This window comes from Ranitomeya imitator, chromosome 3 (genome assembly GCF_032444005.1).
Source record: "Ranitomeya imitator isolate aRanImi1 chromosome 3, aRanImi1.pri, whole genome shotgun sequence".
Classification (NCBI taxonomy): Eukaryota; Metazoa; Chordata; class Amphibia; order Anura; family Dendrobatidae; genus Ranitomeya; species Ranitomeya imitator.
In genome coordinates this window covers 221,824,577-221,896,665 of record NC_091284.1, presented here as the reverse complement: position 1 = coordinate 221,896,665, position 72,089 = coordinate 221,824,577, and the positions used below count along the sequence as shown (strand labels likewise).

The 72,089-nt window shown below is 43.9% G+C and overlaps 1 protein-coding gene across 1 annotated transcript; it reads right to left on the bottom strand.

The window, feature by feature from the left end:
* Positions 1-53,949: 53,949 nt before the first annotated feature.
* Positions 53,950-61,961, bottom strand: GUCA1A (guanylate cyclase activator 1A). Its single transcript, XM_069760094.1, has 4 exons — positions 61,552-61,961; positions 56,452-56,601; positions 56,247-56,337; positions 53,950-55,644 (listed from the first exon to the last, which is right to left on the bottom strand). The coding sequence occupies exons 1-4, from the start codon at positions 61,747-61,749 to the stop codon at positions 55,466-55,468; spliced, it is 618 nt and encodes a 205-aa protein (XP_069616195.1). The 5' UTR covers positions 61,750-61,961; the 3' UTR covers positions 53,950-55,465.
* Between the last annotated feature and the right edge of the window lie 10,128 nt (positions 61,962-72,089).

Here is a 72,089-nt window from a genome sequence, read left to right as displayed (position 1 = left end):
AAAGCGAGGTTGGTCGCAAAAGGATATTCTCAAAAATATGGCGAAGACTATGATGCTACTTTTTCCCCGGTCGCTAAGCAGACAACATTTAGAGCATTGTTGGCGGTAGCTGCAGTACAAAGGATGTTTGTCAGACATTTGGATATCAAAACTGCATTTTTAAATGGTGACATTGAGGAGGACTTATACATGACTCAACCTGAAGGTTATGTAAAGGAAGGTGAACAGAATCTTGTTTGCAAACTACAAAAATCTCTTTATGGTCTTAAGCAATCGGCGAGAGCATGGAACTCTAAAATGAACAAAGTCTTGTTAGAAGAAGGATTTAAAAGAGGTCATGCGGATCCATGCCTGTACACGAGATATACAGATGGAAAATGGATGTATATTCTCTTATATGTGGATGATGTAATTGTAGTTCATCAAGAAGAAGCTGAAATTGGGAAAATTACTAAAATTTTGAAGAAGCATTTTGAAACGAAAGACCTAGGAAATGTGACATATTATCTAGGAATCCACATCCAGAGAGAGGAAGATGGAAGTTTTCTTTTAAATCAAAGTGCAAAGATTAATTCAATTTTGGATCAGTTCGGAATGACGGAAGCCAAAGGTGTATCAACGCCAATGGAATCATCCTACCTGAAACTGGAAGAAGATGACCTGTTGCCTAACAATGAGAAATATCGACAGGCAGTGGGGGCACTTCTATATATATCAACTACGACTCGACCGGATATTACAACAGCAGTTGGAATATTGTGCAGATATGTGGAGAAACCGCGCCAAAAGGACTGGAATGCCGTTAAAAGAGTTCTCCAATATTTAAAAGGGACACAAGGTGTAAATTTAAAAATATCTGCAGCAGGAAATCTAAAATTCACAGGCTATGTTGACTCAGATTGGGCTGGTGATTCGCAAGATCGTAAATCCACAAGCGGATATGTATTTAAACTTGGAGAAAGTTCAATCTCCTGGTCTAGTAGAAAACAAGTGTCTGTTGCTTTGTCATCTACAGAAGCTGAGTATGTATCCGCAGCCTATGCAAGTCAGGAGATCATTTGGCTAAGACAACTGATGGATGATCTTGGTAAACCGTTAACTCAGCCAACGGTGATATATGAGGACAACCAAGGATGCATTAAACTTGCATGCAGTGAAAAGATCAGTGCTAGAACTAAACACATCGACGTCAGATGTCATCATCTACGTGATTTAATAGATCGTGGCGTAATTCAATTTGTTTATTGTGAAACTGATAAAATGTTAGCTGATATTTTGACCAAGCCATTGCCACGACCTAGGTTCCAAGAATTGAGAACCACTATGGGACTGACAGAATAAGTAGTTGTTGAGTGGGGGTGTTGGCCTAATGCATATTGATCTGTATGTATTGCAACAACTATTGTTTGTTTAATATGATGTGATCTGCATGCATATTGTTCACATGTCAGCAAAGTTAAAAAAAAAAAAAAAAGAGTCCTCATTTACAGACAGGATGTTCCTCCCCCCTTTCCCTGTGAGCACATTTCTTGTGTGTAGCTGAAGCAGACGGACTCACAGCAGATCTCTCTCTCTCAGAAACCAGATTGATCCTGTTCTCATGTTTTAAGCTGGATATTCTTAATTCTTAATAAATGAACATTCTCTGTTGCTCGTTGTGGACATCACGCTGATTAACCTGCTGCTAACAGTTGTTGTGTTTTGCGCCTTTTATTCTTTTTTGCGTGATATTCATCTTTCCATTTGCGCCTTTTTTAAATTTATGTTATATGTGTTCACCTGTTATTTTTTTATAGTTCACCACTGGTAAGACAGTTTGGAGTCTTACAGATGTTTGTAACTGATTTATCATTGGTGACTTCTTGAAAAGATGCAACATTTGTTGGAACTGTAAACCATTCTTCCACTCTCCTCCTGAGTGATTTAATGTACAGTACTTCTAAAATTCTGTTGCAAATATTGCAACATTTTATGCTGACCATGCGATGTTTTGCTCTAAAAAGTTGCAATACAGGTTAAACTTGTCCACTGCTTGGACAACCCCTAAAAATGAATCCTTAAATCAATAATGAAAAATTGTAAACATAAATAAATCGAATTTTATTAAAAATAACAAATAATAAACACAAATACTGAGATCACAAATATCAAATATATCACAGTGGCATAGTATAAAGTGGGTACGGAAAGTATTCACACCCCTTTAAATTTTTCACTCTTTGTTTCATTGCATCCATTTGGTAAATTCAAAAAAGTTCATTTTTTTCTCATTAATGTACACCCTGCACCCCATCTTGACTGAAAAAAACTGAAATGTAGTAATTTTTTCAAATTTATTAAAAAAGAAAAACTAAAATATGCCGCAGGTAACGCATTCCGTTACCGCCGCTATTAACCCTGTGTGTCCCCAACCTTTTACTATTGATGCTGCCTATGCGGCATCAATAGTAAAAGGAAGTAATGTTAAAAATAGTAAAAAAAAAACAAACCTGCTATACTCACCCTCCGTTGTCCGCTGAGCCACTCGCGCCCGCCGCCATCTTCCTTTCCCATCGATGCTTTGGGAATTTACCCACAAGACCTAGCGGTCTCGCGAGACCGCTAAGTCATATGGGTAATTTCGCAAAGCATCCGGGGAACGCAAGATGGTGGCAGCCGCGCGCCCATCTGCACAGCGCAGTTGGATCCCAGGAAGCGGAGAGATGGGACGCTGAGGAGCAGCGACAAGAATGGTGAGTATGTTCAACTACAAGGGGCACTCGAATCGTTAGGTGAGTATGTTTATTTTTTATTTTTTTAACCTGTGACATACGTGGCTCGGTAATATAGTACGTCACTGGGCAATATACTACGTGGCTCTGTGCTGTATACTACAAGGCTGGGCAATATACTAAGTCACTGGGCAATATACTACGTGGCTGGACAATATACTAAGTCGCTGTGCAATATACTACGTGGCTCTGTAGAATATACTATGTGGCTGTATATACCTACAAAAGGGCACCACACATTGATGATATGAAAAAGATCGCTTTATTAAATATCATAAAAACACCAACCATGGTTGGGAATAGCCCACAATAGGCAGCAAGTGAGAAACAACACATACAGAATAAAAATGGGGGACACCTGGCAACAATATCACAGGAAAATATCCTAAAAATGGCTGATATGATACAATGAAGCGCACCTGTTAAATGCTTTGTAAACAGAAAAAATATAATACAGTGGTCTTTGCAAGGTAGTCACAATACAGTGTTACACACCTCTGACATGTATAGTCATAATGAGGGAAGGGGCCAAATACGCCACATCAATGAAAACAACAAAGACTATAATAACCTAAGAAATAAAGTACTACATCAGCTCATAGTTTACCCTGTGGGATAGATAGCCAGGCGTCCACCACACGTGTGAACCAATCAGCGACGGGCACAGTCCGGAAGAAAATTGCCGCTCCTTACTCCCCACAGTCAGTGTCCCCGGCGATCCGCTCCATACGCCCCACTCCCCGCAGTCAGTGTCCCCGGCGCTCTGCTCCATACTCCCCGCAGTGTCCTCGGCGCTCCATTCCATACTCCCCGCAGTCAGTGTCCCCGGCGCTCCGGTCCATACTCCTCGCAGTGTCCCCTGCGCTCCGCTCCATGCTCCCCACAATCACTGTCCTCGGCGCCCGCTCTATACTCCCCTCCGGTCACCACTAACACAGGGTTAATGCCGGCGGTAACGGACCGCGTTATGCCACGGGTAACGCACTCCGTTACCGCCGCTATTAACCCTGTGTGTCCCCAACCTTTTACTTTTGATGCTGCCTATGCGGCATCAATAGTAAAAAAAGTAATGTTAAAAATAGTAAACAAACAAAAAACCTGCTATACTCACCCTCCGTTGTCGGCTCGCGCCTGCCGCCATCTTCCTTTCCCAGCGATGCATTGCGAAATAACCCAGAAGACCTAGCTGTCTGGGTAATCTCATCTGGGTAATTTTGCAAAGCATCCTGGGAACGGAAGATGGCGGCAGCCGCGCGCCCATCGGCACAGCGCCGTTGGATCCCAGGAGGCGGAGAGACGGGATGCTTAGGAGCAGCGACCAGAATGGTGAGTATGTTACACTACAAGGGGCCCTCGGATCGTTAGGTGAGTATGTTTATTTTTTATTTTTTAACCTGTGACATACGTGGCTGGCCAATATACTACGTCGCTGGCCAATATACTACGTCACTGGGCAATATACTATGTGGCTCTGTGCTGTATACTACGTCGCTGTGCAATATACTACTTGGCTCTGTGCTGTATACCACGTGGCTCTGTGCTGCATACCACGTCGCTGTGCAATATACTATGTGGCTCTGTGCTGTATACTACGTGACTGGGCAATATACTACGTGACTGGGCAATATAATACGGCACTGGGCAATATACTACGTCACTGGGCAATATACTACGTCGCTGGGCAATATACTACGTGGCTGGGCAATATACTACGTGGCTGGGCTATATACTACGTCACTGGGCAATATACTACGTCGCTGGGCAATATACTACGTGGGCTGTGCAATATACTACGTGACTGGGCAATATACTACCTGGCTGGACAATATACTACGTGACTGGGCAATATACTACGTCGCTGGGCAATATACTACGTCGCTGGGCAATATACTACGTGGGCTGTGCAATATACTACGTCGCTGTGCAATATACTACGTGACTGGGCAATATACTACCTGGCTGGACAACATACTACGTGGCTGGGCTATATACTATGTGGCTGGGCAATATACTACATCGCTGGGCAATATACTACGTCACTGGGTAATATACTACGTCGCTGTGCAATATACTACGTGGCTCTGTGCTGTATACTACGTTCCTGTGCAATATACTATGTGGCTCTGCTATATACTACGTCACTGGGCAATATACTATGTCACTGGGCAATATACTACGTGGCTGGACAATATACTATGTGGCTGGGCAATATACTATGTGGCTGGGCAATATACTTCATGGCTGGGCAATATACTACGTGGCTGGGCAATATACTATGCGACTGGGCAATATACTACGTCACTGGGCAATATACTATGTCGCTGGGCAATATACTACGTGGGCTGTGCAATATACTACGTGGCTGGGCAATATAGTACGTGGCTCGGCAATATATTACGTGGGCTGGGCAATATACTACGTCGCTGGGCAATATATTACGTGGACATGCATATTCTAGAATACCCGATGCGTTAGAATCGGGCCACCATCTAGTTGAGTAGAAGCACCCTTTTGAGCTAGTGCAGCCATGAATCTTCTTGGGAATGATGCAACAAGTTTTTCACACCTGGATTTGGGGATCCTCTGCCATTCTTCCTTGCTGATCCTCTCCAGTTCCATCAGGTTGGATGGTGAATGTTGGTGGACAGCAATTTTCAGGACTCTTCAGAGATGCTCAATTGGGTTTAGGTCAGGGCTCTGGCTGAGCTAGTCAAGAATGGTCAGAAGAGTTGTTCTGAAGCCACTCCTTTGTTATTTTCGCTGTGTGCTTAGAGTCATTGTCTTGTTGGAAGGTGAAACTTCGGCCAAATCTGAGGTCCAGAGCACTCTGGAAGAGGTTTCATCCTGGATATCTCTGTACTTGGCCGCATTAATGTTTCCTTCAATGGCAGCCAGTCGTCCTGTCCCTGCATCTGAAAAACACCCCCACAACATGATGCTGCAACCACTTTCACTGTTGGGATTGTATTGGGCAGGTGATGAGCAGTGCCTGGTTTTCTCCACACATACCGCTTAGAATTATCACCGAAAAGGTCTATCTTTGTCTCATCAGACCAGAGAATTTTATTTCTCATAGTTTGGGAGTCCTTCATGTGTTTTTTTTAGCAAACTCTATGCAGGCTTTCATATGTCTTGCACTGAGGAGAGGCTTCCGTCGGGCATCTCTGCTATAAAGGCCCGACTGGTGGAGGGCTGCAGTGATAGTTTACTTTGTGAAACTTTCTTTCATCTCCCTACTGCATCTCTGGAACTCAGCCACAGTGATTTTGGGGTTCTTCCTTACCTCTCTCACCAAGGCTCTTCTCCCACGATTGCTCGGTTTGGCTGGATGGCCAGGTCTAGGAAGACTTCTGATGGTCCCAAACATCTTCTATTTAAGGATTATGGAGGCCACTGTGCTCTTAGGAAACTCGGGTACTGCAGAAATTCTGTTGTAACCTTGGCCAAATCTGTGCCTTGCCACAATTCTGTTTCTGAGGTCCTTGGCCAGTTCCTTTGACCTCATGATTCTCATTTGGTCTGACATGCACTGTGAGCTGTGAGGTCTTATATAGACAGGTGTGTGCCTTTCCAAATCAAGTCCTATCAGTTTAATTAAACACAGCTGGCCTCCAATGAAGGAGTAGAACCATCTCCAGGAGGATCACAAGGAAATGGACAGCGTGTGACTTAAATATGAGTGTCTGAGCAAAGGGTCTGAATAATTATGACCATGTGATATTTCCATTTTTCTTTTATAATAAATATGCTAAAATATCTACATTTCTGTTTTTTTCAGTCAAGAGTGTACATTAATGAGAAAAAATTAACTTTTTAGAATTTACCAAATGGCTGCAATGAAACAAAGAGTGAAAAATTTAAAGAGGTCTGAATACTTTCCTTCCCCCTGTAAATAGTAAACTACCGGTATGTATTACAACAGTCAGGTATTACAGGTACACCGTTTAGAAAGCAAGTATACAAAAATATACAGTGAGAGATCGAAAACATAATTATCATAATACATTAACATGACCAGTGTAGATGAAGAACCTAAGCTCCTCAAGTTCCCAGCAAGATATGTCACTACATAAAAAAACACATACCATGGTAAATGACCAGAGAAAAAACAAAATGCTCAAAATAAAGAGCATCTTTGATTCTGTGTTCCATTTTTGATGAATTTGGCACAGTGAAAAAACAGTTAATGCAAAACAAAACAAGAAAAGTGACCCAGAAAATGCTCAAATGATACATTTGGATGAAAATATGAAAGAAAGTAAAAAAACTAAGGTTCCTTGCAATTTATTCTTTAATGCAGTCATGTCAGCCATAAGAACATGTAGTCCATGGATGCACAGCCTGCAGCCTGGGGTCACATGTGGCCCACCATGCCATTTTGTGTCCTTCAATGTACTGTATAAAGTAGATTCCATGTCAGAGAAAAAAAGAGCAGCTCATTACTCATGAGAAACGAATAGAGCAATGTGTAACCATAATTGAGTCCAACATACATCAAGAGACTAGGCTTTCCTGACCCGTTTATGACTCCATACAAGGAATATACTGTATAGCCATGTCCTAAAGTGTTGGTACCCTTGAAATTGTTCCAGAAAATGAAATATTCCTCCCAGAAAATAATTGCTATTGCACATGTTTTGTTATACACATGTTTATTTCCTTTGTGTGTCATGGAACAACACAAAATAATGAAAAAATAAGTTGGACATAATTTAACACAAAACTCCAAAAAAGGGTCGGACAAAATTGTTGGCACCCTCAACTTAATATTTGGCTGCACACCCTTTGCAACAACAAGCTTCTTCTCAACTGGACAAAATTCCTCTCAACTGGAATTTCTTTTACAAACTGTTCCAGGTCTCTCATATTTAAAGTGTGCCTTCTCCCAACAGCAATTTTAACACCTCTCCACAGGTATTCAATGGGATTTTGATACGAACTCATTGCTGAACTCCACAGGGATTTGTTTTCATCCATTTCTGGATCATTTTTTAAGTATGTTTGGGGTCATTGTTCTGCTGGAAGACCAATAACCTAGAACGCTTTCTGACACTGGTAATCTTCAGATGTTATTATGCCTTGCACACATTCAAGGCACCCACAGTGCCAGAGGCAGCAAAACAACATCAAAACATCTTTGAACCTCCACCATATTTGACTGTAGGTACTGTGTTCTTTTCTTTGTAGGTCTCATTCTGTTTTCGGTAAAGAGTAGAATGATGTGTTTTACCAAAAAGCTGTATCTTGGTTTAATCTGTCCATAAGACACTTTTCAAACAGGATTTTAGCTTACTCACATATATTTTGGCAAACTGCAATATAGCTTTTTATGTCTGTGTGTCAGCAGTGAGGTCCTCCTGGATCTTCTGCCATAGCGTTTCACTTCATTCAAATGTCGACGGATAGTTGGTACTGACACTGCTGCACCCTGAGTCTGCAGGACAGCTTGAATTTCTTTGGAGCTTGATTGTGGCTGCTTATCCACCATCTGGACTATCCTGCATTGCAACCTTTCATCAATTTTTCTCTGCCGTCCATGTCCAGGGAGATTAGCTACAGTAACATAGGGTGTAAACTTCTTGAGTATGTTGCGCACAGTGGACAAAGAAACATAAAGGTCACTGGAGATGGACTTGAACCTTGAAATTGTCAATATTTTTCAACAATTTTGGTTCTCAAGTCCTCAGACAGTTCTCTTCTCCTTTTTCTGTTCTCCACTCTTAGGGCTCGTTTCCATTTGCGAGAAACACGTCCGTGTCTCGCATGTGCAAACCAAACTCTGGCGCCGGCACTTGGGAACAGAGCGTGCGGCCGCATAGCAACACATAGAGCTGCACGCTCCGCTCCCAAGTGCTGGCGCCAGAGCTTGGTTTTCACATGCGAGACACAGACGTGTTTCTCGCAAATGGAAACAAGCCCTTAGTGTGGGACACACAGACAAACAATGCAAAGATTGAGTCAATGTCTCCCCTTTTTATCTGGCTTCAGGTGTGGTTTTCATATTGCCCACTCCTTTTAATTGCCACACGTGAGTTTGAACAAGTATCACATGCTTGAAACAAAGCTGTTTACTCACAATTTTGGAAAGGTGACAACAATTTTGTCTGGTTCAATTTTTGGAGTTTTGTGTGAAATACCCGTATATACTCGAGTATAAGCTGAGATTTTCAGCCCAAATTTTTGTGCTGAAAGTGCCCCTCTTGGCTTATACTCGAGTCATGATCAGCGGTGGGGTCGGCGGGTGAGGGGGAGAGAGGTCTGTCGCATACTCACCTGCTTCCGGGGCTCCTGGCGCTCCCCCTGCCCGTCCCTACGGTCTTCGGTACTGCAGCTCTTCCCCTGTTCAGCGGTCACGTGGGACCGCTCATTAAAGTTATGAATATGGACTCCACTCCCATAGGGGTGGAGCCGCATATTCATTCCTCTAATGAGCGGTAACAGTGACCGCTGACAGAGGAAGAGGCTGCGGCACCCGGAGACCAGCTGTCCGGGATAAGGAGCCAGGGACGCCGGGAGCAGGTAAGTATGTCATATTTACCTGTCCACGTTCCACCCGCCGGGCGCTGCTCCGTCTTCCACGTCCTCTTGCTCTGACTGTTCAGGTCAGAGGGCGCGATGACGTACTAGTGTGCGCGCCGCCCTCTGCCTGAACAGTCAGTGCGGAGAGACAGGACGCTGAGGAGCTGCAAGCAAGAGAGGTGAGTATGTCATTTTTTTTTTTATTGCAGCAGCAGCAGCATTCTGTATTGCACAGATTTATATGGAGCATCTATGGGGCCATAATGAATGGTGCAGAGCATTCTAAATGGCACAGCTTTATGTGGAGCATCTATGGGGCCATACTGAACGGTGCAGAGCATTCTACATGGCACAGCTTTATGTGGAGCATCTATGGGGCCATACTGAACGGTGCAGAGCATTATATATGGGGCAGCTTTATGAGGAGCTTCTATGGGGCCATACTGAATGGTGCAGAACATTCTATATGGCACAGCTTTATGTGGAGCATCTATGGGGCCATAATGAACGATGCAGAGCATTTTATATGGGGCAGCTTTATGTGGAGCATCTATGGGGCCATACTGAACAGTGCAGAGCATTCTATATGGCACAGCTTTATGTTGAGCATCTATAGGGCCATAATGAACGGTGCAGAGCATTATATATGGCACAGCTTTATGTGGAGCATCTATGGGGCCATAATGAACGGTATGGAGCATCTATTTTTATTTTTGAAATTCAACGGTAGCTGCTGCATTTTCCACCCTAGGCTTATACTCGAGTCAATAAGTTTTTTGTGGCAAAATTAGGGGGTCGGCTTATACTCGGGTTGGCTTATACTCGAGTATATACGGTATGTCCAATTTGCCTTTTTTTTCCTCTTTTTTGTTGTTGTTACAATGCACACAAAGGAAATAAACATATATATATATGTATATATGCATATATATATATATTATTGCAATTACACATGTTTTGCTATACATATATATATATATATATATATATATATGTATAGCAAAACATGTGTAATTGCAATAATTTTATCAGAGAAATACTTCATTTTCTGGAACAATTTTAAGGGTGTCAACACTTTTGGCCATTATTGTATATGTGTATTAAGCATGCAGCTCTCACAATTCTATAGTAAGAGAAGTCTTCAATGGAGAGGGTTATACGTCTGCTGGGTCTCTAGAGTACAGATTGGGGAAAAAGAGAACCCCATTTTCCACATATGTAGGAGTATTGGTAGTGAAACTTAAATCTCTAATGATAAGGTACCGTATATACTCGAGTATAAGCCGACCCGAGTATAAGCCGACCCCCCTAATTTTGCCACAAAAAACTGGGAAAACTTATTGACTCGAGTATAAGCCTAGGGTAGAAAATGCAGCATTTACCGGTGAATTTCAAAAATAAAAATAGATGCTCCATACCGTTCATTATTGCCCCATAGATGCTTCATATACAACTGTGCTATATAGAATGCTCTGCACCGTTGATTATGGCCCCATAGGTGCTCCTTATAATGCTGTGCCCCATTTATGCTCTGCACCTTTATGGCCCCATAGGTGCTCCTTATAATGCTGTGCCCCATATATGCTCTGCACCTTTATGGCCCCATAGGTGCTCCTTATAATGCTGTGCCCCATATATGCTCTGCACCTTTATGGCCCCATAGATGCTCCTTATAATGCTGTGCCCCTTATATGCTCTGCACCTTTATGGCCCCATAGGTGCTCTTTATAATGCTGTGCCCCATATATGCTCTGCACCTTTATGGCCCCATAGATGCTCCTTATAATGCTGTGCCCCATATATGCTCTGCACTTTTATGGCCCCATAGGTGCTCCTTATAATGCTGTGCCCCATTTATGCTCTGCACCTTTATGGCCCCATAGGTGCTCCTTATAATGCTGTGCCCCATTTATGCTCTGCACCTTTATGGCCCCATAGGTGCTCCTTATAATGCTGTGCCCCATATATGCTCTGCACCTTTATGGCCCCATAGGTGCTCCTTATAATGCTGTACCCCATATATGCTCTGCACCTTTATGGCCCCATAGATGCTCCTTATAATGCTGTGCCCCTTATATGCTCTGCACCTTTATGGCCCCATAGGTGCTCCTTATAATGCTGTACCCCATATATGCTCTGCACCTTTATGGCCCCATAGATGCTCCTTATAATGCTGTGCCCCATATATGCTCTGCACCTTTATGGCCCCATAGGTGCTCCTTATAATGCTGTGCCCCATATATGCTCTGCACCTTTATGGCCCCATAGATGCTCCTTATAATGCTGTGCCCCATATATGCTCTGCACCTTTATGGCCCCATAGGTGCTCCTTATAATGCTGTGCCCCATATATGCTCTGCACCTTTATGGCCCCATAGGTGCTCCTTATAATGCTGTGCCCCATATATGCTCTGCACCTTTATGGCCCCATAGGTGCTCCTTATAATGCTGTGCCCCTTATATGCTCTGCACCTTTATGGCCCCATAGGTGCTCCTTAGAATGCTGCTGGTGCTGCCATAAAAAAAAAAAAAATCACATACTCACCTCTCTTCTCAGGACGCCGGCGCTTTCAATAATTACCTGCTCCTCTGCGGCTCCGTCTCCAGCACTGACGCTCAGCAGAGGGCGCGCACTGACTACGTCACAGCGCCCTCTAACCTGAGCGTCACTGCTAGAGGACGCTGCAGACGGAGCCGGAGCGAGGAGCAGGTAATTATAGCGCTGCGCTCCCCTTACCTGCTGCGGCGCGGTCCCTGCAGTCCCTGGCTTCTCCGGCGCTGCAGCTTCTTCCTGTAATTGAGCGGTCACATGGCACCGATCATTTACAGCAATGAATATGCGGCTCCTCCCCTATGGGGGTGGAGCTGCCTATTCATTTCTGTAATGAGCGGTGCCATGTGACCGCTCAGTGCAGGAAGAATCTGCAGCGCCGGAGAAGCCAGGGACTGCAGGGACCACGCTGGGAGCAGGTAAGTATGATTACACAGCCCCCGCTCCCCCTCCCCTGCTGACACCCGGGTATATGACTCGAGTATAAGCCGAGAGGGGGACTTTCAGCCCCAAAAAATGGGCTGAAAATCTCGGCTTATACTCGAGTATATACGGTAATAATCCTTTTAATTTTACAGCAACCTTTGGAAGTCATTCAATATGACAATGTGCTCCTAGGACCAGAAAAGGTTGTGCACCCCTGATCTAAAGCTAGTTTCACATTTGCGTTTAAAAACGCAAACACAGGTGGTGCAAACGCTGCGTTTTTTAGACGCATGCGTTTTTGCATATGGTAAAAAAACCGCGGCATTTTGACGCGTCTACATGCGTTTTTTCCTGCGTTTGCGTTTTTGAAACGCATGATGAGAAGTGTGTGACAGCTGCCAATCATCAAAATCAACTAGAAAACCCACTATAAATAGAAATAGCTAGGGTTAGGGTTAGGGTGAGGATCCCTAGGGTTAGGGTTAGGGTTAGGATCCCTAGGGTTAGGGTTAGGATCCCTAGGGTTAGGGTTAGGGTTAGGATCCCTAGGGTTAGGGTTAGGATCCCTAGGGTTAGGGTTAGGTTTAGGGTTAGGATCCCTAGGGTTAGGGTTATGGTTAGGATCCCTTGGGGTTAGGGTTAGGGTCAGGATCCCTTTTGGGTTAGGGTTAGGGTTGGGGGGTGGCTTATCAGTGTGTATTCTTGTGTTTTTCTATTAAAATGCATGCGTTTTAAAACGCAAGCAAACGCATGTGCTTAAAAACGCATGCGTTTACATAGACAGCAATACGTTTTTTTGCCGCAAAAAACGCCTCTAGAAATTACTACATGTTGCATTTCCGCAACAAAACGCAAGCATAGAAACGACGCATGCGTCGTCAAAACGTGGCAAAACACATGCAAAAAAAGTATGCATTTTTAATTTTAAGTATAGAAAAAAAAATGCATGCGTTTTTTTGCGCTAAAACGCAGCGGCAAAAAACGCAAATGTGAAACCAGCCTAATCTGTTCAACAATGAAAAAATCGCTATCAGTTTTTGAAGCAAAAATTTTGGCAAAACATTTAAAAAGACACCCAGGTGCCTTTTGAGCATTCCCACTGGCTTGTATTGTAAAGTATGAAGTATCTTCAGAGCATCACTCCTGAAGAATGGTTAGCTTACTACTTTTAACGACTTGGCAAGTTTGGAAACCTGAAGAAGTTAAAAGATGCTCAAAAACTTGAACATATGAACAACAAGTCATTATGACAGAAATGCAGATGTTCCTTCTTTTGAACGTTTAGATTGCACACTTTTTCAGGAATTTCTTGGAGCGAACCTGCCTGAATAGTACGTTGTGTTCACATACCCTAAGGTTAAATTCCTATAATGAGTTTTTGATGCCGCATATTTTCACAGTGTTTCACAGCAAAGTGGATGGAATTTATAGAAATCTAATGCCAATGTGTTTTTCTTTTTTTATGCTACGTAAACTTTCCTGCTGTGCGGTTTTTTGAAATCCACAACATGTTAATTTTCCTTGTTGAGTTTTATGTGCAGGTTTTCCCCATAGAACTGTATTAGACATGGGAAATTCACAGTTAAAAAAACGCATATGAGTATCAAAAGTAAAGCAGCTTAATTTAAAACATGGCAGACCAAAAACAGACAAAAACAGCAGCAGTAAAAACGCAATAAAAACTCACTTAAGAACGCAAGGAAAAAAATGCAAATGTAATAGTATGCAGGTACTGAGTGTGTCACCACGGAACAGACAGACCAACAGTTGAGGGGTTTAATAACAGTAATAAGGTTCTCCTCGCAGGGAGGAAGCAATGGAAAATAACTGGCAATAAAATAGTGCAAAAATATGGGAGTCAAACAGTGTAACAGAAGTAAGCAAGATTTCTTGAGAAAAGAACACTTATCAGTCTGATGAGGACTTGCTTGAAGTGTCGTCTTCTCTAACGTAGGCGCCGAGAAACAGCGACACTTGTCATCCCTCTGTTGTCCGTGGGCTGAGTAGTCTATAGGAACCCGCTGCCTGGGGTTTCGGGAGTTAATGTGATATGCACAGGCTCTGAGTCTTTAGCTTTTACAGCACAGCCTCTCCCGGGAAAACGATGGTCAGTCTATTATTAAGTCTCGCACCAGGAATCAAGGGCTCTGCACTGATACCGTGGGTACCAGGGGTCACAGTCTCTGTACTGATACCGTGGGTTCCAGGGGGTCACAGTCTCTGCATGGGCCAATGTCTCTGTATGGGTCTCAAAGCGCCCCTCTCCAGTCACAGCAGAGTCCGCTTTCGTGTACTCACAAGATGCAGTCTTTCTGGGCAATCTCCCTGTATTTGTCCTCTGACTGGGAGCTCTCTCTCTCCCGGAGCGCAGCTGCGCCCTGCTCTGACTGCTGCTCACGCTGCTCTGCTCCTTGCGCGGCGCCTTTCCTGCTCTCTGCCCGGCTTCCTTCCTGTCCCAGTCTCTAAGTCTGCCCCCTGGGGAACCTGTAGCACAGCTCAATGGTTCCAGGCTCGGAGCCGAGAAGGTAACCGCCCCTGGACTCTTCTTGTGCTTCACTTCCTTACACAAGTAACCTAACTTACCTGATGGGGCAGAAATGCTGCAGGAAATCAGCAACAACAAAAAGTGACAAAATCATCATCGTGGGAACATAGCCTAAGGGTATATGCACTCAAGGCCTTTTTTAGGCGGATTCCTGTTATGAACGGTAATTCAGTACCACAATGGACATAGAGGTCCACGCACATACAGTGACCTGGCAATAACCCAAAAAACAAGAACGAGCTCTGAGACGTGGGAACTCTGTTGACCGCAATCCCTAATCCTCTCCAACCACACTAAAGGCAGCCGTGGATTGCGCCTAACGCTCCCTATGCAACTCGGCACGGCCTGAGAAACTAACTAGCCTGAAGATAGAAAATAAGCCTACCTTGCCTCAGAGAAATACCCCAAAGGAAAAGGCAGCCCCCACATATAATGACTGTGAGTTAAGATGAAAAGACAAACGTAGAGATGAAATAGATTTAGCAAAGTGAGGCCCAACTTTCTGAACAGAGTGAGGATAGGAAAGGTAACTTTGCGGTCAACACAAAACCCTACAAACACCACGCAAAGGGGGCAAAAAGACCCTCCGTACCGAACTAACGGCACGGAGGTACACCCTCTGTGTCCCAGAGCTTCCAGCAAGCAGGAAAAAACAAATAGACAAGCTGGACAGAAAAAACAGCAATCAAAATAGCAAAAGTGGAACTTAGCTATGCAGAGCAGCAGGCCACAGGAAAGATCCAGGAGGAAACAGGTCCAGTACTGGAACATTGACTGGAGGCCAGGATCAAAGCACTAGGTGGAGTTAAATAGAGCAGCACCTAACGACTTCACCACATCACCTGAGGAAGGAAACTCAGAAGCCGCAGTACCACTTTCCTCCACCAACGGAAGCTCACAGAGAGAATCAGCCGAAGTACCACTTGTGACCACAGGAGGGAGCTCTGCCACAGAATTCACAACAGTACCCCCCCCTTGAGGAGAGGTCACCGAACCCTCACCAGAGCTCCCAGGACGACCAGGATGAGCCATATGAAAGGCACGAACAAGATCGGAAGCATGGACATCAGAGGCAAAGACCCAGGAATTATCTTCCTGAGCATAACCCTTCCACTTAACCAGATACTGGAGTTTCCGCCTTGAAACACGAGAATCCAAAATCTTCTCCACAATATACTCCAACTCCCCCTCCACCAAAACCGGGGCAGGAGGATCAACAGATGGAACCATAGGTGCCACGTATCTCCGCAACAACGACCTATGGAATACGTTATGTATGGAAAAAGAATCTGGAAGGGTCAGACGAAAAGACACAGGATTAAGAACCTCAGAAATCCCATACGGACCAATAAAACGAGGTTTAAACTTAGGAGAGGAAACCTTCATAGGAATATGACGAGAAGATAACCAAACCAAGTCCCCAACCCGAAGTCGGGGACCCACACAGCGTCTGCGATTAGCGAAACGTTGAGCCTTCTCCTGGGACAAAGTCAAATTGTCCACCACATGAGTCCAAATCTGCTGCAACCTGTCCACCACAGTATCCACACCAGGACAGTCCGAAGACTCAACCTGCCCTGAAGAGAAATGAGGATGGAACCCAGAGTTGCAGAAAAACGGTGAAACCAAGGTAGCCGAGCTGGCCCGATTATTAAGGGCGAACTCAGCCAAAGGCAAAAAGGACACCCAGTCATCCTGATCAGCAGAAACAAAGCATCTCAGATATATTTCCAAGGTCTGATTGATTCGTTCGGTCTGGCCATTAGTCTGAGGATGGAAAGCAGAGGAAAAAGACAAGTCAATGCCCATCCTACCACAAAAGGCTCGCCAAAACCTCGAAACAAACTGGGAACCTCTGTCAGAAACGATATTCTCTGGAATGCCATGTAAACGAACCACATGCTGGAAAAACAATGGCACCAAATCAGAGGAGGAAGGCAATTTAGACAAGGGTACCAAATGGACCATCTTAGAGAAGCGAATACAGACCACCCAAATGACTGACATCTTTTGAGACACGGGAAGATCTGAAATAAAATCCATAGAGATATGTGTCCAAGGCCTCTTCGGGACTGGCAAGGGCAAAAGCAACCCACTGGCACGAGAACAGCAGGGCTTAGCCCGAGCACAAATCCCACAGGACTGCACAAAAGTACGCACATCCCGCGACAGAGATGGCCACCAATAGGATCTAGCCACTAACTCTCTGGTACCAAAGATTCCAGGATGACCAGCCAACACCGAACAATGAACCTCAGAGATAACTTTATTCGTCCACCTATCAGGGACAAACAGTTTCTCCGCTGGGCAACGATCAGGTTTATTAGCCTGAAATTTCTGCAGCACCCGCCGCAAATCAGGGGAGATGGCAGACACAATTACTCCCTCTTTGAGGATACCCGCCGGCTCAGATACACCCGGAGAGTCGGGCACAAAACTCCTAGACAGAGCATCCGCCTTCACATTTTTAGAGCCCGGAAGGTATGAAATCACAAAGTCAAAACGGGCAAAAAACAACGACCAACGAGCTTGTCTAGGATTCAACCGCTTGGCGGACTCGAGATAAGTCAAGTTCTTATGATCAGTCAAGACCACCACGCGATGCTTAGCTCCTTCAAGCCAATGACGCTACTCCTCGAATGCCCACTTCATGGCCAGCAACTCTCGATTGCCCACATCATAATTTCGCTCAGCAGGCGAAAACTTCCTGGAAAAGAAGGCGCATGGTTTCATCATCGAGCAATCAGAACTTCTCTGCGACAAAACAGCCCCTGCTCCAATCTCAGAAGCATCAACCTCGACCTGGAACGGAAGCGAAACATCTGGTTGACACAACACAGGGGCAGAAGAAAAACGACGCTTCAACTCTTGAAAAGCTTCCATAGCAGCAGAAGACCAATTGACCACATCAGCACCTTTCTTGGTCAAATCGGTCAATGGTTTAGCAATACTAGAAAAATTGCAGATGAAGCGACGATAAAAATTAGCAAAGCTCAGGAACTTTTGCAGACTTTTCAGAGATGTCGGCTGAGTCCAATTATGGATGGCTTGGACCTTAACAGGGTCCATCTCGATACTAGAAGGGGAAAAGATGAACCCCAAAAATGAAACCTTCTGAACACCAAAGAGACACTTTGATCCCTTCACAAACAAAGAATTAGCATGCAGGACCTGAAACACCGTTCTGACCTGCTTCACATGAGACTCCCAATCATCCGAGAAGATCAAAATGTCATCTAAGTACACAATCAGGAATTTATCCAGGTACTCTCGGAAGATGTCATGCATAAAGGACTGAAACACTGATGGAGCATTGGCAAGTCCGAATCGCATTACTAGATACTCAAAATGGCCCTCGGGCGTATTAAATGCAGTTTTCCACTCATCGCCTCGCTTAATACGCACAAGATTATACGCACCACGAAGATCTATCTTGGTGAACCAACTAGCCCCCTTAATCCGAGCAAACAAATCAGATAACAATGGCAAGGGGTACTGAAATTTAACCGTGATCTTATTTAGAAGGCGGTAATCTATACAAGGTCTCAGTGAACCATCCTTCTTGGCTACAAAAAAGAACCCTGCTCCTAATGGCGACGATGACGGGCGAATATGCCCCTTCTCCAAAGACTCCTTCACGTAACTGCGCATAGCGGCGTGCTCAGGCACAGATAAATTAAACAGTCGACCTTTTGGGAATTTACTACCAGGAATCAAATCGATAGCACAATCACAATCCCTATGCGGAGGTAGGGTATCGGACTTGGGCTCATCAAATAAATCCTGGTAATCAGACAAGAACTCAGGAACCTCAGAATGGATGGATGACGAAATAGTCAGAAATGGGACATCACCATGTACCCCCTGACAACCCCAGCTGGACACAGACATGGATTTCCAATCTAATACTGGATTATGGACTTGTAGACATGGCAACCCCAACACGACCACATCATGCAGATTATGCAACACCAGAAAGCGAATAACCTCCCGATGTGCAGGAGCCATGCACATGGTCAGCTGGGTCCAGTACTGAGGCTTATTCTTGGCCAAAGGCGTAGCATCAATTCCTCTCAATGGAATAGGACACTGCAAGGGCTCCAAGAAAAACCCACAACGCCTAGCATACTCCAAGTCCATCAAATTCAGAGCAGCGCCTGAGTCCACAAATGCCATGACAGAATATGATGACAAAGAGCAGATCAAGGTAACGGACAGAAGACATTTTGACTGTACAGTACCAATGGTGGCAGACCTAGCGAACCGCTTAGTGCGCTTAGGACAATCAGAGATAGCATGAGTGGAATCACCACAGTAGAAACACAGCCCATTCAGACGTCTGTGTTCTTGCCGTTCAACTCTGGTCAAAGTCCTATCGCACTGCATAGACTCAGGTTTAAGCTCAGGTAATACCGCCAAATGGTGCACAGATTTATGCTCGCGCAAGCGTCGACCGATCTGAATGGCCAAAGACATAGACTCATTCAGACCAGCAGGCATAGGAAATCCCACCATGACATCCTTAAGGGCTTCAGAGAGACCTTTTCTGAAAATAGCTGCGAGCGCACCTTCATTCCACTGAGTGAGTACGGACCACTTTCTAAATTTCTGACAATATACCTCTATTTCATCCTGACCCTGATACAGAGCCAGCAAATTCTTCTCTGCCTGATCCACAGAATTAGGCTCATCGTACAGCAATCCGAGCGCCAGGAAAAACGCATCGATATTACTTAATGCAGGATCTCCTGATGCAAGAGAAAATGCCCAGTCCTGAGGGTCGCCACGCAAAAAAGAAATAATGATCCTAACTTGTTGAACTGGGTCACCAGAGGAACGAGGTTTCAAAGCCAGAAATAGTTTACAATTTTTTTTGAAACTCAGAAATTTAGTTCTATCTCCAAAAAACAAATCAGGAATAGGAATTCTCGGTTCTAACATAGAATTCTGAACCACAAAGTCTTGAATCTTTTGTACTCTTGCCGTGAGCTGATCCACACATGAAGACAGACCTTTAATGTCCATTGCTACACCTGTGTCCTGAACCACCCAAATGTCTAGGGGAAAAAAAAGGCAAAACACAGTGCAAAGAAAAAAAAATGGTCTCAGAACTTCTTTTTTCCCTCTATTGAGAATCATTAGTACTTTAGGCCTCCAGTACTGTTATGAACGGTAATTCAGTACCACAATGGACATAGAGGTCCGCGCACATACAGTGACCTGGCAATAACCCAAAAAACAAGAACGAGCTCTGAGACGTGGGAACTCTGTTGACCGCAATCCCTAATCCTCTCCAACCACACTAAAGGCAGCCGTGGATTGCGCCTAACGCTCCCTATGCAACTCGGCACGGCCTGAGAAACTAGCTAGCCTGAAGATAGAAAATAAGCCTACCTTGCCTCAGAGAAATACCCCAAAGGAAAAGGCAGCCCCCACATATAATGACTGTGAGTTAAGATGAAAAGACAAACGTAGAGATGAAATAGATTTAGCAAAGTGAGGCCCAACTTTCTGAACAGAGCGAGGATAGGAAAAGTAACTTTGCGGTCAACACAAAACCCTACAAACACCACGCAAAGGGGGCAAAAAGACCCTCCGTATCGAACTAACGGCACGGAGGTACACCCTCTGCGTCCCAGAGCTTCCAGCAAGCAGGAAAAAACAAATAGACAAGCTGGACAGAAAAAACAGCAATCAAAATAGCAAAAGTGGAACTTAGCTATGCAGAGCAGCAGGCCACAGGAAAGATCCAGGAGGAAACAGGTCCAATACTGGAACATTGACTGGAGGCCAGGATCAAAGCACTAGGTGGAGTTAAATAGAGCAGCACCTAACGACTTCACCACATCACCTGAGGAAGGAAACTCAGAAGCCGCAGTACCACTTTCCTCCACCAATGGAAGCTCACAGAGAGAATCAGCCGAAGTACCACTTGTGACCACAGGAGGGAGCTGTGCCACAGAATTCACAACAGATTCCTTTGTGATTCCACCTTAAAAATTGCCAAAAAAGCATCCCATAAAATGGATATTATGCACCGCAATATCATGCATATCAAGAGAGCAAACTGTCTGTTATTACATCCCTCACACTGGTAATGCCCCTTTCTTAACAGCTCATTTGCATATAAGAAAAGCGTGAATTTTTCTGGAATAAGACATCAGATCTCAGATATCAAGGTATCATTTTATTCAACTTCCTATGACCTCCATGCTCATATAGATGGCTTAATGGGGTTTAGCATACTGATAGATTCCCTTTAAAATGTTGGTTGATAAATTTGGTACATTGTGTAGTCTAATGCAACATTACCTGTTACTTGGGTTAATTTGTTCTAGTAAGTATACTGTGGGGCAATTTGTCATAGAATTGCAACTAAGGCCATTTCTTTTCCTCTCCTTCTCCCTCCCCCTTGTTTGGTGAAAATGTTAAAACATAGAGCCCCAGATAAATCAAGTAGTTAACACACTTCTTTTACCCCCAAAAAGTGGCATAAATTACATGAGAAACGTTCTCCAGTTTGTAATTCTTGGTGCATAACAGCAGAATGATGTGCCAAATTAATTAATAGGTGCAATTCATCAGTCTTGATCTATAATATGGTACACCCTCATATAGCAATTTTTTGGTGCAAATTAAAGCACCACGACAGCATTTTTTTAAATTGCAGTGCTGGAGTGGTAGCACTAATCTAAGTTCCCTTGCCCCAGTATAAGGCCGGCGTCACACTTAGCGTAGGGAAATACGGTCCGTTTTTTACAGGCATAATACGCAGAAAAGTTCCTGAACAGTGATCCGTATTCAACGCGAGGATGCAATATTTTCTCTAAAAATTATCCGTGTGTCATCCATATGGCATCTGTATGGCATCCGTACGGCGAGAAAATCCAGCTTGCAAAATGGACATAGAATGGATCCATGGGCTCAAATATTCGTAAAAACATATATACAGTCTATATATATGCAGCGCCCCAGAGACCTGGTCGTTGCAGTATGACGCTCTGCCGCTAAGGGGAGTAATGGTACGTCTGATGGCACTAAAGGAGTTCTTCTGACCAGGTATCACCAGCATACTTTACACTTCACACTCCGGCCACTAGGGGGAGCAAAAGATTTTATTTACTAGGCCACTCCTCACACTGGTAAAACTAGGGGTTGGATAGGAAGTTAGTCAGAAGCTGAATGGGTAGGATTCAGGCAACATCCCGTGGCAGGGGGTGTTGCAGGGAGAAGATTCAGGGGGGGCCCTGTCAGGCGTGGGAACCTGGCAGGTACCTAGCGACCAGAATAGAACGTTACGGAACCGCGCCTGCACACCCCACGGCAGTATCCTAAGAAAGAGACACAAAGCGAAGAATATTGTGGAAAGTGAGAAACGAGATCAAGCACAAAGGAGAGCCAGTAGGAGTCGTGCCCGGAGAACGGCAACATCCTACTGAGGCGCGTAGCCGGTGGCCGGAACACCGAGGAAGTAACTGACTCTATGCCTTACTTCAAACTCCGCAGGACAGTTAATTATAGGTTGGCTGTCTACCTTACATCACCTACGCAGACATAGGGGACAACGCGTGGAGAGGGGCATCTCTAGGGTCCCGGAAGAGCTCCGAGCCTTCCTGTCAAACGGGTGCATCCTAGCCATAACATACCTGGGGGACGGAGAACTAGAATGATCTGGAACGAATTAGAAAGAACGAACGAACGAGAATAGAAGTTGTGGGGACTATTCCGAATGCTCAGCAGGGTAGCACTAAAACACACAGGCGCTATTGGTAGGCAACGATTTCCACCTGCAAAGGGAACTCTGGATGTGCCATCGGACCGGCCGGTCTCAGACAGCCCTGTTAACCATGCTCTGGATTTAGGATCCTGAAGTCTTCAGTAAAGAGGTAAAGAGACTGCAACCCTGTGTCCTCGTTATTGTCAGCACCTCACACCATCACCATCCACCTTACTGGGAAGCCCTGGGGACATACTTCACCTGTGGGAAGGTATATCATCTAGCTGCCATTCCATCACCCCAGCGGACCCCAAGCAGCGTCGGTCGCCCTGACCGAACACCACAGGTGGTGTCACAAAACATTGACAGACTCACATCACCTTTCATTGGACGCCCCTTAGCAGGGTCACGGACTGGGTCCAGCCACCGTGACAACCCCAGAACTGAGACAGAAAGGACCGGTACCGAGTAACCTGTGGCCCTGTGTCTGGGGGCGCTCCAACTTGGTGTCACGAACAGGATTGTACTTAAGCCTGAAGAATCAGGTCATGTGTGCCTTGGAACTGTGATTGAAACGTGTTTGAACTGTGAATTATTGCAAAGACTGTGTATTGCTATTTGCCGCCAAGATTCCCGCCAAAACTGCCGCCATTGCCGTGCCACAAGGAGCGCAGGAAAAGAATGAGGGCATGACATGGGAGGAGACTGCCAAAGAGGCGCCAAAAGTGACGACCGCCCCCTCCGACTACGGCTGCAGGATGACGAGTTCAGAAATGGAGGAGCCTCATGTGTGTGCTGCCGCAGGTCCAGGAGAGGAGACGGTGACCACCTAGTGCCTGAGCGACGACGAAGTTACCCAGGATCACTGCAACCCAGCGGAGCCGAACCAGGGCTTGTCACCACAGGGGGACCCGGACTTCCTGGAGTTGCTGGAGGAGGCATCGAACCACCCGACTCGAGATGTGGGGTCGGCGACGGCGAAGAAATGGAAGTCAGAGCTGTGCCGGAAGATCGCACAGGAAGAGCAGTGGTCAGAGCCGCAGCAGACTCCAGTGTCCTCGTCAGCGGAGCCGATCAACATCAGTGGAATCACATCAGATGCAGGTACCAAAAGCGACCCCGCCCCACCGACCGATCCGGCTCCAGTAACCGCTCCCCGTCCCAGCTGTTACCAGCCTTCCGTAACCGAGATTGGGGGGACAACCCTTTACGCCATGAAGGGGATACTGCCCCCGCTACGATATCTATGGGTGAACCATTAGACATGAGTCCCGAGGGGGTGATCTTTGAGTGGGATGCTCCGAGGATCCAGCCAGACGGGTCCAGACAGGAGGGCTCTTACATCGTTGGGCTCACCTGGGAGCAGTACAGGCAATGCTTAGTTGCACAATGGAAAGACCGAGAACAAACGAAGCAGACTGCCCAAAAAGTACCGAAATCTAAGACTAAATGTGGCAAAGGGGATCCGGTGAGACAAGGGACAGTGTTAGCCTTTCACCCGAAGAGGGGTTGGGGCTTCATACTGGAGCCGGGACTGCCGACCGAAATCTTTGTTGCCAACTATAATGTGGAAAATCAGTCCCGTGGTGGGGCCTCTAATCGAAGCTTAAGCAGGGGGCACCATGTGACCTACACCCGCCACCGGAGTGAGCAGGGGTGGTATGCCAAGAATGTCCAACGATTTGAGCCTACTGTGGCGCCCTCTACCACCGCGACTAAGGGGAATGACCGTAAACCCCTGGTCCTTGAACTGGTGGATTCTAGTACTACTGCCATCATACATATCGTTTTGCCTGCAGAATCTACTACAACAATTGACATCCAAACTAACCCTGCTAATGACTTGACCATACCGGAGAGACAAACCCACAACGGTGATACGGCATCGGACAAGAGTTCGGATACAGACCTTCCCCGGTCGGGAAGTGTGCATTTCCGACTGGTGCCATGCAACCCACCGTCGCGAGGATAAACCTCGGAAACCTGAAACTGTAAATAGTTAACTAACTGTCTCTTGCTCTTTTTCTACTTAAAACCTGTCTAGGGTTATTCCTTAAAGGGATCCCTTTGTTGACCCAGGATCCCTATTGTTTTTCATCTTTTCTATTTTTATATAAGTTCATCATTGTTTAAAGGACTGCCAGATCATGGACAGTGAATGATTCCAAAACTGTGTTGTATATAGTTCGCGCCTTAATAAAGGCGCCCTCTACTGGTTTTACACAGAAAGAAGGCTTTGCGAAGAGACTGTTTTGAATACAGCACGGAAGGTCTTGCTTTCTCACGGACTTGCAGACAGAGAGAATCTGCACTACCTCAAAGAGACTTGGTTCCCTCTTAAAGGGAATGTTCACATATTGCACTTAAGTATGATGTTGCCTTAGGAAAGTTAGAATTGTAATAATGTTGAGATTTAGAAACTGTTGATGATGTTGTTAGAGATTGAGGACAGGAGAAGATTGAAAGTGAACCCATAGGGGTTAGAGAGAGAGTCCTCCTGAGAACCGTAGAACGATAGTTGGTTGCTGATAGAAAGACAATGACAGTAGGCCAGCCAAGGAGCTAGGCGGTCCTGCATTGGTGAAGCTAGAAAGAGAAGAAAAGTTGAGTTTGTATTGTAGTACTTTATAGTAGGCCTTTAGTGGGTTCAGCTTATACGCCCTTAAAGGAAAAGTTAAATTATTGTTCAGAATTTGCATTTAGTAGAACACCCGGCAGGGTACCAGAAGTTATTTATAGTCAAAATGTTATTTAAAAATATTTAACCTTCTTTTGTTTGTAACGTTCAAGTGTCCTCACCTCCCATAAAGGAAAGCTTTGTTATATTTACTGGTTTCAAGCATTCCAAAATTTTGTATGTCTTTTGCTAACATGTATTGTTGTTCTTCTTCCCAGTCCAGGAGTACTGGATTTAACCGGGGGGGAGTGCAGCACCCCAGAGACCTGGTCGTTGCAGTATGACGCTCTGCCGCTAAGGGGAGTGATGGTACGTCTGATGGCACTAATGGAGTTCTTCTGACCAGGTATCACCAGCACACTTTACACTTCACACTCCGGCCACTAGGGGGAGCAGAAGGTTTTATTTACTAGGCCACTCCTCACACTGGTAAAACTAGGGGTTGGATAGGAAGTTAGTCAGAAGCTGACTGGGTTGGATTCAGGCAACATCCTGTGGCAGGGGGTGTTGCAGGGAGAAGATTCGGGGGGGCCTGTCAGGCGTGGGAACCTGGCAGGTACCTAGCGACCAGAATAGAACGTTACGGAACCGCGCCTGCACACCCCGCGGCGGTATCCTAAGAAAGAGACACGAAGCGAAGGATATTGTGGAAAGTAAGAAACGAGATCAAGCACAAAGGAGAGCCAGTAGGAGTCGTGCCCGGAGAATGGCAACATCCTACTGAGGCGCCTAGCCGGTGGCCAGAACACCAAGGATGTAACTGACTCTATGCCTTACTTCAAACTCCGCAGGACAGTTAATTATAGGTTGGCTGTCTACCTTACATCACCTACGCAGACATAGGGGGCAACGCATGGAGAGGGGCATCTCTAGGGTCCCGGAAGAGCTCCGAGCCTTCCCGTCAAACGGGTGCGTCCTAGCCATAACATACCTGGGGGACAGAGAACTAGAAAGATCTGGAACGAATTAGAAAGAACGAACGAACGAGAATAGAAGTTGTGAGGACTATTCTGAATGCTCAGCAGGGTAGCACTACAACACACAGGCGCTATTGGTAGGCAACGATTTCCACCTGCAAAGGGAACTCTGGATGTGCCATCGGACCGGCCGGTCTCAGACAGCCCTGTTAACCGTGCTCTGGATTAAGGATCCTGAAGTCTTCAGTAAAGAGGTAAAGAGACTGCAACCCTGTGTCCTCGTTATTGTCTGCACCTCACACCATCACCATCCACCTTACTGGGAAGCCCTGGGGACATACTTCACCTGTGGGAAGGTATACCATCTAGCTGCCATTCCATCACCCCAGCGGACCCCGAGCAGCGTCGGTCGCCCTGACCGAACACCACAGGTGGCGTCACGAAACCTTGACAGACTCACATCACCTTTCATTGCACGCCCCTTGGCAAGGTCACGGACCGGGTCCAGCCACCGTGACAACCCCAGAACTGAGACAGAAAGGACCGGTACCGAGTAACCTGTGGCCCTGTGTCTGGGGGCGCTCCATATATATAGTCAGTGAAACACACACACACACACACATATATATATATATATATATATATATACATTTCATACAGCGCTAGATAACATAAAAGCCGGTAAACTCGACAGGATAAGAGACATTGCTTACATACAGTAAACCATTTCATATCCCTTATTTTTTTACATATTCCTCACTACTAATGTTAGAAGTGTCTGCGTGCAAAATTTGGTGGCTCTGGCTGTTAAAATAAAGGGTTAAATCATGGAAAAAACTGGCGTGGGCTCCCGCGCAATTTTCTACGCCAGAGTGGGAAAGCCAGTGACTGAGGGCAGATATTAATAGCCTAGAGAGGGACCATGGTAATTGACCCCCAGCTAAAAACATCTGCCCCCAGCCACCCCAGAAAAGGCACATCTGTAAGATGGTCACATTAAGCCTGGTTAATAATGGAGAGGTGTCAATAAGACACCTAGCCATTATTAATCCAATATTAATAAAGGGTTAAAAAAACACACACACATTAGGAAAAAAGTATTTTAAGGAAATAAATACACATGTTGTTTAAAATCTTTATTGTATGCTTAATCCACCTGAAGACCCTCATTCTGTAAAAAAAACCATAAAAAAGCAACAATATCCCATATCTCTCCGGCGTTCAGTCATGTCCCACGCTGTAAATCCATCTAAAGGGGTTAAATACATTTACAACCCGGAGCCTGCTAATGCAGCTGTTTCTCCTGGTTGTAAAAACTGGGGAATGAATGGAATGCAGGGTGTTATGAAAGGCAATTCAGTACTACAATGGACATAGCGGTCAGAGCACATACAGTGATCTGACAATAACCCAAAATCATAGAACGAGCTCTGAGACGTGGGCACTCTGCAGACCCCAATCCCTAATCCTCTCCAAACAACACTAGAGGCAGCCGTGGATTGCGCCTAACTCTGCCTATGCAACTCGGCACAGCCTTAGAAACTAACTAGCCTGAAGATAGAAAATAAGCCTACCTTGCCTCAGAGAAATACCCCAAAGGAAAAGGCAGCCCCCCACATATAATGACTGTGAGTTAAGATGAAAAGACAAACGTAGAGATGAAATAGATTCAGCAAAGTGAGGCCCGACTTTCTTAACAGATCGAGGATAGAAAAGGTAACTTTGCGGTCTACACAAAACCCTAAAGAAAACCACGCAAAGGGGGCAAAAAGACCCTCCGTACCGAACTAACGGCACGGAGGTACACCCTTTGCGTCCAAGAGCTTCCAGCAACAAATTAGACAAGCTGGACAGAAAAAATAGCAAACAAATAGCAAAGAAGAACTTAGCTATGCAGAGCAGCAGGCCACAGGAATGATCTAGGGAAAAGCAAGTCCAACACTGGAACATTGACAGGAAGCCAGGATCAAAGCATTAGGTGGAGTTAAGTAGAGAAGCACCTAACGACCTCACCAGATCACCTGAGGGAGGAAACTCAGAAGCCGCAGTACCACTTCCCTCCACCAACAGAAGCTCACAGAGAGAATCAGCCGAAGTACCACTTGTGACCACAGGAGGGAGCTCTGCCACAGAATTCACAACAGTACCCCCCCCTTGAGGAGGGGTCACCGAACCCTCACCAGAGCCCCCGGGACGACCAGGATGAGCCACATGAAAGGCACGAACAAGATCGGGAGCATGGACATCAGAGGCAAAAACCCAGGAATTATCTTCCTGAGCATAACCCTTCCATTTAACCAGATACTGGAGTTTCCGTCTAGAAACACGAGAATCCAAAATCTTCTCCACAATATACTCCAATTCCCCCTCCACCAAAACCGGGGCAGGAGGATCAACAGATGGAACCATAGGTGCCACGTATCTCCGCAACAATGACCTATGGAATACGTTATGTATGGAAAAAGAATCTGGAAGGGTCAGACGAAAAGACACAGGATTAAGAACCTCAGAAATCCTATACGGACCAATGAAACGAGGTTTAAACTTAGGACAGGAAACCTTCATAGGAATATGACGAGAAGATAACCAAACCAGATCCCCAACACGAAGTCGGGGACCCACACGGCGTCTGCGATTAGCGAAACGTTGAGCCTTCTCCTGGGACAAGGTCAAATTGTCCACTACATGAGTCCAAATCTGCTGCAACCTGTCCACCACAGTATCCACACCAGGACAGTCCGAAGACTCAACCTGTCCTGAAGAGAAACGAGGATGAAACCCAGAATTGCAGAAAAATGGCGAAACCAAGGTAGCCAAGCTAGCCCGATTATTAAGGGCGAACTCAGCCAAAGGCAAAAAGGACACCCAGTCATCCTGATCGGCAGAAACAAAGCATCTCAGATATGTTTCCAAGGTCTGATTGGCTCGTTCGGTCTGGCCATTAGTCTGAGGATGGAAAGCCGAGGAAAAAGACAAGTCAATGCCCATCCTACCACAAAAGGCTCGCCAAAACCTTGAAACAAACTGGGAACCTCTTTCAGAAACGATATTCTCTGGAATGCCATGTAAACGAACCACATGCTGGAAGAACAATGGCACCAAATCAGAGGAGCAAGGCAATTTAGACAAGGGTACCAGATGGACCATCTTAGAAAAGCGATCACAGACCACCCAAATGACTGACATCTTTTGAGAAACAGGAAGATCAGAAATAAAATCCATAGAGATATGTGTCCAAGGCCTCTTCGGGACCGGCAAGGGCAAAAGCAACCCACTGGCACGAGAACAGCAGGGCTTAGCCCGAGCACAAACCCCACAGGACTGCACAAAAACACGCACATCCCGCGACAGAGACGGCCACCAAAAGGATCGAGCCACCAACTCTCTGGTACCAAAGATTCCAGGATGACCAGCCAACACCGAACAATGAACCTCAGAGATAACTTTATTGGTCCACCTATCAGGGACAAACAGTCTCTCCGCTGGACAACGATCAGGTTTATTAGCCTGAAATTTTTGCAGCACCTGCCGCAAATCAGGGGAGATGGCAGACACAATTACTCCTTCCTTGAGGATACCCGCCGGCTCAGACAAACCCGGAGAGTCGGGCACAAAACTCCTAGACAGAGCATCCGCCTTCACATTTTTAGAGCCCGGAAGGTACGAAATCACAAAGTCAAACGGGCAAAAAACAGTGACCAACGAGCCTGTCTAGGATTCAACCGCTTAGTAGACTCAAGATAAGTCAAGTTCTTATGATCAGTCAATACCACCACGCGATGCTTAGCTCCTTCAAGCCAATGACGCCACTCCTCGAATGCCTACTTCATGGCCAGCAACTCTCGGTTACCCACATCATAATTTCGCTGAGCAGGCGAAAACTTTCTGGAAAAAAAAGCGCATGGTTTCATCACTGAGCAATCAGAACCTCTCTGCGACAAAACAGCCCCTGCTCCAATCTCAGAAGCATCAACCTCGACCTGGAACGGAAGAGAAACATCTGGTTGACACAACACAGGGGCAGAAGAAAAACGACGCTTCAAGTCTTGAAAAGCTTCTACAGCAGCAGAAGACCAATTGACCAAATCAGCACCCTTCTTGGTCAAATCGGTCAATGGTTTGGCAATACTAGAAAAATTGCAGATGAAGCGACGATAAAAATTAGCAAAGCCCAGGAACTTTTGCAGACTTTTCAGAGATGTCGGCTGAGTCCAATCATGGATGGCTTGGACCTTAACAGGATCCATCTCGATAGTAGAAGGGGAAAAGATGAACCCCAAAAATGAAACCTTCTGCACACCAAAGAGACACTTTGATCCCTTCACAAACAAAGAATTAGCACGCAGGACCTGAAAAACTGTTCTGACCTGCTTCACATGAGACTCCCAATCATCCGAGAAGATCAAAATGTCATCCAAGTACACAATCAGGAATTTATCCAGGTACTCTCGGAAGATGTCATGCATAAAGGACTGAAACACTGATGGAGCATTGGCAAGTCCGAATGGCATCACTAGATACTCAAAATGACCCTCGGGCGTATTAAATGCAGTTTTCCATTCATCTCCTCGCCTGATTCGCACCAGATTATACGCACCACGAAGATCTATCTTGGTGAACCAACTAGCCCCCTTAATCCGAGCAAACAAATCAGATAACAATGGCAAGGGGTACTGAAATTTAACCGTGATCTTATTTAGAAGGCGGTAATCTATACAAGGTCTCAGCGAACCATCCTTCTTGGCTACAAAAAAGAACCCTGCTCCTAATGGTGACGATGATGGGCGAATATGCCCCTTCTCCAGGGATTCCTTCACATAACTGCGCATAGCGGCGTGCTCAGGCACGGATAAATTAAACAGTCGACCTTTTGGGAATTTACTACCAGGAATCAAATTGACAATCACAATCCCTATGCGGAGGTAGGGCATCGGACTTGGGCTCATCAAATACATCCCGGTAATCAGACAAGAACTCTGGAACCTCAGAAGGGGTGGATGACGAAATTGACAGAAATGGAACATCACCATGTACCCCCTGACAACCCCAGCTGGACACCGACATGGATTTCCAATCTAATACAGGATTATGGGCTTGTAGCCATGGCAACCCCAACACGACCACATCATGCAGATTATGCAACACCAGAAAGCGAATAACCTCCTGATGCGCAGGAGCCATGCACATGGTCAGCTGGGTCCAGTATTGAGGCTTATTCTTGGCCAAAGGCGTGGCATCAATTCCTCTCAATGGAATAGGACACTGCAAGGGCTCTAAGAGAAACCCACAACGCTTAGCATACTCCAAGTCCATCAAATTCAGGGCAGCGCCTGAATCCACAAATGCCATGACAGAATACGATGACAAAGAGCAGATCAAGGTAACGGACAGAAGAAATTTTGACTGTACTGTACCAATGGTGGCAGACCTAGCGAACTGCTTAGTGCGCTTAGGACAATCAGAGATAGCATGAGTGGAATCACCACAGTAGAAACACAGCCCATTCAGACGTCTGTGTTCTTGCCGTTTAACTCTGGTCAAAGTCCTATCGCACTGCATAGGCTCAGGTTTAAGCTCAGGTAATACCGCCAAATGGTGCACAGATTTATGCTCACGCAAGCGTCGACCGATCTGAATGGCCAAAGACATAGACTCATTCAAACCAGCAGGCATAGGAAATCCCACCATGACATCCTTAAGGGCTTCAGAGAGACCCTTTCTGAACATAGCTGCCAGCGCAGATTCATTCCATTGAGTGAGCACGGACCACTTTCTAAATTTCTGACAATATACCTCTATCTCATCCTGACCCTGACAAAGAGCCAGCAAATTTTTCTCTGCCTGATCCACTGAATTAGGTTCATCGTACAGCAATCCGAGCGCCAGGAAAAACGCATCGATATTACTCAATGCAGGATCTCCTGGCGCAAGAGAAAATGCCCAGTCCTGAGGGTCGCCGCGCAAAAAAGAAATAACAATCAAAACCTGTTGAACTGGATCACCAGAGGAGCGAGGTTTCAAGGCCAGAAATAATTTACAATTATTTTTGAAACTCAGAAACTTAGTTCTATCTCCAAAAAACAAATCAGGAATAGGAATTCTTGGTTCCAACATAGCTTTCTGATCAATAGTGTCTTGAATCTTTTGTACTCTTGCCGAGAGCTGATCCACAAATGAAGACAGACTTCTAATGTCCATCGCTACACCTGTGTACTGAACCACCCAAATGTCTAGGGGAAAAAAAAGGCAAAACACAGTGCAAAGAAAAAAAATGGTCTCAGAACTTCTTTTTTCCCTCTATTGAGAATCATTAGTACTTTTGGGCTTCCTGTACTGTTATGAAAGGCAATTCAGTACTACAATGGACATAGCGGTCAGAGCACATACAGTGATCTGACAATAACCCAAAATCATAGAACGAGCTCTGAGACGTGGGAACTCTGCAGACCGCAATCCCTAATCCTCTCCAAACAACACTAGAGGCAGCCGTGGATTGCGCCTAACTCTGCCTATGCAACTCGGCACAGCCTGAGAAACTAACTAGCCTGAAGATAGAAAATAAGCCTACCTTGCCTCAGAGAAATACCGGAAAGGAAAAGGCAGCCCCCCACATATAATGACTGTGAGTTAAGATGAAAAGACAAACGTAGAGATGAAATAGATTCAGCAAAGTGAGGCCCGACTTTCTTAACAGATCGAGGATAGAAAAGGTAACTTTGCGGTCTACACAAAACCCTAAAGAAAACCACGCAAAGGGGGCAAAAAGACCCTCCGTACCGAACTAACGGCATGGAGGTACACCCTTTGCGTCCCAGAGCTTCCAGCAACAAATTAGACAAGCTGGACAGAAAAAATAGCAAACAAATAGCAAAGAAGAACTTAGCTATGCAGAGCAGCAGGCCACAGGAATGATCCAGGGAAAAGCAAGTCCAACACTGGAACATTGACAGGAAGCCAGGATCAAAGCATTAGGTGGAGTTAAGTAGAGAAGCACCTAACGACCTCACCAGATCACCTGAGGGAGGAAACTCAGAAGCCGCAGAACCACTTCCCTCCACCAACAGAAGCTCACAGAGAGAATCAGCCGAAGTACCACTTGTGACCACAGGAGGGAGCTCTGCCACAGAATTCACAACAGCAGGGGAATGCAGCATTGTAGACTTGCGGTGCTGCTCCCCAGGCTGGCATAAACTCATATGAACTCTAGCGTGAGAAAATATTCTGGAAAATTCCCACAGCTGCATTAGCAGGCTCCTGGTTGTAAATTTATTTAACCCCTTCAGATGGATTTACAGCATGGGACATGACTGAATGCCGGAGAGGTATGGTATATTGATGCTTTTTTATACATATTTTTTTTTACAGAATGAGGGTCTTCAGGTGGATTAAGCGTACAATAAAGATTTTAAAACACCATGTGTATTTATTTAATTAAAATACTTTTTGCCTAATGTGTGTGTGTTCTTAACCCTTTATTAATATTGGATTAATAATGGATAGGTGTATTATTGACAACTCTCCATTATTAACCAGTCTTAATGTCACCTTACATTAGCAAGGTGACATTAACCCTTTATTACCCCATATCCCACCGCTACTCGGGAGTGGGAAGAGAGTGGCTAAGTGCCAGAATAGGCACATCTTACAGATGTGCCTTTTCTGGGGTGGCTGGGGGCAGATGTTTTTAGCCGGGGGGGGGGGGGGGGGCAATAACCATGGTCCCTCTCTAGGCTATTGATTTCTGCCCTCAGTCACTGGCTTTTCCACTCTGGCGGAGAAAATTGCGCAGGAGCCCATGCCAGTTTTTTCTATGATTTAACCCTTTATTTTAACAGCTAGGTCCACCAAATTTTGCACACAGACACTTCTAACATTAGTAGTGAGGAATATGTGAAAAAAATAAGAAATGAAATGGTTTACTGTATGTAAACCATGTGTCATATCCTGTCGGGTTTGATGAGGAGATAGCAAAAGCTGTCAATTGAATTACCGGCTTTTCAGCTATCTAGCTCTGTATTAAATATAAATATATATATATATATATATATATATATATATATATATATATATATATACAGTACGGACCAAAAGTTTGGACACACCTTCTCATCTAAACTATGAATTAACACATGTAGAATTATATACTTAACAAAAAAGTGTGAAACGACTGAAAATATGTCTTATATTCAAGGTTCTTCAAAGTAGCCACCTTTTGCTTTGATGACTGCTTTGCACACTCTTGGCATTCTCTTGATGAGCTTCAAGAGGTAGTCACCGGAAATTGTTTTCACTTCACAGGTGTGCCCTGTCAGGTTTAATAAGTGGGATTTCTTGCCTTATAAATGGGGTTGGGACCATCAGTTGTGTTGAGCAGAAGTCTGGTGGATACACAGCTGATAGTCCTTCTGAATAGACTGTTAGAATTTGTATTATTGCAAGAAGAAAGCAGCTAAGTAAAGAAAAATGAGTTGTCATCATTACTTTAAGAAATGAAGGTCAGTCAGTCAGAAAAATTGGGAAAACTTTGAAAGTGTCCCCAAGTGCAGTTGCATAAACCATCAAGCGCTACAAAGAAACTGGCTCACATGAGGACCGCCCCAGGAAAGGGAGACCAAGAGTCACCTCTGCTTCTGAGGATAAGTTTATCCAAGTCACCAGCCTCAGAAATCGCAGGTTAACAGCAGCTCAGATTAGAGACCAGGTCAATGCCACACAGAGTTCTAGCAGCAGACACATCTCTACAACAACTGTTAAGAGGAGACTTTGTGCAGAAGGTCTTCATGGTAAAATAGCTGCTAGGAAACCACTGCTAAGGACCGGCAACAAGCAGAAGAGACTTATTTGGGCTAAAGAACACAAGGAATGGACATTAGACCAGTGGAAATCTGTGCTTTGGTCTGATGAGTCCAAATTTGAGATCTTTGGTTCCAACCACTGTGACTTTGTGCGACGCAGAAAAGGTGAACGGATGGACTCTACATGCCTGGTTCCCACCGTGAAGCATGGAGGAGGAGGTGTGATGGTGTGGGGGTGCTTTGCTGGTGTCACTGTTGGGGATTTATTCAAAATTGAAGGCATACTGAACCAGCATGGCTACCACAGCATCTTGCAGCGGCATGCTATTCCATCCGGTTTGCGTTTAGTTGGACCATCATTTATTTTTCAACAGGACAATGACCCCAAACACACCTCCAGGCTGTGTAAGGGCTATTTGACCAAGAATGAGAGTGATGGGGCGCTACGCCAGATGGTCCATGTTTTGAGATGGTTTGGGGTGAGCTGGACCGCAGAGTGAAGGCAAAAGGGCCAACAAGTGCTAAGCATCTCTGGGAACACCTTCAAGATTGTTGGAAGACCATCTCCGGTGACTACCTCTTGAAGCTCATCAAGAGAATGCCAAGAGTGTGCAAAGCAGTCATCAAAGCAAAAGGTGGCTACTTTGAAGAACCTAGATTATAAGACATATTTTCAGTTACACTGAGAAGGTGTGTCCAAACTTTTGGTCTGTACTGTATGTGTCTCACTGACATATATATATATATATATATATATACCTATACGATGTGTAGACATTAATTTTAGCTATTCTATTCTGTCAGTGTGAATTTACTGTACACCGCACTGAATTACCGGCTTTTCCATAGAACACCGCTGCGTATTTCTCGCAAGTCACACTGATCGTCCGCGTGTAATCTGTAATTTTCTCGCCCCCATAGACTTTCATTGGCGGGTTATTTGCGCAATACGCTGACAAACGCAGCATGATGCGATTTTCTCAGCTCGTAATATATGGCTGCAAAATATATAGTAGATAGGAGTTGCCCCATAAAGAATCATTGGTCCGTGTGCAATGCGTTGTTTTTGCGCCTCACGTCCGTAAAACTCTCTAGAGTGACGCCGGCCTAATACTTACTAACCGCTGCCGTCTTCACCTTTTAACTTCACCGCTCTGATCTGTCTCCAGCATTTTGTGACCTACTGCATTGCTGGAGCAATGAACAAGGCTCTCATCGACTTCCAATGAAAGTTTGTGAACGTTACCTCTGACTTCTGGTCAATCAGAAGTTGTGGCGACAAGATGGCACCATGGACAGGAGCAGCACTGGGAACAGATGAAGACTGGTGGAGTGGTGCTTTAAGCCAGAATTCTGGTGAATGTAGTTTAGTAAATCAGCCCAGTCATTGTGAACTTTAATGCATTATCCACATGGCCACACCAAAGATTTTGATTTGTATTATCGTCCATTGGCCCCATATTCAGATGAATAGGAATATTGAATTATAGTTGTTAGTAAATTCTGGCTAATATTATGTTTTTGGCATAAGGAGGCATCTACTGTCTCACTAGTATAATATTTACTTTTCATTTTCCACAATACATGCAGTTAATAGTTATGCAAGCAGCATTTTTCATTTTTTAATGTATTTTTAGATAAATAAATCTGCATTATTTATATTCCAGAAAAAAAAATTGACCTTTAGAGGGTTAAATACTTGCAGGGCACTATATGTGGTTATTCAGTTTAACTATTACTGCCATGTTTGGTGCATAGATAATTGGAAATCAATTGATTTGTCCAAATGTAACATCTGAGGGTATGTGCACACGCTGTGGATTCGCAGCTGTTTTCCAAGCGTTGTACAGTACCATGTAAACCTATGGAAAACAAAATCCGCAGTGCACATGCTGCAGAAAAAACTGTGAGGAAACGCTGCATTGTTTATTCCGCAGCATATCAATTCTCTGAGCGGATTTCGCAGCGGTTTACACCTGCTCAATAGGAATCCGCAGGTGTAAAACCGCAGGTGGAATCCGCACAAAAACTGAGGTAAATCCACATTAATTCGAATTTCCTGCGGATTTACCAAAATCAGTGCGGAAAAATCCGCACACCAATCCGCAATGTGTGCACATACTCTAACTGAATTTCTAAAACTTGTAATCTGCGGTCCAATAAAATAAAGATGTTGGCCTATTTGCCAATATCAACCGGTACACTTGTCCTTGTCTGGATAATAGATATATCAGCAAAATTTATTTAAATTTAAAATTCACAAAATAAAAAAAGCACATCCCTAATATACTGCTATTTTTTTAACCACTGATTTTTTTTTTTTCACCTAGCATTAATACACATGATAGCTCTTGCAGTTCAGATCCAGGTGTAACCAATTTTGGACTTGGGTGCTAAAGGTATACAAATATTACATCACCCTCATTCACACATTTACCTCTGCTTCTATATAATAATAAACTGGCAAGTTTATATATGAGTAAGGAGATGCTGCCTTTTCTGTACATGATGAATCAAAAGTATTGTGCCAAATAATGCTTATATAGATAGGTACGGGTCCTTTTCTGTATAGAGGCCCACCGGGAAAAACCCTTGCTCCTCGTGGGCCAGTGCAAGCCTGGTACAACCGTGTGCAGACTACAGACTGCTGATTTTATGACACCATAAACCTGTATAATAATAATAATAATGATCTTTATTTTTATATAGCGCTAACATATTCTGCAGCGCTTTACAGTTTGCACACATTATCATCACTGTCCCCGATGGGGCTCACAATCTAAATCTGTATACTACTGTCATAAAAAAGAAGTGTGAAATCAACCGTGAAGCTATAAGGATCCTGGTGATTACCTTGATTAGCACGCATGTATATAACAAATCGCTCTGAATTGTACAACTGGCAGGGTTCCAGTAATACTGCATTTTTTTTCCACAAGTTACCGTAAATCATTTTGCTTTGTCAGTCACTAGATGCTAATCTACGTTGTTCATCTTCTGAACTTAAGATCACCTCTATGAGAGCGGTAATCCAATAGCAGTGGATTTCTCTTGATCCGATTTCTTAACTGCCCAAATTAGAATCCTAAAGCGGAAGCAACATAAAAGGGCAAAGCACTTAACAAAGTTCCGGAAAAATTTCATACATCTTGGGTACTCTTCGCATAAGGAGTGAATCATAAATGGAATAAGTAAATTATGTCACAAATTAAAAGAAATTCATGCCAGTGCAAAAGCAAATCTGGGGTCTCAAAATCTATTGTTACTTATAGCATGTACGAGCAATATCATTTGAGATTTACAAATATGAATAGGTATGTTAAAGCCTTGGTGACAAAACAATATAAAGTGGGTATGGAAAGTATTCAGACCCCTGTAAATGTTTCACTCTTTGTTTCATTGCAGCTATTTGGTAAATTCAAAAAAGTTCATTTTTTTCTCATTAATGTACACTCTGCACCCCATATTGACAGAAAACCCACCCAGAAATGTAGAAATGTTGGCAAATTTATTAAAAAAGAAAAACTAAAATATCACATGGTCATAACTATTCTGTCCCTTTGCTCAGTATTGAGTAGAAGCACCCTTTTGAGCTAGTACAGCCATGAGTCTTCTTGGGTGCAACAAGTTTTTCACACCTGGATTTGGGGACCCTCTGCCATTCTTCCTTTCAGATCCTCTCCAGTTCCATCAGGTTGGATGGTGAACGTTGGTGGACAGCTGTTGTGAATTCTGTGGCAGAGCTCCCTCCTGTGGTCACAAGTGGTACTTCGGCTGATTCTCTTTGGGAGCTTCCGTTTGTGGAGGAAACTGGTACTGCTGCTTCTGAGTTTCCTCCCTCAGGTGATCTGGTGAGGTCGTTAGGTGCTTCTCTACTTAACCCCACCTAATGCTTTGATTCATGCCTCCTGTCAATGTTCCAGTGTTGGACTTGTGTTTCTCTGGATCATTCCTGTGGCCTGCTGCTCTGCATAGCTAAGTGCTTCTTTGCTATTTGTTGCTATTTTTTCTGTCCAGCTTGTCTATTTGTTTTGCTGGAAGCTCTGGGACGCAAAGGGTGTACCTCCTGTTTTCTTTAGGGTTTTGTGTAGACCGCAAAGTTATCTTTCCTATCCTCGTTCTGTCTAGAATATCGGGCCTCACTTTGCTGAATCTATTTCATCCCTACGTTTGTCTTTTCATCTTACTCACAGTCATTATATGTGGGGGGCTGCCTTTTCCTTTGGGGTATTTCTCTGAGGCAAGGTAGGCTTATTTTTTCTATCTTCAGGCTAGTTAGTTTCTCAGGCTGTGCCGAGTTGCATAGGTAGCGTTAGGCGCAATCCACGGCTGCCTCTAGTTGTGTTTGGAGAGGATCAGGGATTGCGGTCTGCAGAGTTCCCACGTCTCAGAGCTCGTTCTATTATTTTGGGTTATTGTCAGATCACTGTATGTGCTCTGACCTCCATGTCCATTGTGATACTGAATTGTCTTTCATAACAGTACAGTAAGCCAAAAGTACTAATGATTCTCAATAGAGGGAAAAAAGAAGTTCTGAGACCATTTTTTTTTCTTGGCTTTGTGTTTTGTCTTTTTTTCCCCTAGAAATTTGGGTGGTTCAGTACACAGGTGTAGCGATGGACATTAGAAGCCTGTCTTCATTTGTGGATCAGCTCTCGGCAAGAGTACAAAAGATTCAAGAAACTATTGATCAGAAATCTATGTTAGAACCAAGAATTCCTATTCCTGATTTGTTTTTTGGAGATAGAACTAAGTTTCTGAGTTTCAAAAATAATTGTAAGTTATTTCTGGCCTTGAAACCTCGTTCCTCTGGTGATCCAGTTCAACAGGTTTTGATTATTATTTCTTTTTTGCGCGGCGACCCTCAGGACTGGGCATTTTCTCTTGCGCCAGGAGATCCTGCATTGAGTAATATCAATGCGTTTTTCCTGGCACTCGGATTGCTGTACGATGAGCCTAATTCAGTGGATCAGGCAGAAAAGAATTTGTTGGCTCTTTGTCAGGGTCAGGATGAGATAGAGGTATATTGCCAGAAATTTAGAAAATGGTCAGTGTTCACTCAATGGAATGAATCTGCGCTGGCAGCTATGTTCAGAAAGGGTCTCTCTGAAGCCCTTAAGGATGTCATGGTGGGATTTCCTATGCCTGCTGGTTTGAATGAGTCTATGTCTTTGGCTATTCAGATCGGTCGACGTTTGCGTGAGCGTAAATCTGTGCACCATTTGGCGGTATTACCTGAGCTTAAACCTGAGCCTATGCAGTGCGATAGGACTTTGACCAGAGTTGAACGGCAAGAACACAGACGTCTGAAGGGGCTGTGTTTCTACTGTGGTGATTCCACTCATGCCATCTCTGATTGTCCTAAGCGCACTAAGCGGTTCGCTAGGTCTGCCACCATTGGTACGGTACAGTCAAAATTTCTTCTGTCCGTTACCTTGATCTGCTCTTTGTCATCATATTCTGTCATGGCGTTTGTGGATTCAGGCGCTGCTCTGAATTTGATGGACTTGGAATATGCTAAGCGTTGTGGGTTTTTCTTGGAGCCCTTGCAGTGTCCTATTCCATTGAGAGGTATTGATGCTACGCCTTTGGCCAAGAATAAGCCTCAATACTGGACCCAGCTGACCATGTGCATGGCTCCTGCACATCAGGAGGATATTCGCTTTCTGGTGTTGCATAATCTGCATGATGTGGTCGTGTTGGGGTTGCCATGGCTACAAGCCCATAATCCAGTATTGGATTGGAAATCCATGTCGGTGTCCAGCTGGGGTTGTCAGGGGGTACATGGTGATGTTCCATTTTTGTCAATTTCGTCATCCACCCCTTCTGAGGTTCCAGAGTTCTTGTCTGATTACCGGGATGTATTTGATGAGCCCAAGTCCGATGCCCTACCTCCGCATAGGGATTGTGATTGTGCTATCAATTTGATTCCTGGTGGTAAATTCCCAAAAGGTCGACTGTTTAATTTATCCGTGCCTGAGCACACCGCTATGCACAGTTATGTGAAGGAATCCCTGGAGAAGGGGCATATTCGCCCGTCATCGTCGCCATTAGGAGCAGGGTTCTTTTTTGTAGCCAAAAAGGATGGTTCGCTGAGACCTTGTATAGATTATCGCCTTCTTAATAAGATCACTGTTAAATTTCAGTACCCCTTGCCTTTGTTATCTGATTTGTTTGCTCGGATTAAGGGGGCTAGTTGGTTCACCAAGATTGATCTTCGTGGTGCGTATAATCTGGTGCGAATCAGGCGAGGCGATGAATGGAAAACTGCATTTAATACGCCCGAGGGCCATTTTGAGTATCTAGTGATGCCATTCGGACTTGCCAATGCTCCATCAGTGTTTCAGTCCTTTATGCATGACATCTTCCGAGAGTACCTGGATAAATTCCTGATTGTGTACTTGGATGACATTTTGATCTTCTCGGATGATTGGGAGTCTCATGTGAAACAGGTCAGAACGGTTTTTCAGGTCCTGCGTGCTAACTCTTTGTTTGTGAAGGGATCAAAGTGTCTCTTTGGTGTGCAGAAGGTTTCATTTTTGGGGTTCATCTTTTCCCCTTCTGCTGTCGAGATGGATCCTGTTAAGGTCCAGGCCATCCATGATTGGACTCAGCCGACATCTCTGAAAAGTCTGCAAAAGTTCCTGGGCTTTGCTAATTTTTATCGTCGCTTCATCTGCAATTTTTCTAGTATTGCCAAACCATTGACCAATTTGACCAAGAAGGGTGCTGATTTGGTCAATTGGTCTTCTGCTGCTGTGGAAGCTTTTCAAGAGTTGAAGCGTCGTTTTTCTTCTGCCCCTGTGTTGTGTCAACCTGATGTTTCTCTTCCGTTCCAGGTCGAGGTTGATGCTTCTGAGATTGGAGCAGGGGCTGTTTTGTCGCAGAGAGGTTCTGATTGTTCAGTGATGAAACCATGCGCTTTTTTTTCCAGGAAGTTTTCGCCTGCTGAGCGGAATTATGATGTGGGCAACCGAGAGTTGCTGGCCATGAAGTGGGCATTCGAGGAGTGGCGTCATTGGCTTGAAGGAACTAAGCATCGCGTGGTGGTATTGACTGATCATAAGAACCTGACTTATCTCGAGTCTGCTAAGCGTTTGAATCCTAGACAGGCTCGTTGGTCGCTGTTTTTCGCCCGTTTTGACTTTGTGATTTCGTACCTTCCGGGCTCTAAAAATGTGAAGGCGGATGCTCTGTCTAGGAGTTTTGTGCCCGACTCTCCGGGTTTATCTGAGCCGGCGGGTATCCTCAAGGAAGGAGTAATTGTGTCTGCCATCTCCCCTGATTTGCAGCGGGTGCTGCAAAAATTTCAGGCTAATAAACCTGATCGTTGTCCAGTGGAGAAACTATTTGTCCCGGATAGGTGGACAAATAAAGTGATCTCTGAGGTTCATTGTTCGGTGTTGGCTGGTCATCCTGGAATCTTTGGTACCAGAGAGTTAGTGGCTAGATCCTTTTGGTGGCCGTCTCTGTCGCGGGATGTGCGTTCTTTTGTGCAGTCCTGTGGGATTTGTGCTCGGGCTAAGCCCTGCTGTTCTCGTGCCAGTGGGTTGCTTTTGCCCTTGCCGGTCCCGAAGAGACCTTGGACACATATCTCTATGGATTTTATTTCAGATCTTCCCGTCTCTCAAAAGATGTCAGTCATTTGGGTGGTCTGTGATCGCTTTTCTAAGATGGTCCATCTGGTACCCTTGTCCAAGTTGCCTTCCTCCTCTGATTTGGTGCCATTGTTCTTCCAGCATGTGGTTCGTTTGCATGGCATTCCAGAGAATATCGTTTCTGACAGAGGTTCCCAGTTTGTTTCGAGGTTTTGGCGAGCCTTTTGTGGTAGGATGGGCATTGACTTGTCTTTTTCCTCTGCTTTTCATCCTCAGACTAATGGCCAGACCGAACGAACCAATCAGACCTTGGAAACCTATCTGAGATGCTTTGTTTCTGCCGATCAGGATGACTGGGTGTCCTTTTTGCCTTTGGCTGAGTTCGCCCTTAATAATTGGGCCAGCTCGGCTACCTTGGTTTCGCCATTTTTCTGCAATTCTGGGTTCCATCCTCGTTTCTCTTCAGGACAGGTTGAGTCTTCGGACTGTCCTGGTGTGGATACTGTGGTGGACAGGTTGCAGCAGATTTGGACTCATGTAGTGGACAATTTGACCTTGTCCCAGGAGAAGGCTCAACGTTTCGCTAATCGCAGACGCCGTGTGGGTCCCCGACTTCGTGTTGGGGATCTGGTTTGGTTATCTTCTCGTCATATTCCTATGAAGGTTTCCTCTCTGAAGTTTAAACCTCGTTTCATTGGTCCTTATAGGATTTCTGAGGTTATTAATCCTGTGTCTTTTCGTCTGACCCTCCCAGATTCTTTTTTCATACATAACGTCTATGGTTCCATCTGTTGACCCTCCTGCCCCGGTTTTGGTGGAGGGGGAATTGGAGTATATTGTGGAGAAGATTTTGGATTCTTGTGTTTCAAGACGGAAACTCCAGTATCTGGTTAAATGGAAGGGTTATGCTCAGGAGGATAATTCCTGGGTTTTTGCCTCTGATGTCCATGCTCCCGATCTTGTTCGTGCCTTTCATGTGGCTCATCCTGGTCGGCCTGGGGGCTCTGGTGAGAGTTCGGTGACCCCTCCTCAAGGGGGGGGTACTGTTGTGAATTCTGTGGCAGAGCTCCCTCCTGTGGTCACAAGTGGTACTTCGGCTGATTCTCTTTGGGAGCTTCCGTTTGTGGAGGAAACTGGTACTGCTGCTTCTGAGTTTCCTCCCTCAGGTGATCTGGTGAGGTCGTTAGGTGCTTCTCTACTTAACCCCACCTAATGCTTTGATTCATGCTTCCTGTCAATGTTCCAGTGTTGGACTTGTGTTACTCTGGATCATTCCTGTGGCCTGCTGCTCTGCATAGCTAAGTGCTTCTTTGCTATTTGTTGCTATTTTTTCTGTCCAGCTTGTCTATTTGTTTTGCTGGAAGCTCTGGGACGCAAAGGGTGTACCTCCGTGCCGTTAGTTCAGTACGGAGGGTCATTTTGCCCCTTTGCGTGGTTTTCTTTAGGGTTTTGTGTAGACCGCAAAGTTATCTTTCCTATCCTCGTTCTGTCTAGAATATCGGGCCTCACTTTGCTGAATCTATTTCATCCCTACGTTTGTCTTTTCATCTTACTCACAGTCATTATATGTGGGGGGCTGCCTTTTCCTTTGGGGTATTTCTCTGAGGCAAGGTAGGCTTATTTTTTCTATCTTCAGGCTAGTTAGTTTCTCAGGCTGTGCCGAGTTGCATAGGTAGCGTTAGGCGCAATCCACAGCTGCCTCTAGTTGTGTTTGGAGAGGATCAGGGATTGCGGTCTGCAGAGTTCCCACGTCTCAGAGCTCGTTCTATTATTTTGGGTTATTGTCAGATCACTGTATGTGCTCTGACCTCCATGTCCATTGTGATACTGAATTGTCTTTCATAACAGACAGCCATTTCAGGTCTCTCCAGAGATGCTCAATTGGGTTTAGGTCAGGGCTCTGGCTGGGCCAGTCAAGAATGATCACAGAGTTATACTGACGCCACTCCTTTGTTATTTTTGCTGTGTGCTTAGGGTTGTCTTGTTGGAAGGTGAAGCTTCGGCCAAATCTGAGGTCCAGAGCACTCTGGAAGAGGTTTTCATTCAGGATATCTCTGTTCTTGGCCGCATTAATGTTTCCTTCAATGGCAACCAGTTTTCCTGTCCCTGCAGCTGAAAAACGCCACCATAGCATGATGCTGCCACCACCATGTTTCACTGTTGGGATTGTATTGGGCTGGTGCCTGGCTTTCTCCACACATACTGCTTAGAATTATCACCAAAAAGGTCTATCTTTGCCTCATCAGACCAAAGAATCTTATTTCTTATAGTCTGAGAGTCCTTCATGTGTTTTTTAGCAAACTCTATGCGGGCTTTCATATGTCTTGCACTGAGGAGATATATAAGAATATGCAGCGCCCCAGAGATCTGGTCGTTGCAGTATGACACTCTGCCGCTAAGGGGAGTGATGGTACGTCTGATGGCACTAAAGGAGTTCTGACCAGGTATCACAAACACACATGACACTTCACACTCCGGCCACCAGGGGGAGTGGTTCTATCTAGTAGGCCACTCTTCACACAAAACAGGGGGTTGGACGGGAAGTTAGACAGAAAGAGCCCGGGAGAGTTCGGGAGAGTACCTGTCAGGGGTGGGATCCTGACAGCTGTCCAGCAAGAGAACAGATCGTTACGGAGCCGCGCCTGCACTACCTTGCGGCGGTATTCTAAGAAAGGACACAAAGCGAAGTTGATTGTGGAGAAGTGAGAAGCGGGATCACAGTGTAAAGGAGATAGAGCCAGTAGGAGTCGTGCCGTGAGACCCACATCCTTCTGAGGCACATAGCGGTGGCCGGAGCACCGAGAAAGTAAGAGACTTTGCACATTACTTCAACACGGCAGGACAGTTAATTATAGGTTGGCTGTCTCACCTAAATCACCTAAGCAGACAAGGGAGGCAACTGTGGGAGAGGGGCGTCTCTAGGGTCCCAGAATAACTCTAGGCCTACCCGTCATACGGGTGCGTCCTAACCCTATCATCTGGGGGATGAAGAGAGAGAGAAAGAACAATGAACACAGACACAACAGTTGTGAGGACTATCCCGTGGTGCTCAGCAGGGAAGGACTACAACACACAGGCGCTAGAGGGTAGGCACTGATTTCCACCTGCAAAGGAAACTCTGGATGTGCCTTCAGACCGGCCGGTCTCAGCCAGCCCTGTTAGCAGTGCTCTGGATTGCGGATCCCAAAGCCTTCAGTAAAGAGGTAAAGAGACTGCAACCCTGTGTCCTTGTTATTCATCGCGCCTCGCACCACGCATCACACCATCACCTTTCATTGGGCGCCCCTTAGCAGGGTCACGGACCGGGTCTAGCCACCGTGATGACCCCAATACAGAGACTGAGGGGCCCGGTATCGAGAACTCGTGGCCCTGTGTCCAAGTAAACGCGTGCACAACCGTTGGAGAGGTGCCAGAGTAGGTTCCAATACCATGAATAATAGCAAAAAACTCGGCACTCAGATTTAGCTTAATCAGATACAGTCATTTAATGGTGTCCATGGTAAGTAACAGAAGAAATGTTTCGGTCCTATAGCCGAACCTTCATCAGTCACAATATTTAATCGTGAATGGAAGATAGTGGACCCGAAGGATTGTGGACGCGTCCTCCACTGACCAGGACACACAGGCTCCATTCCACAGAAGGCAATACCGCTGGATTTGGCCATCCCTCTGAGACCCTGACTGTGTCCACCTATATATATGACTTTAATGAAAGCACACAATCCTTTGGGTCCACTATCTTCCATTCACAATCAAATATTGTGATTGATGAAGGTAGGTCCGGCTATAGGACCGAAACGTTTCTTCTGTTACTGTAAGGCAAACAGGATCATGGGGTGCATTAAAAGAGGTCTGGATACACATGATGAGAGCATTATACTGCCTCTGTACAAATCCCTAGTTAGACCGCACATGGAGTACTGTGTCCAGTTTTGGTCACCGGTGCTCAGGAAGGATATAATGGAACTAGAGAGAGTACAAAGGAGGGCAACAAAATTAATAAAGGATGGGAGAACTACAATACCCAGATAGATTAGCGAAATTAGGATTATTTAGTCTAGAAAAAAGACGACTGAGGGGCGATCTAATAACCATGTATAAGTATATAAGGGGACAATACAAATATCTCGCTGAGGATCTGTTTATACCAAGGAAGGTGACGGGCACAAGGGGGCATTCTTTGCGTCTGGAGGAGAGAAGGTTTTTCCACCAACATAGAAGAGGATTCTTTACTGTTAGGGCAGTGAGAATCTGGAATTGCTTGCCTGAGGAGGTGGTGATGGCGAACTCAGTCGAGGGGTTCAAGAGAGGCCTGGATGTCTTCCTGGAGCAGAACAATATTGTATCATACAATTAGGTTCTGTAGAAGGACGTAGATCTGGGGATTTATTATGATGGAATATAGGCTGAACTGGATGGACAAATGTCTTTTTTCGGCCTTACTAACTATGTTACTATGTTACTATGTTACTTACCGTGGACACCATTAAATCACTATATCTGATTAAGTTAAGTCTGAGTGCCGAGTTATTTGCTATTATTGCACTGAGGAGAGACTTCCGTGAGGCCACTCTGCCATAAAGGCCCAACTGGTGAAGGGCTGCAGTGATAGTTGGCTTAATGGAACTTTCTCCTATCTCCCTACTGCATCTTTGGAGCTCAGCCACAGTGTACTTGGGGTTCTTCTTTACCTTTCTCACCAAGGCTCTTCTCTCACGATTGCTCAGTTTGGCTGGACAGCCCGGTCTAGGAAGACTTCTGGTGCTCCCAAACTTCTTCCATTTAAGGATTATGGAGCCCACTTTGCTCTTAGGAACCTTGAGTACTGCAGAAATTTTTTTTGTAGCCTTGGTCAGATCTGTGCCTTGCCACAATTCTGTCTCTGAGCTCCTTGGCCAGTTCTTTTGACCTCATGATTCTCATTTGGTCTGACATGCACTGGGAGCTGTGAGGTCTTATATAGACAGGTGTGTGCCTTTCCAAATCAAGTCCTATCAGTTTAATTAAACACAGCTGGACTCCAATGAAGGAGTAGAACCATCTCAACGAGGATCACGAGGAAATGGACAGCATGTGACTTAAATATGAGTGTCTGAGCAAAGGGTCTGAATACTTATGACCATGTGATATTTAAGTTTTTCTTTTTTAATAAATATGCAAAAATTTCTACATTTCTGGGTGCTTTTTCAGTCAAGATTGGGTGCAGAGTGTACATTAATGCGAAAAATTAAACTTTTTTGAATTTACCAAACAGTTGCAATGAAACAAAGAATTAAAAATTTTAAGGGGTCTGAATACTTTCCATACCCACTGTACATTTACAGTGCTGGTGAATATTTAAGTATTAAAGTGCTGTAAATGTGAGGGATGGTGTTGGAGCTGTTCCAAAAACCATTCACAGCAGGCGTCAGTTATATAGTACTGCAGGCACCCTGTGGCATCAAAGCTAGGGGGATCTCTGTGACTTAAGAGGGTCCCAAGCCTGCATTTGTGTATATACCTATTAGATTTTGCCAAACATTTTACATTGACATGGATAATACACTGCAGTACAGATATATTGTAGTGCAATGTGAAAGAAATTGAGATACCTCATGCTCAAATTACTTGAATTTGTGCCTAGTGGAGTTTAAAAATGATGTTAAAATGAAATCTTCAAATGCCCTGATATAGATGCATTGGTAGAAAAGTTACCATTTAGGATTGCAGTGATGAAAAATAAAGGCTGCTGTGTCCTCAAAGCCCATAATATTCTTATTGGGCAAAAACAAGGAGGAATAGCTTAAATCCTCAGACTAAGTTCACACAGCCACATAAAAATCGATTTTCAACCATAAAAAAAGAGACATTTTTTCATCAGCAGTTAATTGACAAATTTCCTGTTAATAATGACAATGTATCAGTAAAAATATGATGCTACATGCAGGATCTGTATGGGATCCTACAATTTTGCACATCCATTGATTTGAATAGGCAAGTGTTAGGGGAGACTAATGTTCGTTGCAATTTTTTTCATGTGGACATTCGAGTGGTGTGAATAAACTGTCATGTGTATAGCTAAAATGAATAAAATTGGTCCCAGTGCTGTCCATGTTATATCCTTTTTTTGATTAAAAGCATTGAAACCGAAAATACGGACATGTGAACATAGCCTTATGGTTCTGACAGTTAAACAATGTGGCCTTCAAAATACACTTACTGACTTGAGAAGTCAGATGTGACCCACAATGACGGACCAATTTGCTTCACTTTAGCACAGCTTCAGATCTAGTTTGCAGCAGTAAAATCTACCGATTGGCTGTGTAATTTGCCAATTTTTAGGTGTTTCTGATGTCCAGTCGCTGTAACAATTGCACCAGCAAAACCAGTTGTTTGTCAAGTGTCTAAAGAGCCAGTCTCTGGAATTAACATACCACTCCTGTGATAAATGCTATTCCATCCACCCACAGGTGTTATTATGACCAATATTTGTAGCAGAATAGTTTTTTTTTAACCCTAGAACGCATATTGGGGGCCTTTTAAGCCCCCATGCTTACATTTTTGCTATTATCTGCAAAATTACTTTAGTTCGAATTTTGAAACTCCAGGTATTCCTCAAGTATGTCATTGTTGATAATATCCAGTTGTTCATATAATTTTTTTCATAGGCATTATGGTGTAACAATGCTTGTTTGGTAAAAACTACATCTGTACGAATTGGGGGCCTTTCAGGCCCCCGCTATTTTTATCATGTTCTCAGTAGTGTTTGTGTCTCAAGTTACTTTATTTGTACTCAGTAATGCTGGTGGAGGGGCCAGGGTGTGGATAATAACATGTGAGGATGTCATGTGCTTTTTGGAGGGAGTGATAAGGCCATGACATCACCTCAGGTCCTTCGGAACACAGTAATGAGCTGTGTATAGAGTATTGAGGACAGTATACACTGTGAGCTAATTGCTGAAGGACCTGTGATAAAATAAGCTGTTGAGAGGAAATCTGATTCATTTTCAGTTTCTGTTTCTAAGAAGCTTGCAAAGGCTAGAGCTTGTGAGCCACAAAAATCCAGAGAATTGTACACCACCTAAAAGTATAAAAGGTAAGAGCTGCTGAGGGTGAGAGGAAGAAGGGGGGACATTACACTTACAGTGTGTCACACACAAGCAAAGAGTGGACAACCCTGATTCTGTTCATTTTTTTTTCTTTTAGTTTGCTAACATCTAGTCAGCAATGGCACACTCTTCCTCCAAGTGTCTGACTGACCAAGAGATTGAAGCGATTATGTTTCAAAGCGATGATGAAAGTGAACTATCTTTGTCTGATGAAGAATATCTGCCACCAGCTAATCAAACATCCTCATCCAGTGATTCTTCTGATGATGAAGAAGTGAATCTAGTGGATCCTCAAGAAGTGATAAGCAGAACATCCAAAATGAATGTTTTTTAGGACAGTAATCCTACATTAGTCGGACGATGGTGGGAGAATATTCGTGTAAGAGGCAAACAAAACGTTGGCCTGTAGTGCTATTTTCAAATATGCTTGATGTAGCAGCCCTAAATTCATTCATTATTTATACAGAAACTCATCCGGAATTTCATACACAGAGGAAGGACAGGAGATGCATATTCTTGGAGGATCTTTGTCATGAACTTGTAATGCCTCAGAGCTTTATTGTACAAACTCTGCACAAACATATAACCAATAAGGAATGCTGGGAGATTTCAGCTCCGAAGATTGTAGAATTGTGAATGCATAATGATAGGACAAAGACTGTGATATTGTATAACTACTCAACTCTTTATGTAGACTCAATCAATAAAATTCTGTTTAAAGGTAGACATATGAGACTTAATAGATCACATTTTTGGTTGGCTATGATTAAATGTTACAATGAAAATTAACACATTTTTGGGGTGAGATATAATACTAAATTACACTGTTTGATCATCAGCTTCCCATTGTATTTTTTACCCTTCACGTTTCATGTTAATCTTAATGCGGTATTCACATCTCCAAGCTCCAAAATCCTATCCCAATGTAGTTTCTACAAGACTAGGGAGGTTCCTACCCCTCCTTGTGAGCTGTGCACATAAAAGCCGTTCTATGCTACGTGTCCACATTGGACATTTCCTTTCTGAATCCTGCTCATACAGGTACTATACATATGACCAGGTTTTTAAATACATCAGATAGGGATTACATACATTTATTAGGACTGCTCTAATACAGGTATACCTTGACGTTTGGTAGATTGGCTTAATATACATTTTTTGCAAAAAACGTATTACCGAATACCCTGTGTTTTTGCATTCTTTTACTAGCACTTGCTGTTTACTGATATTTTCTGCAACAGAGTATTTTTTGGTTTTACTGTGCCTTTTTTGTGTTCCAGTTTCTTGGTGGTGTAAACATGTCCCTACAGGCTTGTTCACCGAGTGCAAGCTCATGTGTGTGTTGTAAGAATAATATTAGCAAATACTTCCAAATGAAAATGTAGTATAGTTCTATACAGTTCAATATAGTACTGATTCACTATGCTGCTTACCCCATGTTCAGGGCATTGAAGTAGTTTAGGTATCCATGGGTATGACCACTCATATAGTGACAGTTAGCTTTCAGTGGTCATAACCATGGATATTTAAGCTACAGTTAGTTGTCGTAACCATGGATATCTAACTGCATAGCAAATCAGAATAACTATACTACATTTCTTAAGGAGGTATTTACTAATATTATTATTACACCTACTACATATTGGTATATGATCTTGAAGATGCGAATACCCTATTAAGTCAAAGTTATTGCATAAAAATTGTTGTGCTGATGAGGAAGTAAGTTTTACTGTAGGATCATGTGCGCATGAGTATTTGGTTAGTTTTTTACATCAGTATTTATAAGCCAAAACCAGGAGTGGGTGATAAACACAGAAGTGCTGATGTTTTTCTATTGCACTTTTACTCTGATTGTCCCACTTTTGGGTTTGGGTTACAAATACTGAGGTAAAATACTGACCAAATACTGAACATGTGAATGTGGCCTAAGGGTGTAGATACCTTTGTATCAATTAATCATTAAGTTAAAATATAAAAAATAAAGAAATCTGAAACATATGAGACAACGGTAGTTTTATTGTTTGTATATGACAAAAGCAGACAATACAACCCAACTGTCAGCAATACACGACATGAAATGGTCAGCCACAAAACTGTCAAAGGGTCGGTAACTAAACAAATGAATCTACTGTTGTGAATATCCACAGGTACAGGGCAGCTGCACCGTATATGTTCATAATGAGGGTTTTTTAAAACCTTAAAGGGGTTTCACAAGTTTTAATAACATTTTCAAACATCTTAAAATAAAATAGAAGAAAGCTACTAAATTTAAAAAAATCTGCAAAAGTGACTAAATACACAAATACAGGAGAAAACAACAGAATTCATCTAGTTCAATAGTGTATAATCCTTAGACCTTCTCATTGAGTGAAATCATCCTCCTAGAAGAGGTCTAAACATCACATGAGATCACAGTTCCAGAGCATCTTTTCTTATAAATCTGAATGGATGGTTCCTCTGGTATTCTTACTAGATATTTATGAACACATTGGCAACTGGGTGTAACCTGTTATGGTTATGTCTTTAATCTGTCCAATCAGTGCTATGTAATGACACAACCCCCTGACTAAGGGGAATGGAAACACCCCCCATGGTCAATTTACTATGAAATATTCCGGAAATATAACAGAGGAAAGGCACAACACAGACTTAGGAGAGAAGATGTTGCAGAATTGTTAATTATTAATGAGGAATTCAACTCATTACTAAGAGATGTATCAGAAGACCTGGCAGGGTTTCTTTTAAAGTGGTTGTCTGGTTAAAACAAGTTACCACCTACCTATAGGAATTGTCATAACTTATTGACAGGTGGGGGTGTGACCATTTGGATTCACACAAATCGGCAGAATGGTGCACTTTTATCCCTGTTAAAATAGAGTAGCAGTGTGCTCCATTCACTCTCTATGAGGCTTTATCCTGCAGCCCCTTAGGGAACTGAATGGAGTGGGTATCCGAGCTGCTACGCTATTTTGTCATGGGATTAAATGTTCTCCAATCTACTGATTGGCACAGGTCTTGTCAGTGAGGAACCCTCTGATCATTAAGCTATTACCTATCCTGTTGATAGGTAATGACTTATTTTAACTACCGTATTTTTTGGAGTATAAGATGCACCCCAAATTTTCAGAAGAAAAATAGGGATAAAATTAATGCGTCAAACGAGGGTCCGTCTTATAGTCCGAATTATTCAGCTTACCTGGGGGTAGGGTGTGAAAGGGAGCGCTGGTGGAGCGGGTTCAAAGGAGGTGTTTGGTAGTTTGGCTCATCCCAGGTGGTGCAGCAGGTTCGGTGGTGCGGGGGCTCCGTCATATTGTGAAAGCCCTCACACATCCATCCCAGGCTGACGTGCGGCAGTTTCGCAGATCAGTGTTGCGGGGGCTCCGCCTACATTTTGTGAAAGGCCGGATCCCCCACATTTCCATTGCTGTAATGAGTTGGCCTCCATGAAAACGGTCGTTGAAGGCTGCGCATGCGCAGAATGAGATCTCGGGAGATGGTGCCGAGATCTTGTCTCCCAAGATCTCATTCTGCGCATGCGCCACCTCCGGCGGCCATTTTCATGGAGACCAACTCATTACAGTAATGGAAGTGCGGGGGCCTGGGATGGATGTGTGGGGGCTCCGGGATTTCTACAAATGCCGGTGGAGCCCACGCACCACCCATCAGCTGCAAAACCGACGCGCATCAGCCTGGGATGTGTCTCTTGGTAAGTGCATCCGGTCTATAAGATGCACCTCCATTTTCCCCAAAAATTTCTGGGGAAAAAAGTGCATCTTATAGTCCAAAAAATACGGTAATCAACCCCTTTTAAGGCTCTCACCTATTCAGCGCAAAATTTGTTCATCGGCCTCATCCAATTCCCTATTCTCACATATATAAAGCACATTAGTAAATAAATAAAACCCCTTCAAGGTGCACAAACAACAAAAAAAATGGAGAAAGTAGATTATAACACTAGGTCTGATTAGCGCAGGAGTAGTGAGATCGCTTAATGACGCAGTTCCCAGTCTTATCCTCCATGAGACTGATATACATCTTAAATCAGAGCATGTATTATACATTGCACTCACCAATACCTACAAGGTATATAACGTCCTTTGTTGTGCCATCCACTGGAGTTCCATCAAGGAGTCATTTCAACCTGAGACAGGCGCAAGTTCCCAATTTTTTATATAATCAACCTATATGCAAACAGTACCGTGTCCAGGATACAGACAATCATGTGGATCATACTATACTTTAACCCTTTAATGGCCAGGCCTGAAATACTCATAATGACCAACCAAATTGTTTTTTTTTCCTGCTTTTCTCTCTCCACTTTTCAGCAGCCACAACTTTTTTTTTTCACTTATGTGTTTCTTTGAGGCTTTTATTTTTTGTGTAAGACAAATTGAAATATTTTTTAGTGCTGTTTTTGAGCAAAGTATTGAAAAAAAAAAAAAAGTTTTCGGTTTAGATTTTTTTACTGTTCATGTTTCACTCCAGCTAACCTGAAAATTTCTGGTTACGATAGTGATTTGAATACCTAATATGTTTTTTTTTTTGCTCTATGTTATAAATATATTTTATATGAAAATATATATCTTTTTTTTTTTTTTTGGGGGGGGGGGAGATTTTTTTGTGGTGGGGATTTTTTTATTCCTTTTTGGAGATGTTTCTTATGAATATATTGCATGATTTGACATTTGTTCCGGGGAACTTTTTTCCTTATATTCTTCATTTTTTTACACTGTAACTGGGGCATCCATAGGAGCACCAGTTACAGGGAAAAACTGACTACTACAGTGACAGAAGTACTGGCAGAGCTGATCTCCATTTGCTAGGACCCAGCAGCTCTGCCAAAACAGACCCAGCAATCATATGATCGCTGGGTCCTACAAAAGCATCGTCAGTGCTAATGTTTCTATTTAGTACATAGGGCTTATTGAGCATTATGTAGCCAGAAAAAAGAGAATAAAGAAGTTATGATAAACCACTTCTGTCATCTCCCTAAAGTCCCCAGCTATGTCTGATACCCATCCACTCGACCTGCTCCTGCTAGGATTGCAAGAGCAGGAGCTTAAACCTCGCGCGGTAAACTAGCAATGGCACATGATTAAAAAATCAGGTTAAAGTATGTGTAAATTTACGGCGCTTAGTTGTTGTCATGCTAAAGTGGTTACCCAGGATTTAGGATTTTTTTTTTTTTATAAAAGGCAAGGAATGTTTTTTTAAAAAAAAACCAAAACAATCATTACTCATTCCACCTAACTCTCTAGCTCTGTTGGTCCAGTGGTGGGGATTAACATTAACTATTTAGGATAATTGTATAATGATAACCTGTCACTGCTTCTGACATGTCTGTTTTAGTAAAGGCATGCATAGCCCATGTAATAAACAAACTGGAGCATCTATTCTTAAAATTCTGCATTGTGTGGTTCCTCTGCTATTGCTCCTGAAAATGTATAAATATATCGACAACTTGTTTTTTTAATTATTTATTAGTTTTGCCCCCTCATCAGCACTGATTGCAGTATCTGAATATGTGTGAACCTCTAATTGCTAACGCCGAGTTGTCAATTTATTCACAAATTACTTGAAGGATAACACAATGCCGTTTTTCCTTGTAGAATTGCGATAAACGATGCCCCAGAATTGTTATTCCATAGGGAATATAAGTATTTAGTGAAATTGGTATTTTAGGAGTAATGACATGTCTTCTTTAAATGAATTCTAAATTCTCTACAATTGTTTGGTGTCAGGCCATTTATCGATGGCTCTTGTGTCCTGCTGTAGCCATTATTAATCAGTCCTGGTCATGTCATAGGCAAAGTCCGCAGGAAAAAAGATGCACAGTGTTGGAAACACAGACATTATTTCTTTCACCTCGGGTGATCAGTTGTGATTTCTTTACGAGGTCGTGATTCTGTGATTTCCATCCGTTTACCATCATTCTGAATCATGTAGACAATGTGTTTCAGGTCCAAACTGCGGGTCAGAACATCTAGGAGCACCTCATCCTTCTGTACACCTCCTATAAATTCCTCCAGGGATAATTCACCTAGAAACAATATAGACACAAATGAAAAATAACATTTTGACTCAATTTGATCTGCTTTCCGTTAGGGTTTTCCCTCAAATTTGGGCAATAGATTATTGTGTTCTGCAAAAATAAAACAACTAAAAGTGCAGAAAGATGGAGTCCTAATTTTCATCTTTTGAATTTACTGCATAAAAGTGAATGGATACTCTTATGAATAACATCTTTGGGCATTCGGATATAATCCCAAGATGACATGCCGAGAGTAACAAATGTGAATGCTTCTGCATATCCTTTGGGAGCCTAAGCTTTTATCAGCAGGATCCACTCTTTCTTTGTAAGATTTTTATTGTTTTTCAATATAGTTTTTCACATCTATTTTGCCACCCTTTATTGTAAGGTGCTTCAAGACACAACTGTACTAACTAAATGGCCTCTTATCATCACTGTTCTTCTAGTATGTCTATCAGTGTGACCTCTGGTGGAAAGCCCTGGTAGGTACAAGATGTGACACTAAACCTGCTCAGCTAGTCCTATTAGGCCACAATTGTATTAGCAGATAAGTCTAAGTCCCTTACGTAAAGGCAGTCTAATAATAAGAAAAAAGCATGAAGATTACTCACCATCGCCATTAATGTCAATTTTGTCAAAAACCATATCTGTGAATTCCTCTGCGGTCATCTCATCATTACATCTGTTAATAGCCCTGATAGCCTGAAAAATAGCAACAAGTTTGGTTGACTGCTTTACTTTTCAAATTTATGTCTGGGGAAATTTGAAATATGGTGTATAGAATTTACAGGTCTGATCTGCTAGAAATCCTCTCACCTTTATTATATTGAGAAGTTCTCCTCTGTCTATGCAGCCATTCCCATCCACATCGTAGAGCTTGAAGTACCACCGCAGCTTCTGCTCCACTTTGCCTTTCAGGACTAAGCTCAAAGCAGCTACATACTCCATAAAATCCATATAACCATCCTGAAAAAGAGTGTTCAATGAGTACATAAGTCTATTATTAGTGTACAGTATCCACTGTGTAAGGTGTCTATATCTGTCCGTCTGTCATCTGTCTACGTATGTAAGAAAAAAATTGGAGCAGCACCGTAAACAAAGCAGTGAGGGCAAAGATTCCCAAAAAACATCGTCATACCATAAGGGTTATAGAAGTCCACTTTTTCACTTACAACTTTTTGGAGTGCTGCCTGCTATTCTATCTATCTATCTATCTATCTATCTATCTATCTATCTATCTATCTATCTATCTATCTATCTATCTATCTATCATATTTAGTTGCCTCTTTATGATATAAACTTTGCTGATAACATTCCATTCTGGTCCATATTGACTGGACAACTACAGACAGCCATCATGTCATCATGGTACTCTGTGTGATGGGATGTGGAATTTTGGAGCTCTGTATTGGAAAATAACCCTTTTAAAATGTTATTGTACCATAGGGATGCAGACTGTTGATATGGCAAATGGAGCTCTTACTCGCCCTCCCAGGTCCCAGAGTTGCCTCTCTGCTGCTGATCCCATCTTTGCAGCATTGACGTCACATCTAAAGAGCTTGTAACTGCTGCTAACAATCACTGGGTTCAACAACTTGTGCAATCTGCATGGGCAAAGCCGCTGAACCCAGTGATTGACTACAGTGGTTACAAAAGCTGTAGACGGGATGTCACTGCTGAAGCCTAATAGTAAAGACTGGAGCAGCAATGTAGAGGCAGTGCTGGACCTTGGGAGGATGAATTACAGTTTTCAGTTTATTATATTAGACGTCTGTAATCCTATGGTACAATAACATTTTAAAATGGACAAACGTTGTAAGACTTCAGAACTAAGGAATTGTATAACGTTTGAAAGTCATCCAATCCGCATAGGATAGAGGACAACTTCCTGATCACTAGATGTCCAACCACTGGGACCCCACCAGTCCAAAGAACCAGGGCACTGAAGAGCACCATGTGAATGCAGGGGAAGCTAAGCACGTGCACCTCCACACCATATATTCCTTATGAGATCAAAGGATATATCCGAGTGCAGGGTTACAAAGGGTTTCTAGTATAAAAATGTTACAACCTATCCAAGGGACAACGGTGCCTAGCCGTCTCCAGCAGTCCTATGGGGAATGAATGAAGCAGTGGTTGTGCATGCTCCATTCAAATGGGGGAAAATGACCTCTGTTTTATTCATTCTCTATGGACTGCTGGAGATGGCTCCATTCGCACTCCTTTGGACAGTCATGTCTTTTCGTTACTGGAATACCTCTTTCAATTCCAGAGATCAAGTGGGGACCCAGTGATCAGACAACCCACCCTTATTTAATCTATCAAGTCTTTGGATAGGTGACAACTTTATGTTACCAGACAGCCCCTATAAGTTGATCTGATGTAATGAATCCAGAAAATATGAGTAAGCCCTGTATATAGACTTTCACAAATATGTATGCTGCTGTGTAGGAATTATAGCATTAGATGCTGGCTATTTAGACAAGTAACAACCTTATCCTCCGTCTTACTCTGCTCTATTGTCGCATCTAACTTCCCTATTATAGGAGAACTGTAGGGGAAACATGAAACAGGGGAAAACTATAGGCATGTTTAATGGCCCACTTAGATGTGACGATCCATGCTGTTAAATGACTGCTGGTTGGATATATCCAAGTCAATTGATGGTCATTTACTTGTCCATTTAGGTCGATGAATGTTCTATATGCAGAGAATAATCATTCTGTGTCCATGGAACTTCATGTTATCAGCAGCACCTTTACCATGACAGTATACTGCCAATAATAATTCTTTTTAGTCTGCCATAAATACCATTTTTCCAGACGAATTAGCATTTTGCTGATAATTAGGTACTAACATTCCTACAACACTTTAGAGAGAGTATAAGGCTGCGTTCACATGTAGCGGCCATGCTGCAATTTCCTAGCAGCAACATGTGCTAATGCAGTTTTTTTACTCTTTGTAGGGAAATAGCTGTTTGACCTGCAAATCCGCAGTGCCATTATGATCCGGTGAAAGCTATTTTCCTAGAAATTGAAGTGATTGTGCAAGAAAACAGTAAAAGAATGGAAACGGCACAGGACTGTTGAGGCCAAAAGCTGCACTGTGACCACTACGTGTGAATACAGCCTAAAGGAACAAGAGTCATATAGGCGGTTCTCTGCTCAGCATGATTGACAGATCCCTCACTATTTATGGATAGAGAAATGTATGTCCATCAAGCCGTTCCGAGAGAGGTAGAGCCTCCACAATGAATTTTCCCCTATTCCGGGCTCGTTCTTGAACTATGTTTTTTCGAAAAAGCTGTAAAGAATGTCTCATTGTAATGAAGGCGCCTGTCCTTATTTTGTGTTTCCTGTGGTTTAGGCAGGATAAACCTCCTGAACGATTCCCAGTAAGCCGATGATTCCAGGGATGGGATTCCTCTAAAAACATCACTGTAAGGCTACGTTCACACTAGCATTGCGCCGCCCTGCGTCGGCGACGCAACGCGCGACGCACGGAAAAACGCGCGCAAACGCGCGCAAAAACGCGCGCGTTTTGCGACGCATGCGTCGTTTTTTGACGAAATCGGACGCAAGAAAAATGCAACTTGTAGCGTTTTCTTGCGTCCGACGCTAGCGTCTAAAACGACGCACGTGTCGGAAAACGCGTGCAAAAAGACGCACGCGTCCCCTATGTTAAACATAGGGGCGCGTCGCCGCTGCGTCGCCGCTGCGTCACCGATGCAACAGCGACGCGACGCTAATGTGAACGTAGCCTAAGGCTGCCGTCACACTACCAGAATTTGGTCAGTATTTTACCTCAGTATTTGTAAGCCAAAACCAGGAGTGGGTGATAATACAGAAGTGGTGACGTGTTTCTGTTAAAGTTTTCCTCTGATTGTTCCATTCCTGGTTTTGGCTACAAATACTGAGGTAAAATACTGACCAAATACTGCTAGTGTGACGGCAGCCTAATACTGTAAGTGTAGGTTTCCATAGGTCACAGCCATGGCTTATACGTTCGTTTTTTCTTTTTTACCATTTGGCAGGGTAAGTAAAGCATGATGTCACCTGGAAACTTGCCATAGATTTTGGGCCTACACAATTTTTGACATCCAAGTCAAGGCAGAACAAGGCAACAGATTTTCGGGTTGCTGACCATTTTTTTTGGCTTTAATTTCACTGGGCAATCAAGTGTGTGTTTGTACTCTGGTGGATGTGTCCTAGTTGAGCTGGGTGGAGGCAAACAAGTTGGTGGCCGGTGCCATTTAAAAGAACAATATGGCCCATAGGCATTAAAAAGTTTCAGAAATATCATTTATATTTTCATATAGAAGAAAACATGATTTTTCAATGGTATTGTCTTCCGTATGGCATCCGCTTGTTATACATCGGTAGCTATTAAAAACTAAGTATAATAAATGTTAATAATTGAAACGACTCTTTAAAAATTGGATGCTGTACTGTTGATCCGCATAGGATCTGATTTTTTTTTGTGCCACCCATACACTTGAATAGTTGATTTTCATCCGAAACAGTAGGAACCAGTGCATGAGGCAATTTTATTTCACCCTCAGATTCGGTCCAAATCTGAACAGACTAATTGAATAACATTGGTCGGAGTGCTGTCCGCGTGAGGTCAGGATTCTTTACAGACACTAGTGTGAACTTACCCAAAGACTCATAATAAATGTCCTATGTGGATGGCTCACTGCTGCACACCGGCCATATGCTGTGACCCGTGTACTGGAAATTGGGCTGTACAGTAAAATAAGCATCCAAAAAGTCTAATGAGTCCATGACTCTATAAGGGGCAATATATGTGGATACCTAAGATCTTTCAATTGATGGGTGTGATGTAACTGTATTGGGTTTAGGGGAACAGGTCGGTGTGGAACTGTCCTGCAAAAGAATGATTCTGAACTATGGGCAGCTTCATGTTTAAACCTATTACTTGTCATGGAGGTTCTGTGCGTGACTTACTGCTGCATTCTGTCTTAGATCCACAAGGTGGCACTCTTTTGTGACTAATGAGAATATTTTCTTCAAACCTGGCTTTAAACAGCAACATACAGTGACATAGGCAGAATGGGCACTTAAAAAAGGCCCTATAATGCATCACTTTTAGAAATAAAGGGCTGATGCATGTGGCATATGATCTTTTTTGTAGCTGAGTGGGTATCTTGAATTAGTTTTGAGCAGTTTCAGAGGTTTCCAGGATTAACTAAAAACAAATCTGTTTTTAAAGGGGTATTTCTATCTCCAAGATCGTATCCCAAAATGTGATAGGTGTAATAATAATAATATTAGCAAATACCTCCAATTAGAAATGTGGTTTAGTACTTCTGATTCACCATGCCTCTTACGCCATGTGCAGGGCATTGCTGTAGCTTAGGTATCGATGGTTATGAACACTCATACAGTGACAGTTAGCTGTTAGTGGTCGTAACCATGGATACCTAAGTTACTGCAATGCCCGGCACATAGGGTAAGTGATATAGCAAACGACAAGAACTATACTACATTTCTAATTGGAGGTATTTGCTATTTTATATGATTATACATACGACATATTGGGATCGTGGAGATGGGGATACCCCTTTAACTTACTTAAAATGTTGGCAAACGTTCTGGTACTTGGAAACATTTTCATTCAACCCTTTGCTTAACTTCAAATAATCGCTCCTCATCTGTGAAAATTTGTAAATGGGGGACTTCCTATTTTATTAACCCTGCTGTTCTGTTTGCTTGGTGCTTTACTAGCACCAATATGTTCTACAGTATTGTACTAGGGACGTCAGCACTCACACAAGTCATTGTCCTCTGTATGACATTTCTGTATTATTGTACTAGGGAATTATCACATCCCCTCAGGACGTCTTATCATTAAATAGACAGTGCAGTATATCACATGGAGGTGCAGACAAGTTACCTTGTTAAAGTCAAATGTGTCGAACATTTGTTCAATGTATTCGTTGGATGCTGGACTAAGGTTCTTGAGTCCGAAGAACTGCTTGAATTCGTGTTGGGTCAACTGACCAGATGGACACTCCGTCATGAACTTTTTATACCATCGGTGAATTTCTGTGGCACTTAGCTCTTCTACTGCTTTTCCATCCATATTCCCCATTTTTTTTTAACTTAAAGTCTTGTTGTACTTTTCCGTCTATAAAATGTGGATCCCAAAAATGCAAAAAAAAGTATTCAGCAAAAATTACATTTACTACTTTGTTCCAGTAATCAGGTTAAATTTTCTTAATCCTTAAAAAGAGTATTCTGGATAAAACGCCCAAAGCTTGAAGGAGTCCAGTGTGTATTCTTCAAAAGTCCAAATGAAAAGACGGTAAAAAATGGCAAAGCTTTACTTAAGGAACCACGCAATTTGACTGCTGACCAATCACAGGGCTCCTCAGAAAAGTAACCCCTCGTGTCTATGCAGGTGAAAAGGAAAAACAAGCTCCCCACCCCCTATTGAATAACCTATCTGTCGTGATTAAAGTGAAATAAGATTACCGAAGAAGGTAGTTTAGGATGCCCATGAAGGGATTTGTAATCTTTTAATCGCAGATCTAGCTCTGACATTGTTAATGACCTATGATTGCTCTAACAATAGTATAAAAAAATTTAATTAGCATTGTTTCTTTTTTTTTTTGCAGGTGATAATCATTATAATAACCTTAGTAATTGTAATGGTTATTAATGAGTGGCTAAGGTCATATACACTGCTCAAAAAAGTAAAGGAAACACTTAAAACCCACATCCTAGATACCACTGAATGAAATATTCCAGTTGTAAATCTTTATTCATTACGTAGTGGAATGTGTTGAGAACAATAAAACCTAATAATGATCAATGTAAACCACAACTAATATCCCACGGAGATCTGGAGTTGGAATGAGGCTCAAAATCAAAGTGGAAAATGAAGTTACAGGCTGATCCAACTTCAATGGAAATGCCTCAAGACAAGGAAATGATGCTCAGTAGTGTGTGGGCTCCATGTGCCTGTATGACCGCCCTACAATGCCTGGGCATGCTCCTGATGAGGCAGCGGATGAGGCAGCAGATGGTCTCCTGAGGGATCTCCTCCCAGACCTGGACTAAAGCATCCGCCAACTCCTGGACAGTCTGTGGTGCAACGTGACGTTGGTGCATGGTGCGAGACATGATGTCCCAGATGTGTTCAATCGGATTCAGGTCTGGGGAATGGGCGGGCCAGTCCATAGCTTCAGTGCCTTCATCTTGCAGGAACTGCTGACACACTCCAGCCACATGAGGTCTGGCATTGTCCTGCATTAGCAGGAATCCAGGGCCAACCGCACCAGCATATGGTCTCACAAGGGGTCTGAGGATCTCATCTCGGTACCTAATGGCAGTCAGGCTACCTCTGGCGAGCATATGGAGGGCTGTGTGGCCCTCCATAGAAATGCCACCCCTCACCATTACTGACCCATTGCCAAACCGGTCATGCTGAAGGATGTTGCAGGCAGCAGATCACTCTCCATGGCGTCTCCAGACTCTGTCATGTCTGTCACATGTGCTCAGTGTGAACCTGCTTTCATCTGTGAAGAGCACTGGGCGCCAGTGGCGAATTTGCCAATTCTGGTGTTCAGTGGCAAATGCGATGCGTCCTGCACGGTGTTGGGCTTTTAGCACAACCCTCATCTGTGGATGTCGGGCACTCAGACCATCCTCATGGAGTCGGTTTCTAACCGTTTGTTCAGGCACATGCACATTTGTGGCCTGCTGGAGGTCATTTTGCGGGGCTCTGGCAGTGCTTCTCCTGTTCCTCCTTGCACAAAGGCTGAGGTAGCGGTCCTGCTGCTGAGTTGTTGCCCTCCTATGGCACCCTCCACGTCTCCTGACCTGTCTCCTGGTAGCGCCTCCAGCCTCTGGACACTATGCTGACAGACACAGCAAACCTTCTTGCCACAGCTCGCATTGATGTGCCATCCTGGATGAGCTGCACTACCTGAGCCACTTGTGTGGGTTGTAGAGTCCATCTCATGCTACCACGAGTGTTAAAGCACAACCAACATTCAAAAGTGACCAAAACATCAACCAGAAAGCATTGGCACTGAAATGTGGTCTGTGGTCCCCACCTGCAGAACCACTCCTTTATTGAGCGTGTCTTGATAATTGCCAATAATTTCCATCTGTTGTCTATTCCATTTGCATAACAGCATGTGAAATTGATTGTCAAACAGGGTTGCTTCCTAAGTGAACAGTTTGATTTAACAGAAGTTTGATTTACTTGGAGTTATATTTTGTTGTTTAAGTGTTCCCTTTATTTTTTTCAGCAGTGTATATGGGTCCTTCAGTTCTCAAGGGGGATGTCACGGTGGCTGACCCGATCCATGGCCCTATGGACGTCCGTTGTAAAAGGGGAAAGGTCTTTAAAGGGGAAATGTTCGTGACGCCACCTGTGGTACTCAGTCAGGGTGACCGACGCTGCTTAGGGGTCCACTGGGGTGATGTTATGGCAGCTAGATGGTATACCTTCCCACAGGTGAAGTGTATCCCCAGGGCTTCCCAGAGTGTAGATGGTGGATGGTGTGAGGCGCAGTGAAGAACTAGGACACAAGGGTGCAGTCTCTTTACCTTTCTACTGAAGGCTTCAGCGTCCACAGTCCAGAGCACCAGATCACAGGGTAGGCAGAATCCGGCCAGTTTGGAGGCAAATCCAGAGTCCCCTTAACCAGGTGGAAATCAGTTGCCTTCCTCTAGGGCCTGAGTATTGTAGTACCTTACTGCTGAGCCTCTCATAAGGTCCTCACAACTGTTGTAGATGTTCTAGATGTCATGTCTCTTTCTCTCTGTCCCCCAGATGGATAGGACAAACCCGTATGATTGATGGTCTGAGGCTCTTTACAGGGACTCTAGCATGCTCCGGCCTCCACAAGTTGCCACCGTGCCTCCTGGGTATAGGGCGGATCAGTAACTTGAAATTAGCTGTCCTGCCGGTCTCTGGAGCAAGGCATAAAGGACAGAACTCCTGGTCTCCTCTCCTTTTGTATTGACTTCTCCTCACGCTTTACAATACAGTTCTCTGTTCGTGTCTCTTTCTTAGGGGCTGCCGCACGTGGGGCAGGCGCAGCTCCGTGGCCTTCCGTCTAGGCCTCTGACAGGATCCCACCCTTGTCAGGGACCAACTACCTGAGTGGAGCTCAGATAGCAACTGTCCTGAGGCAAGCTCAGTCAGTGTCTGCCTAACTTTCTATCCAGACCACCAGTTTTACCTAATTGTGAAGAGTGCCCTAATAAATAGGAGCATAGCTCCCCCTGGTGGACTGGAGTATGAAGTGTGTTGTGTGTTGGTGTTACCTGGTAGTGAGATTTCCTTTATTGTCTCCAAACATAACATCACTCCCCTCTAGAGGAGAACAACATTACTGCAACGACCAGGACCCTGGGGCGCAACATATATATATAAAATATATATTAGAAGGTCATAAAAAGATGCTAAGCTTATTTTTTTCTATAAAATTGCAACAATAACATGGCATAGTGTTTGAGTATTCATTAGTATTATATTATAGAGTGCACACTGTCACCATTTTCCAGTGCTGGAAGAAGACTGGCATGTGACGTCATTAGGAGTTATTGATGATAATATTTTAGTGTATATGGACTATCTGTGAAAGCACATGACAATGTTAGACTTTTTCATACATACAGGTTTACAAAATTGTATGTAAAATCATTCTGTGATCCAATCATTAAGATTTTATATAATTTCTGTATTCATACATTAGCTTAATTTTTTACATTTTGTTTTGATGCGCAACGTATGATTAAAGAATGACACAATTGTACCATTCATCATCCTGTAATTAAATTGCCTTGTAATTTATGACTTTTTCCAGCAGTCTACACGATCATGCAAGTATCATTGCTGCTTTGGACATACTGTAGGGTAATGAGAAGGTGTTTACTGATCTGACAACTCTTTTGCATAAAACTGCAGATTAGGAAAACAAATTACATAAGAAGTCACTTCTGATCTTAGGTATATTTTCAATAGGGAGGGAGGTAGCATCAAGAAATGCTACAGAAAAAATGGTACAAAAGGACTATATGATTCTCTTATCAGGAGAGTGTACTTGTGATGGTGTCAAGGGGTTATTTCTATTTTTGGAGGAAACAGAGAAAGTACTGTTGGGTTGTCTCCTATAGTAGTAGAAAAAAATGTCAAAATGTCATCAAACTGCAAGTTATTAAAGCCCATAGAACACACTATAAGAACATATTTTAAGGTTTTAAAATCTGTGATAAAACTTGATGTATACTTAGATTTTTACTAAAAAGAGTGTTTTATAAAATCAAATGGTCGGTACTTTCAATTGGATTCTTTTTAGGAGCCATATGTTCGGTACTTTCAATTGGATTCTTTTTGGGCGCCATACAGCCGGTACTCTGATTTGAATTCTTTATGGGCACCATACGGTCGGTACTCTCAATTGGATTACTTTTTGGCACCATACAATCGGTGCTCTCAATTGGATTATTTTTGGGCGCCATACAATCGGCACTCTGATTTGAATTCTTTATGGGCACCATACAATCGGTGCTCTCAATTGGATTATTTTTGGGCGCCATACAATCGGCACTCTCAATTGGATTATTTTTGGGCGCCATACAATCGGCACTCTCAGTTGGATTATTTTTGGGCACCATACGGTCGGTACTCTCAATTGGATTCTTTTTGAGCACCATATGGTCAGTACTCTCAATTGGATTATTATTAGGCGCCACTGGCAGCATCTGAGTCCCTTGCAGATAATTTTATGAAGCTATGGCATTCCAAATATGATGCAAATGATTTCATTGTTTCATCAGCTTTTACAAATACTGTACAATAATTACAATGGCTGGTGTTTGGGTCTTTTCCTGGACCTTGGTCATGGCTGAAGTTGATGATCATTTGATAAGCTGAGTTGTCACATGGTCTACAACTTTGGCCATAACCAAGGTCTAGGACAGGACCCAAACACAGGCCATTGTAATTATTATAATTTATTTCAATAAGCTGATGAAAGAATAAAATAATTTGTCATATTTGGAGTGCTGTGGTTTCCTGTATTAAATATGAAAAGAAGGGTAGACAGAGTAGGTAGTTGCCTAAAGCACCAGTTAGTGGAGGATAAAGTTTATGGATTTTTTTTTCTCTTTTTTTATATGACTGTTCTGCACTTATTTATTTTACCAATTAGTTTTTCCGTGTATAAATAAGATTTGTAAGGATTGGTGAGGAAAGAAGCAACAAGGGACAATTAAATGAATGATTGTCCATCGTGATGAACTTCAGAGACAGTAAGGTAGGGACATTCTGAGGTCTCCATCTTGGGTATCCCCAGAGCTTGTTATGCTCCGGAGTGTCCATATTTGAAACCATTCTCTGTTGTGAATTCTGTGACTGAATTCACTCCTGTGGTCACGAGTGGTACTGCAGCTTCTGGGCTTCCTCCCTCAGGTGTTCTGGTGAGCTCGTTGGCTGCCTTGTTATTTAACTCCACCTGATTCTGTCTTCCTTGCTCCTTGTCATTGTTCCAGTGTTGGATCTGAGCTTCTGGATCTTTCCTGTGGCCTGCTGCTCTGCTTAGATAAGTGCTTCTTTGCTTTTGTTGCTGTTTTTTCTGTCCAGCTTGTCTATTCGTTTTTGCTGGAAGCTCTGAGACGCAAAGGGTGTACCGCCATGCCGTTAGTTCGGCACGGTGGGTCTTTTTGCCCCCTTTGCGTGGTTTTTTGCTTTAGGGTTTTTTGTAGACTGCAAAGTTCTCTTTGCTATCCTCGCTCTATCTAGAATATCGGGCCTCACTTTGCTGAATCTATTTCATCCCTACGTTTTGTCTTTTCATCTTGCTAACAGTCATTATATGTGGGGGGCTGCCTTTTCCTTTGGGGTATTTCTCTGAGGCAAGTCAGGCTTGTATTTCTATCTTCAGGCTAGTCAGTTCCTCAGGCTGTGCCGAGTTGCATAGGTAGTGTCAGGCGCAATCCATAGCTGCCTTTAGTTGTGTTTAGGATAGGTTCAGGTATTGCGGTCTACAGAGATTCCACGTCTCAGAGCTCGTTCTATTGTTTTTGGGTTATTGTCAGATCACTGTATGTGCTCTGATTACTGGCACACTGTGTTACTGGATTGCCTTCATAACAGTACAAGGAGCCAAACTAATGATTCTCAATAGAGGGAAAAAAGAAGTTCTGACATCATTTTTTTTTTCTCAGCTCTGTGTTCAGTCTTTTTTTTCCCCTAGACATTAGGGTGCTTCAGGACACAGCTGTGGACATGGATATTCAGGCTCTGTGCTCTTCAATGGATAATCTCGTTATAAATGTACAAAAGATTCAAGATACAATTGATCAGAAATCTATGCTAGAACCAAGAATTCCTATTCCTGATTTGTTTTTTGGTGATAGAACTAAGTTTCTGAGCTTCAAAAATAATTGTAAGCTATTTCTGGCCTTGAAACCTCATTCTTCTGGTAATTCAGTTCAACAGGTTTTGATTATTATTTCTTTTTTGCGCGGCGACCCTCAGGACTGGGCATTTTCTCTTGCGCCAGGAGACCCTGCATTGAGTGGTGTCGATGCGTTTTTCCTGGCGCTCGGATTGCTGTACGATGAGCCTAATTCAGTGGATCAGGCTGAGAAAAATTTGCTGGCTTTGTGCCAGGGTCAGGATGATATAGGAGTATATTGTCAGAAATTTAGGAAGTGGTCAGTACTCACTTTGTGGAATGAATCTGCGCTGGCAGCTTTGTTCAGAAAGGGTCTCTCTGAGGCTCTTAAGGATGTCATGGTGGGTTTTCCTATGACTGCTGGTTTGAATGAGTCTATGTCTTTGGCCATTCAGATCGGTCGTCGCTTGCGCGAGCGTAAATCTGTGCACCATCTGGCGGTATTCTCTGAGATTAAACCTGAGCCTATGCAGTGCGATAGGACTATGACCAGAGTTGAACGGCAAGAACACAGACGTCTGAATGGGCTGTGTTTCTACTGTGGTGATTCCACTCATGCTATTTCTGATTGTCCTAAGCGCACTAAGTGGTTCGATAGGTCTGCCGTCATTGGTACTGTACAGTCCAAATTCCTTCTGTCCATTACCTTGATATGCTCTTTGTCATCGTATTCTGTCATGGCGTTTGTGGATTCAGGCGCTGCCCTGAATCTGATGGATTTGGATTATGCTAAACGTTGTGGGTTTTTCTTGGAGCCTTTGCGGTGTCCTATTCCGTTGAGAGGAATTGATGCTACACCTTTGGCCAAGAATAAACCTCAGTACTGGGCCCAGCTGACCATGTGCATGGCTCCTGCACATCAGGAAGTTATTCGCTTTCTGGTGCTACATAATCTGCATGATGTGGTCGTGTTGGGGTTGCCATGGCTACAAACCCATAATGCAGCATTGGATTGGAACTCTATGTCGGTATCCAGCTGGGGTTGTCAGGGGGTACATGGTGATGTTCCATTTTTGTCTATTTCGTCATCCACCCCTTCTGAGGTCCCTGAGTTCTTGTCTGATTATCAGGATGTATTTGAAGAGCCCAAGTCCGATGCCCTACCTCCGCATAGGGATTGTGATTGTGCTATCAATTTGATTCCTGGTAGTAAATTCCCTAAGGGTCGTTTATTTAATTTATCCGTGCCTGAACACACCGCTATGCGCAGTTATGTGAAGGAATCCCTGGAGAAGGGACATATTCGCCCATCGTCATCACCACTGGGAGCAGGGTTCTTTTTTGTAGCCAAGAAGGATGGTTCGCTGAGACCGTGTATTGATTACCGCCTTCTTAATAAGATCACTGTTAAGTTTCAGTATCCCTTGCCATTGTTATCTGACTTGTTTGCTCGGATTAAGGGGGCTAGTTGGTTCACTAAGATAGATCTTCGTGGTGCGTATAATCTGGTGAGAATCAGGCAAGGAGATGAATGGAAAACGGCATTTAATACGCCCGAGGGTCATTTTGAGTATCTTGTGATGCCGTTCGGACTTGCCAATGCTCCATCTGTTTTTCAGTCTTTTATGCATGACATCTTCCGTGAGTATCTGGATAAATTCCTGATTGTTTACTTGGATGACATTTTGATCTTCTCAGATGATTGGGAGTCTCATGTGAAGCAGGTCAGAATGGTTTTCCAGGTCCTGCGTGCTAATTCTTTGTTCGTGAAGGGATCAAAGTGTCTCTTCGCTGTGCAGAAAGTTTCATTTTTGGGGTTCATCTTTTCCCCTTCTACTATCGAGATGGATCCGGTTAAGGTCCAAGCCATCCAGGATTGGACTCAGCCGACATCTCTGAAAAGTCTGCAAAAGTTCCTGGGCTTTGCTAATTTTTATCGTCGCTTCATCTGTAATTTTTCTAGCATTGCCAAACCATTGACCGATTTGACCAAGAAGGGTGCTGATTTGGTTAATTGGTCTTCTGCTGCCGTGGAAGCTTTTCAGGAGTTGAAGCGTCGTTTTTGTTCTGCCCCTGTGTTGTGTCAACCAGATGTTTCTCTTCCGTTCCAGGTCGAGGTTGATGCTTCTGAGATTGGAGCAGGGGCGGTTTTGTCACAGAGAGGTTCTGGTTGCTCAGTGTTGAAACCATGTGCTTTCTTTTCCAGGAAGTTTTCTGCTGCTGAGCGTAATTATGATGTGGGCAACCGAGAGTTGCTGGCCATGAAGTGGGCATTCGAGGAGTGGCGTCATTGGCTTGAAGGAGCTAAGCATCGCGTGGTGGTATTGACTGATCATAAGAACCTTACTTATCTCGAGTCTGCCAAGCGCTTGAATCCTAGACAGGCCCGTTGGTCGTTATTTTTTGCTCGCTTCGATTTTGTACCTTCCGGGCTCTAAAAATGTGAAGGCGGATGCTCTGTCTAGGAGTTTTGTGCCCGACTCTCCGGGTTTATCTGAGCCGGCGAGTATCCTCAAGGAAGGAGTCATTGTGTCTGCCATCTCCCCTGATTTGCGGCGAGTGTTGCAAAAATTTCAGGCTAATAAACCTGATCGTTGTCCGGCCGAGAAACTGTTCTTCCCTGATAGGTGGACTAGTAAAGTTATCTCTGAACTTCATTGTTCGTGTTGGCCGGTCATCCAGGAATCTTTGGTACCAGAGAGTTAGTGGCTAGATCCTTCTGGTGGCCATCTCTGTCACGGGATGTACGTACTTTTGTGCAGTCCTGTGGGATTTGTGCTAGTCCTAAGCCCTGCTGTTCACGTGCCAGTGGGTTGCTTTTGCCCTTGCCGGTCCCAAAGAGGCCTTGGAAACATATTTCAATGGATTTCATTTCTGACCTTCCCGTTTCTCAAAAGATGTCAGTCATTTGGGTGGTCTGTGATCGCTTTTCTAAAATGGTCCATCTGGTGCCCTTGGTTAAATTGCCTTCCTCCTCTGATTTGGTGCCTTTGTTCTTCCAGCATGTGGTTCGTTTGCATGGCATTCCTGAGAATATTGTTTCTGACAGAGGTTCCCAGTTTGTTTCAAGGTTTTGGCGAGCCTTTTGTGGTAGGATGGGCATTGACCTATCTTTTTCCTCGGCTTTCCATCCTCAGACTAATGGCCAGACCGAACGAACCAATCAGACCTTGGAAATATATCTGAGATGTTTTGTTTCTGCAGACCAGGATGATTGGGTGTCCTTTTTGCCGTTGGCTGAGTTCGCCCTTAATAATCGGGCCAGCTCGGCTACCTTGGTCTCTCCATTTTTCTGCAATTCTGGGTTCCATCCTCGTTTCTCTTCAGGACAGGTTGAGTCTTTGGACTGTCCTGGTGTGGATTCTGTGGTGGACAGGTTGCAGCAGATCTGGACTCAGGTAGTGGAAAATTTGACCTTGTCCCAGGAGAAGGCTCAACTTTTCGCTAATCGCAGACGCCGTGTGGGTCCCCGACTTCGTGTTGGGGATCTGGTTTGGTTATCTTCTCGTCATATTCCTATGAAGGTTTCCTCTCCTAAATTTAAACCTCGTTTTATTGGTCCGTATAGGATTTCTGAGATTCTCAATCCTGTGTCCTTTCGTCTGACCCTCCCGGACTCCTTTTCCATACATAATGTATTCCATAGGTCGTTGTTGCGGAGATACGTGGCACCTATGGTTCCATCTGTTGAGCCTCCTGCCCCTGTTTTGGTGGAGGGGGAATTGGAGTATATTGTGGAGAAAATTTTGGATTCTCGTGTCTCTAGACGGAAACTCCAGTATCTGGTTAAATGGAAGGGTTATGCTCAGGAAGATAATTCCTGGGTTTTTGCCTCTGATGTCCATGCTCCAGATCTTGTTCGTGCCTTTCATGTGGCTCATCCTGGTCGGCCTGGGGGCTCTGGTGAGGGTTCGGTGACCCCTCCTCAAGGGGGGGTACTGTTGTGAATTCTGTGGCTGAATTCACTCCTGTGGTCACAAGTGGTACTGCAGCTTCTGGGCTTCCTCCCTCAGGTGTTCTGGTGAGCTCGTTGGCTGCCTTGTTATTTAACTCCACCTGATTCTGTCTTCTT

Excerpts from the sequence above, each read along its gene's own strand:
- GUCA1A (XM_069760094.1), bottom strand. The coding sequence starts at position 61,749 with ATGGGGAATATGGATGGAAAAGCAGTAGAAGAGCTAAGTGCCACAGAA. Across the intron at positions 56,338-56,451 it reads AACTTCTCAATATAATAAAG|GCTATCAGGGCTATTAACAG; the intron begins GTGAGAGGATTT and ends GCTATTTTTCAG. Across the intron at positions 55,645-56,246 it reads AATTGACATTAATGGCGATG|GTGAATTATCCCTGGAGGAA; the intron begins GTGAGTAATCTT and ends TATTGTTTCTAG.